Source organism: Lissotriton vulgaris, chromosome 4_1 (genome assembly GCF_964263255.1).
Source record: "Lissotriton vulgaris chromosome 4_1, aLisVul1.2, whole genome shotgun sequence".
In the NCBI taxonomy this organism is placed as follows: Eukaryota; Metazoa; Chordata; class Amphibia; order Caudata; family Salamandridae; genus Lissotriton; species Lissotriton vulgaris.
This window is the reverse complement of record NC_141691.1, coordinates 662,283,202-662,355,290: the sequence shown is the minus strand read 5'-3', so window position 1 is coordinate 662,355,290 and position 72,089 is coordinate 662,283,202. Positions and strand designations below refer to the sequence as shown.

At 43.7% G+C, this 72,089-nt stretch overlaps 1 protein-coding gene across 2 annotated transcripts; it reads right to left on the bottom strand.

Annotated features, from left to right (window-relative positions):
• Window positions 1–17,407: 17,407 nt before the first annotated feature.
• On the bottom strand, window positions 17,408–69,777 carry LOC147722405 (thread biopolymer filament subunit gamma-like). Of its 2 annotated transcripts, XM_086964925.1 has the most exons (11): window positions 69,345–69,751; window positions 68,858–69,290; window positions 63,889–63,949; window positions 60,977–61,072; window positions 57,106–57,282; window positions 53,459–53,584; window positions 41,365–41,585; window positions 39,550–39,596; window positions 33,682–33,717; window positions 24,133–24,168; window positions 17,408–17,642 (listed from the first exon to the last, which is right to left on the bottom strand). In XM_086964925.1, exons 1-11 carry the CDS (start codon window positions 69,694–69,696, stop codon window positions 17,623–17,625), a joined length of 1,605 nt encoding a protein of 534 aa, XP_086821051.1. In that variant the 5' UTR covers window positions 69,697–69,751; the 3' UTR covers window positions 17,408–17,622. The 2 variants fall into 2 exon arrangements, with proteins under 2 accessions (XP_086821051.1, XP_086821050.1); XM_086964924.1 differs by having other exon boundaries at window positions 68,858–69,777.
• Between the last annotated feature and the right edge of the window lie 2,312 nt (window positions 69,778–72,089).

Here is a 72,089-nt window from a genome sequence, read left to right as displayed (position 1 = left end):
GCTTCAATGCCCATATTATGGGGGATACTAGTATATAGGCTACAGACATCTGCTGTACATAGAATCATTTTTTGTGTTGGGTCCCATTGCACTTGTTCAAGGATTTGTAAAAATTGAGTAGTATCTTTGACATACGTGCGCATGGACTGTACTATAGGTTGACAATACCGGTCTATAAGTTGACCAACTGGTTCATGCAAACTTCCTCTCGTAGATACAATCGGTCGCATGGGAGGGTCATGGATGTTTTTGTGTATTTTCGGTTGCATTCTCAATGTAGGACTTTTTGGATCACTGGTGATTAAAAAGTTTTTTGTTCTTTCTTCAATGATACCCTGTTGTAATGCTCCTTGTACAATTTGCTTCAGAATTTTTGCATATTCCAATGTAGGATTTCTATCCAATTTGCAATATGTTTTCTCGTCTCACCCAGGAAACCACAGGACGGTCAAAGGAACAAAACATCAGACAATTATTATATTTATCCAAAAGGAGAACTAACCAACAGCTACATGCTAGCACTCTCATCAAATATCACCGGAACTTACGCATACCACGTGGACTCCGAATTGCATTAAAGCCGTCCCTATGCAAACATTCAAAAAAGTTTCAGGAGCGCTGGTACGAAATTTTGAACAAATGTTCCTTGGACTTAATTCTTTTAATCATTCAAGAATTGTCCACCATCTTAGAGGAACTCACTGCAGAAATAGAAGAAACCACAACAGAACTATCCAAAATGATGTCAGATGAAGAATTAACAACTACCCTAAACGACATTAAGAGCCAAATAGATCGCCATCATAAAGAAATAAATGAGCGAAAAATTCGCAAATTCAAAAGAGATACTTTAGATTATCGTTTAGGAGAAGTATATACATGGGCAGAAGTATATGCACAAAAACGTCGAAGTCGTCCATATAATTCCAACACTGAGACATCTTCATCGGACAGCGATACGAGCCAAAGAGCACGTAAATCTCAACCTACACCAGTCACCCAAGATAAAACATCTGCAGAGGAACCAACTACCAGCAAAGTCACTGAAACAAGTCCTTTTTTAGACCAAGGCCAAACACAAGAAGGAGACCCAGGCGAGGGTCCGGTAAAGGACAAAGACAGGGATCCACCAAACACCAGAAGCATGACCGTGATTGCCAAAGAGAAGGAGAAGGAGAAGAAAACCAAAAAGAACCTTCCACAAAACACCTAGTTATTAACATCAGTGATCATCAATTGAGCCCATATGAACTGGATTTACTACAAAAAGGCACATCATTTATACCGACAACTACATCTGATAATCTGGAATTAGAAGTGAGTTTTTTTAAATTAATGAGAAAACTCAAACTGAGACATTTTTTTGATAATACAATACCGGAGAAACTACCACAACAGAAAGATCAATTAGTAGGATTAAGACCTCACAGTACCTTCCAAGCTCCAACCACTCACAAAACATTGGACCTATTCGAAAATTTAGTGAAACAAGATTTGAAGAAAATCAAACACGTAAAACCGAAAAATAAAAACATCACACAAAAAGATCTTGATACCTTACACAAATTGGCCAGAAATGAGAAAATCACATACACCAAAGCGGATAAAGGTGGCGCCATCGTCATCATGAATACAGAAATGTATAAACAAAAGGTCATAGAACACATTTCAGACGAGAAAACATATTGCAAATTGGATAGAAATCCTACATTGGAATATGCAAAAATTCTGAAGCAAATTGTACAAGGAGCATTACAACAGGGTATCATTGAAGAAAGAACAAAAAACTTTTTAATCACCAGTGATCCAAAAAGTCCTACATTGAGAATGCAACCGAAAATACACAAAAACATCCATGACCCTCCCATGCGACCGATTGTATCTACGAGAGGAAGTTTGCATGAACCAGTTGGTCAACTTATAGACCGGTATTGTCAACCTATAGTACAGTCCATGCGCACGTATGTCAAAGATACTACTCAATTTTTACAAATCCTTGAACAAGTGCAATGGGACCCAACACAAAAAATGATTCTATGTACAGCAGATGTCTGTAGCCTATATACTAGTATCCCCCATAATATGGGCATTGAAGCAATGGAAGCGGCCTTTTTGAAGTCAGAATTAGATCATGACTTTCAAATCTTTTTGATGGAACTAATGCACTACACTCTATATCATAGCTACTTCAAAGCAGAGGAATCATGGTACCAACAACTATCTGGCATGGCCATGGGCAATTCAGCAGCCCCAGTGTATGCGAATATTTTCATGGAATGGTATGAAAATCGTCATATACTCTCCAATAATGAATGGACTAAAAACTTGAAACTACTGATTAGATATATCGATGACTACTTCATCATATGGACAAACACCCAAGAACTACTACTCATGGAACTAATGAAATTTAATGAGCATGACCAAAGAATACAACTTACATGGAACATTTCTGACACATCTGTCAATTTTCTAGATGTAAAGATAACCATAACATCTGAGGGATTTGTGACCGATTTGTATACGAAACCAACAGACCGAAACAACATGTTGCTACACTCCAGCTTCCATCAACCTAATCTGATCAATAATTTACCATTCTCACAGATGGCCAGAGTGAAACGAATCACTTCGAACAAAGATACACTTAACATCAGACTGGATGAAATGATTCAAAAATTCAAAACGAGAGGTTATCCACAACCACTATTGGATGAATCTAAAAAGAGAATTGAGCAAATAGAAAGAAAACAGCTACTAACTAGCAAAACCAAACCTCAACAAACAAGAATGGTTGTAGTATCAAAATACTCCACGGTGAGCAAGAAATACAAACAAGCCATTATGAAACATTGGTCAATTCTCAACATGGAACCTGATTTTAACCAATCTTTCAGAGAACCTCCGATCTTTGCATACACCAGAGCCAAAAATCTAGGAGAAATTTTACAACAAAAAACTTCAGTCAACATTACATTCACTGGGACAAAACCCTGTTTAAATTGCGGGAACTGCAACAGTATAATACATGGAAACACCATCAATCACCCCTCCAAAGGTTATCCAATTAAATTAAGAGTGAATGCAACTTGCGAATCAAACAATTTGATTTATGGAATTAGATGCCCCTGCGGCAAGATGTACGTGGGAAAAACAGAGAGACGCATCAAAGTGCGCCTAACGGAACACAGATCGAATATAAGACTAAAAAATACAAAATCAGCATTATCACAGCACTTTACAGAAGCAAACCACAATGTTTCACAGATCAAATTCATAATATTGGAAACTGTTCAAAAAATTGAAGGGAGAAACAATAACAACTTTCTATTGATGAGAGAGAATTATTGGATACAAAAATTGTCTACCCAGAAACCAATGGGGCTAAACGACAGAATCGAATTCGCTTGTTACCTATGAAGACATATATGAATTGCTTGTATTTTGACTGTAACCTGTGTATACTGCGTGTGTTCACACATCCACTTGTTTTGACACCACCTTTATCACCCTTTCTGATGGCTCACAACACTATTTCCCATTCCCCTCATCTGATCTTCCTTGGTTTGAATCCCGAGTTTGCTTCATTTACTTTTTTCTTAATATAATTTTTTAATATGATTTTTACAATCTTTAGAGAGTGCAGGTTACCATTAGCATTTTAACAAGTTTTCCGTTATACTCGGTTCTGGCCAGAACTATACATCAACGTGCACTTTATTTTGCACGCGATCACCGACGACCGTTCAATCGCATAGTCTTTCTTCCATGAGCTCATAGCGTCATGAGTCACATGACCGGAACTCATTATAAAAACAGACTAGTACAGCTGTTTGATGTACCAGCTCGTACGGACGAGAGGACCCGCGTGGATCGGCATTTACACGCCCCAACAGGTTAGTTGTAGAGACGGTTGCCTTTGAGATAGCGTGAACGTTAGAAAGGCCAGTGATATGACATAGAGATGTTAGATCTTAGTCTTATTTTTGTATTTTTTCTACAGGTTTCCCTACCTTTGGAAACTTCAGACATGTGAGCTTTAACAAACAGCTTGCATGAATAATATCAATTTCTTAAAGATACCCTGCATGCACTTCACGTTATTATGCTTTTTTCCACTCATTTATTAAACTTCCGTTTGAAACACATTTTTACTGCCAAACAATCACTTATACATTATATACTAGAGAATTTATGTTTGATTAATGTCATTATTATGATTTTTTTGACAGTGTCATTTTCCCTGATGAAGGGCACGTTTGCATGCCCGAAATGCATTGGACTGATTGAAATGACAATGTTTGATACGATGATGAAAATGCCAAAAATCATTGCATTATAAAAGGAAACGTATCTGAATGATATCGAATGATTTCAACAATAAATATGATTGAACAATGAAATGAACTTTTAGTGTGGAAGTCTTCTTATGATATGGAGACAAAACTTTGTGTGCCTATGAAGGGATGGATCTAGAGCACCTTTAGACCCACAATTTAGCCAGTTTATCAAATGCCGTTGGACCCTCGGCATTACCTTTTAGTGCACCAACAAAATTAAGCAACCTAGTGCAAAAACAAGTGAAAAACGAGCAGTGCATACATCTCATCCAAATCAACTTTTAGAAAGTAGGCATTTTCTCGTTCAACCATTCTCTGTGCCTCTGCCTGTTTGTGTATTGACTGTCTGGTTTTGGAATGACAGAGGCTGGGGATCTACTTTCATTGTAGGCAGTCACTGAGAGCGCTGAGGTGTGCCTGGTCCTTCCTAGGTGACTCAGAGCTGAGCTGAATGGGGCTTGGCTGCATATAGAGTAGTGGGAGGAGATTTCCATGCACCTGAATAGGGCTTGTCTCCCATGCACAATGCTGCCTCCACCTCCTGTGGTCATACTGCACTAGTGAGGACAGAACTGAATTGGACTGGCCTCAGAGACCCTTGCACAAAGAGACGAAGACATTTTGGGGTATAAGTATTAGACCTAAAACCCCTGAATTTTAGACTACTTCTGGAATCAAGAGGAACCTTTGCCAAGGAGAAGAGCTGGAGAAACTGGGGGAGGAGTACTGCTCTTTTGCTGTGTGCTGTCTGGGGTTGGTATGCAGGAGCTGTTTTTATCAAGGAAAGGACAAGGACTTTGCTGTGTGCTGTGCCCCCCTGCTTGAGGAAAATCTCCAAGGGCTATAGTAGAGCTTTTCTCCTGTTCTGAAGTCTCAGGAACACAAAGACTTCATCCCCAGCTCCCCTGATCTTCCTTGCTGGATTTCTGACCTGCCAAGAGGTCCCTATGACTGTGTTAGGCCTCTGGAGGTTGTTTCTGCTGTTGGGAGCTGAAAAAGCAACAAAACTACCAGAAAATTGACTCATCGCTCTTCTTGCGACTGTTCTCTCTGATGCAGCACTTCTGTGTGAAAAGAATCTCCACGCATTGCCACGCGGCTGCCAAAACAGGTGTAGCACCTGTCACTGCTGCAAGAGCTGACGCATCGAAGGATCTCAGCTGAAGAAACCGACACATCGCTGCTCGTCGCCGCTGCATCAATTGCCAACGGATTCCGGATTTCCATGCATTGTACCTGTGCGGCAAGTTTTCCGACACACCACCCATGGACCAGAACCGTCTCGGAATCAAAGCATCACTTCCCCCTACAGAAAGGATTTGATGCATCATTTCACCTATATGCAGCAGAACTGGTCTCAGGAACTGACGAATCTCTTTGTTTTTTTATGCTTCCCATCTCTGCGGCTGCTTGGCCTTGTGAATTTTGACGCAACTACAGGTACTTTGAGAGAAATCACGTATCCATAGTTTTCTATGGGCCAATTTGTTTGAATCCTTTTTAAGTCATATTCTTTTTACATGTATGTAGGATTTTTGTTGTTTTGGTCTTGTTAAGTTTGGCTAAAGATAGTTTATTTTTCTAAACTGGTGTGGTGTACATTTGTGGTGTTATCACTGTATTACTGTGTGTTTTGAGTACAAATACTTTACATATTTCCTTTGGGATAGGCCTGTCTGCTGGTGCCAAGCTACCCAGGGTATTGAGCAGGGGTTATCCAAACTGATAATCCCCCTTACTCTGACTAGAAGCAAGGGTCCCTATTTGGACAAAGTCACCTACCTCTGCCAACTAGAGACCCCCATTTCAAACAATTGCAATCTAACAGCATGACTGTATTAGTTCTTCATGATATTATGAGTCATGTAAAGACTCCCCGCATAGCTTATTATGTCATTAGGTCTTGAATTGAAAGAATGTATTTCAATATCCCCTGGGAGGGGAACAGCATTTACAACATGGCCGGAACCACACAATACCATTGCAATGCATTCATTACAACACATGCGTCTTTACCATGCATGTCTTTACTATGCATATTTTTATCACAAAAATGTCTTTACAACAAAAATGTAACTATTTGCAGGTAAGTGTATGGACCTAGTTTCCCCAGGAAAAGCATTTTTTGACTTGTCTATATGTTTGCCGATGTTAGACGAATCTTCATGAAGTTTTTTTTTTTAAAAAGTGTCAAGTTGCGTCTTGTTGTCCATGGAAAGTTTTGAAGTGATTAGTCAAGTGGGGTCTTAGAAAAAAGGGAGGTCATAGAATGTACGTTTCATATGTAAATTCGATAGGAATTTTAGACACAACTAAAGCCCTAACCGCTCAACGAAATTACACCAGATTTGGCAGAAAGCTAGATGTTGGTCCAGAAAGCAACCTTTTTGTTATTTGGTGTAAATCTGTTCAGTAGTTTTTGAAATATTAATCAAAAAATAAATTTGTATATCTAACAAACAGCTAAAGCTATCTGTATTTAGGCCTAAAACTAGTTGAAGACCATCACAAGCTGAGATTATACAAACCTAAGGGTTTATAGCTAGGTTTTTTTGGACAATGTTTCTGAAATGCACATCCAAACCTGTTTTTCAAACTTGTTTTAGGAAGGAATGGCGGAGCACCTTTAAATTTCATAGGAGCTGGACAGGCTCGTTATCCACCTATGAAGCTTTGACATATATTATGATTGCTTCTTAAGACTTGCATGCAAATTCTATGTTTTTTTTACACTGTTTTGTTAGAAAATTGTGCTGTAAAATTCACAATTTGACCTCTTGCTTTTAACTTTCTTGGATGTATAACCCTACCAACTCCTCAAAGGCGTGTTGAGCTAGCTCACTTCAGTGGCTAGTTTAGTCCACTTCGGAGCAGGCATTTCTGTCCCTCTAACCTGAAACTTCCTTAGACATCACTAATGGCCTAAGCTCATGACTATCAATTATTGAATGGCCATGATCCATTAGATTTCGGCTCCTTACACACAGCAGTTACATCATTTTATAGATTTTTTTTTATTATGAATCTATAATATTTTAATCTATAAACTAGGGTACATATTTACTAATACTTTGTTGCCGAGTTTTCAACATAAAAGTGAAGCAAATCATCACAAAGAGTAGTCTTGGTATTTACTTTCCAATCCAAAACTTGTTTGGCATTGGGAAGTAGCCCTGAAGAAGCGCATAAAAGAGCTGCGCATTACACAGTGGAATAACTTAACTTGAGGAGGCTCGCAAGCAAGGCACATCGAGGGGCCCTCCCCTCAAAGGTCAATCAGGAGCTCTCAGGCCAGGCTACTGTGCTGAGGGCCCCCCTGCATGGCATGCGGGGCCTATGTTACGCCAGTGGTATTCCATTGCATTGCTTTGCGTCAAGGGGGCATACTATGGATGGTACATGGGTGTTCCCATAGAACTACCCACGAATTTTGATGCAAAACCCTATCTCTTTAAAAGAGATAGCAGGGCTCTGCGCTCAAAATGTATGCCTCCCGGAGGCAATCATATGGTTAGAGAAAAATTTTCTTTAACCGTTTTGAACTTTGCAAGTCACTGTACTGCACAATACACATACAAACTTAGAAAAGTTTTAAAGTATGGCTAGGCATAGTATTTTGGCCAGGAAGGATATACTTTCAGTACAAAATCTAATGTTGTGATCATGCACACACACTTGCACAATTGTGCATTGGTGTGTGCGCGTTGCACGGCTGCCTAGAATTCACACACGCAGTGCGAGACAGAAACCACGCCAACAGCTATTGCGCTGTTCTGATCTCTCCTGGGGACACAACACAGCCAGAGTTGCTGCACTGCTTTGCATCAAATGTAAGTAATTCCGGCCCTAAGTCTTCCCTTTTGCAGGTTATAACAAAAATATTAATTTGTTCTACCATATTGTTTATAATATAGTTTTTTTTTAACAAATTTATTTTATGTTTAACTACTTTTTCAGATTTAAAAGCGAAACCTCTAGGAAGGACTCGTGAAAAGTTTAAAAAAGAGGCTGCGTTTCCCTTTTCAGCGTGTTTTTTAATGGCCGCAATACTCTGAACTAATAACTCATAATTAATGGCATGTCCTGTGTCAGGTTTGTGCATAGAGTTTCACCAGACCTGGCCAGATGTGTTGCTCAGAAGAGCTCGGTGTTGGCTTGAAAACCTCCCTACCCAATAGATAAAGGATGTGGCTGGGGGGGCTGGAGTTATTTTTAGGATCTTGTTCTTGCAACTGAACAGATGTTTGCATTATTCAGCCTAATGTCTTCAAGGTGGTCCTGCGCTCACTTTGAAAATTCAATGTGCGAGTTTCCTAGGTGAATTACTGTGACCACATTTTATATTGAGGGGAGATTCCAATTGTTTCAATGCATCAGGGCATCGAAAAATGTGGTCGTGCGATCCCACCACTGATTTACCGCCAAAGCCCACCAGCCCCGCTTTGGGCCTTGGGTTTTTTGTTTTTGCAGATGGTGCAGCTATTTGTCTTTTCTTAGACAAGTGCAGTTTTAGAGTAGCACAAGCTTAAACTGTATTAAATAACCTATTACAACTATCCCACTGATCAATAACCTCTTGCCACGCCCAACCCAATGCTTTAGTATGGACAAAACTGGTTACATTCTGTTTTCCTATTCAATAAATGCACGATCACTAAAGAAAAAATTGCAAGTGATTATTACACACTAATATATGAGGGACATACTGCTATTAATTTTGGGCTTAATTTAACGAGCTGAATTTTTTTGGGGGTGTGAAATGGAATAACACTCCCAGTAAATTCTGATCCAAGTATTACCTACCCAGTTCACTTTCAACATTTCGGAATGGGGATAATGCAGAGAGACGCATGTTCCCCATTCTGAAAAAGCCAGGGGCATATTTAAAACAAAATGTCATAGCGCAGAGCTGCGCCAAATTTGGCATGGCTGCACTGCAACATTTCCAAAATGCAGGGATGCGCCGTATTTACTACAATACAGCACATCCCTGTGTTTTTCCTAGCGCTGGTGCTAAAATCGCAAGCACCCTTGCACCATGGTGCAGGGATGCCTGCATTGCAGGGAATGATTGTTTATGTGCAGGAAGGTGTCCCTTTCTGCACAAAAATAATCCATAATGGCTATTTCTTACTTGTATGTGTGCTGCAGAATGTAGTACACATAGAAGTAGCAAATTGTCATTATTTAATGCTTTTTTATGTGCAGGAAGGGACACATTACCGCACATAAAAAATCGTTAATGGCATTTTGCTCTTTGCATGTGTGCTGCGGAATGCATCACAAATAGAAAAAGCAAAACGAGAAGAAATAAAAGCTCTTGCATGGAGTTAGTTTCTGACCCTGGCTCAGATTTACAAATCCTTGTAAATATGGGGTAGTGTAAAAAAAACAATGGGTGTTGCAGTGGACTGCCCACAGCAACACCCATTACCCGCCCCTTTGATGCAGATAACCTTGTGTAAGGGTACCATATTTACAAAACGGCGTTAAGCCATAAAACGTGGCTTAACGCCACTTTGTAAATATGGAGCAGGGCAGTGGTCCACAGGAATGTCGTTAAAAGGGACGTTCTTGTGGCGTAATGTCCTTGTAAATATGCCCCTGCGCAAATTTTGCCAGGCTTTACCTGGCTACATTTGTTTGGGCGGAAAATTGTGGTATTACAGCAACAGATGTAATTTCGATTTCTTATTAATTGTTCCTTTGTAATGAGGGCATTTGTTCCTAATAAATGTCTGCACCAGTAAGTGACATTTCTGATTTTAAACTTGAATAAAAATTGCGAGTGTTTGTTGTTTATGTAGGCTTCCGACATTTCCATCAACCTCTCATAAAGTGCACACTTGCTTTGGAACTTAAGCCTACATAAACTGAATTACATTTAACTGCAATCTAATTACCAGCATTTGCAATGGCCGCCTCTTACAGATAACTAAATCCATCCACATTGTGCAGTTCAAAAAAGGACATTTAAGAATGTCCATTAACACCACCATAAACAACTATTTTATCTACAGGGTTTGACTAAATATTAATAGAGAAATATTACCTACTGGCGGTCGCCAGTAGGTAGTTATAGTTAGGATCTAGTTTCCATAGGAAATCCGCAACATTCTATTTGGAATAACTTTGGCGCCGGTGGACGAATCTTCGCGAATTTCTCCAAGAAAATGGCCTGCTCCGCACCGCTCCTTCCCTGAAAGTTTGGGGGTGATTTGTGAAGCAGGGGCCGAGAAAAAAGGGGGTCCCAAAACATGTTTTCCCCATGCAATTTTCCATAGGACCTTTATCCAGGGCTACAGCCCGAACGGCTTATCGGAATTACACCACATTTGGCAAAAAGGTAGAGTTCGGTTCGCAGATCACGCTTTTTGTTAAATGGTGTAAATCTGTTCAGTAGTTCCTGAGAAAATCATAAGTAAAATCATAAGTATATCTATAGGCGCTTACCGTACGCGTAATGTCCGCGTACAGGTCCACATACGTACGCGTACCTTTCCGAGCATGAGCTGCATGCTGATTGGCTGTCAACTGTCTGTCAACACTCCAAACCAGAAAGTGTTGGCAGCCATCTTGTGCCTCGGTAGACTGAGGCACAAGAAAGCAGAAAAACAAACGTGTAGAACGCAAAAAGAGGGCAGGGTAGAAACACCCTGACCCCCTAGGCCTGCTCAGGGGGTCCCACAAGGACCCCCTAGGCAATTTTTTTTTTTTAAACCGGTCTGCTTTTTTTCAAATTACCCCCCCCCGGGGGGGACCAAATCCCGGGGCATAGTGAAAAAAAAGTGTGGGGGGGGGGCCCAATCCCCCCCACACTGCCCCGGGGACTACCACCCCAGGGGCAAAGCAACACAGCCCCTGGCGCATACTGAAGGCTCTTGGTGGGCTAGTTGGCCCCCAGGGACCTCCAGTATGCAAGGGGAATTAGTTCCCCCTCTGAAAAAGCGCCAGGGGGCGGCATTGCAGAGAGGTGAAAAAAGGGTCGTGGCCTCATTACACCTCTCTGCAATGCAGCCCCCTGGCGCATACTGGAGGTTCCAGGTGGGCTAGTTGGCCCCCATGCACCCCCAGTATGCAAGGGGAAATAGTTCCCCCTCTGCAAACACGCCAGGGGGCTGCATTGCAGAGAGGTGTAAAAAGGGGCATGGCCTCATTACACCTCTCCGCAATGCAGCCCCTGGCGCATGCTGGAGATTTCTGGTGGGCTAGTTGGCCCCCAGGGACCCCCAGTATGCAAGGGGAATTAGTTCTCCCTCTGCAAACGCGCCAGGGGGCTGCGTTGCAGAGAGGTGTAAAACTGGGCGTGGCCTCTTTACACATCTCTGCAAGGCAGCCCCCTGGCACATACTGGAGGTTCATGGTGGGCTACTTGGCCCCAAGGGACCCCCAGCATTCAAGGGGAATTATTTCCCCCTCTGCAAACACGCCAGGGGGCGCGTTTGCAGAGTGGTGCCTTAATGTTTTTTTGGGGATCGGCAGGGTACGTGTACCCTACGCGTATTCCGGGATTTAAAAAAAATATATATATTTTTGGGGGGCCTTGGGGGTCCTTGTGGGACCCCTTGAGCAGGCCAAGGGGGTCAGTAACCTCCAGTATGCGCCAGGGGACTGCCTTGCAGAGACGTGTAAAGAGGCCACGCCCCTTTTTACACCTCTCTGCAACGCAGCCCCCTGGCGCATACTGGAGGTTCCTGGTGGGCTAGTTGGCCCCCGGGGACCCCCAGTATTCAAGGGGAATTAGTTCCCCCTCTGCAAACGCGCCAGGGGGCGCGTTTGCAGAGTGGTGCAATCCTCACTTCCTGCCCCGCCCCCCTCCCTGCACCACTCACACAGAGGGGGAAGTAATTCCCCTTGAATACTGGGGGTCCCTGGGGCCGAACTAGCCCACTAGGTACCTCCAGTAAGCGCCACGGAGCTGCGTTGCAGAGTGTTATGAAAAGGGGTGTGGCCTCATTACACCACTCTCCATGGTGCATACTGGAGGGTCCTGGTGGGCTAGTTGGCCCCGAAGGATCACCAGTATGCAAGGGGAATTAGTTCCCCCTCTGCAAACGCACCAAGGGGCTGCCTTGCAGAGAGGTGTAAAAAGGGGCGGGGCCTCATTACACCTCTCTGCAACACAGCCCTCTGGCGCATACTGGAAGTTCCTGGTGGGCTAGTTGGCCCCCAGGGACAACGTTTTGCAAGGGGAATTAGTTCCCCCTGTGCAAACGCACCAGGGGGCTGCTTGCAGAGATGTGTAAAAAGGGGCGTGGCCTCATTACACCTCTCTGCAATGCAGCCCCCTGGCGCATACTGGAGGTTCCTGGTGGGCTAGTTGGCCCCCAGGGACCCCCAGAATGCAAGGGGAATTAGTTCCCCCTCTGCAAACACGCCAGGGGGCTGCGTTGCAGAGAGGTGTAATGAGGTCACGCCCCTTTTTACACCTCTCTGCAACGCAGCCCCCTGGCACATACTGGAGGTTCCTGGTGGGCTAGTTGGCCCCCAGGGACCCCCAGTATGCAAGGGGAATTAATTCCCCCTCTGCAAACGTGCCAGGGGTCTGCGTTGCAGAGAGGTGTAAAAAGGGGCATGGCACATTACACCTCTCTGCAATGCTCCCCCTGGCGCATACTGGAGGTTCCTGGTGGGCTAGTTGATCCCCAGGGACCTCCAGTATGCAAGGGGAATTAGTTCCCCTCTGCAAACGCGCCAGGGGGCTGCGTTGCAGAGAGGTGTAATGAGGCCACGCCCCTTTTTTCACCTCTCTGCAAAGCAGCCCCCTGGTGCATACTGGAGGTTCCGGGTGGGCTAGTTGGCCCCTAGGCACCCCCAGTATGCAAGGGGACTTAATCCCCCAACTTAGAACGTGTTACGGGGCACGTTTACACAGTGGTGAAGGTAGGGGGCGGGGATGGAGGTTACATGTGTGCAAATATGCCCTGTGGGGCGTTTTAAGTTGGGGAATTAATTCCTTTTCAATCCAGAGGTCCCCTAGGGGCCAACTATTCCAACCGGTACCTCCAGTAAGCACCACGGAGCTGCATTGCAGAGTGTTGTAAAAAAGGGGCAGCCCTCTGAACACCTCTCTGTAACGCAGTCCCTGGCGCATACTGGAGGTACCTGGTGGGCTAGTTGGCTCACAGGGGACCTCAGGATTGAAGAGTGATTAATTCCCCAATTTAAAACGCACCACAGGGCGTGTTTGCACACATGTCACCTCAGGCCCCGCCCCCTTCCTTCACTATTGAGCACAATATTCCTCTAAAATCAGCTTAACTACGAATTCCGATTTACTCACCTGTTATCAAGAGAGACGTCAGTGTTGCATCTTTGAGCCCACTACTGATCCTGAAAAGTAATTCTAACCATACTTACAGTAACTTGAATGTCCTTCCATAGGCTAACATTGACTGGTTTCACTTGGAAATTCTTCGAAGTGTGGAGTTTTGTAATTTAAAAAAATTCCTTTAAAATCAGTCGAACTACGAATTCCGATTTACTCACCTGTTATCAGGAGAAGCCTCAGTTCTGCATCTTTCCGCTCACTACTGTCCCTGAAAAGTAATTTTGACCGTACTTACCAGTAACTTGAATTTCCTTCCATAGGATATCATTGCCTGATATATAAAATATATATAAATTTAAAAAAATCTAAAATAAAATAAAGAAATATTACAATTTCAATATTTTTTAAAACATTTTTTGCAATTTATATTAAAAATATGTAATGTAATTTAAAAAATAAAATATCTAAAAATAAATACTTTAAAACAATGTAGTAAATCAGTATAAAAAAATATAACAATGAATACATTTAAAAATTATCAGTTACAAAACCTTTGAAATTCACTGAAAAAAACATAGGTTTCAGCCACGTTATAGTTAGGAATTAGCATTTAAAAAACCTTAGAAATTCACTGAAAAAAACATAGGTTTCAGCCACGTTATAGTTAGGAATTAGCATTTAAAAAACCTTGCAAATTCATTGAAAAAACCTTAGGTTTCACACATGTTATAGTTAGCTGAACATTTCACTCATGCAAAACCATTGAAATTCCCCCATTATAGTTAGTTCAGCTAACTATAAATCGCGCGCCCGCAATGCACTGCTGATGACGTCACATATTACATCACTCATGACATGGTCAGTGACATCACTCATGACATCACTGATGACATCTCAAATTACATCACTGATGACATCACTGATTACATTATCCTTGTGAAAGAGTGGCAGACCTTCTCTCACCCTAATATAACCTTTGATACACACATTCAAAAATAGAAACTAAAATTTTCAAAAAAATAGAGATACCAATACCAGTTAGAACAACCTATTCAGTAATTCCAACATCTACATACACATCCACTCATTCACCAACAGTTCTATATAGTCACTCATACATGTACTCACTCATCATATGAACTTATACACCTATACATCCTGTTACACACCGATACTCATCCATAGTTACTTACACACATACTCACACATGCAAATAAACTATCAAACATCCATTTACTTGCACATACAGCTATACACACACCACTACACCTACTTCTACAGAAACGTACACATACTTACTCTCTTAAACAATCACTTATAGAAACACATACTCATTTGTACAGGAGCTCTTCCAAACTCTCACTCTCACATATACTCACTTATATACATCAATACTCACATATACTAGTATAAAACATATGTAGTTACTCATAAAGACACTATTGAGACAGTCATTCACTCACTAACACACCCATACACACACTCATCCAGCCATACAGTCCTGTACACATGCTGTCTTCAAAACACATACAAACAGTGAGTCACTCATTCATGCATCTATACGCTAAGTAATATCCCCCACCAAACTATACAGACACTCATACTGATACTCAAAAAACAAACTAATAACCCATATACACACTCATGTAGCTACTCACCAACCTATGCAGCCACTTATACACAAAGTGAGACACTGACACAGATATTTAAATATTTAAACATTACTCGTTAATACATGTATTCACTAAGATACACTTAATTAGTCAGTTATACAATCAATTTTACAAAAAAAACATCAATTTAGACACTTATGTACCCATTTATTCTTCCATTGACCTTTAGATATACATATATAAAAAATATTTATTTTTCAGAAAGACACACATTCACTGGATGATGTCATCAGTGATGTCATGAGTGATGTCATTTGAGATGTCATCGGTGATGTCATGAGTGATGTCACTGACCATGTCATGAGTGATGTAATATGTAACGTCATCAGCAGTGCATTGCGGGCGTGCGAGTTATAGTTAGGTGAACTAACTATAACCGGGCAATTTCAATGGTTTTGTATGAGTGAAATGTCCAGCTAACTATAACATGTGTGAAACCTATGGTTTTTTCAAAGAATTTACAAGGTTTTTTAAATACTAATTCCTAACTATAACATGGCTGAAACCTATGGTTCTTTCAGTGAATTTCTAGGGTTTTTTAAATGCTAATTCCTAACTATAACGTGGCTGACATCTATGGTTTTTTCATGAATATATATATATATATATATATATATATATATATATATATATATATATATATATATATCTGTTTTTTCAGTGAATTTCAAAGGTTTTTTAAATGCTAATTCCTAACTATAACAAATGTGAAACCTATGGTTTTTTCAGTAAATTTCAAAGGTTTTTTAAATGCTAATTCCGAACTATAACAATTGTGAAACCTATGTTTTTTTTCAGTGAAATATATATATATATTTATATTAATGACATTCGTAGTGCATATACTATTTAGGGATTGATTGTCATGGTCAGACTGAGACACAAAATAGGCCCTGGCACCAAAATAAAAGTAGCTGCCGCTAGCGAGTCAAATAGTTAAAAAAGTATCCTACATTTTCAGATAGGGGCACTTTTGAACTTGTAACAACAAGCAGTATACATACTTTGCAAGGGGTGGGAGATTTCCAGGGTCAGACTGGCCGTAGCAGGCATCAGGCATTTCACCGGGAGGCTGGAAGGGTGGAGGCAGGGTTTGAAAGGGTGGGGCTGGTTTTGGAGCGGTGTGGGCCGGTTTTATTACTGTGGTACGGTTTTACAGCAGTGCTGTAATATACGCCCCCAGTAACAAAAGCAGCAGTGCTTCACACTTGCCCCCATCCACCACCACACCTCTGCCTCACCTCCAGGGGGCCGGTCTGACAAAATTGCCAGGGCTGCTTTGGGTTCTCAGTCCGGCCCTGGAGACTTCATGCATCTGTGGTAGCTGCAGGAAATGTTTATGGTAATAGCAGGAAACTCAAGAGTAAGAACCAGACCAGCAGACAAAAAAGACACGGCCCAAACACTGACTTGTCAGAACAGCCCTTCTGGCACTACAACACTGTCCTATAGCCCAGTCCATGTGTACTCGCAAAACTTTTCTCGTGGGCCAGAAAGTTTGGTCTGTCATGTGACCGAGGGCCGCATTGATACCAGCAGGGTGGCGGTCGGGGTTGGTGGTAAGGTGGGTGTAAATGAAGTGAGGCATATACATCTAATGTCTGAATTGCACAATGTGAAACCAAAAGTTTGGGATTATTCCCAGCTTCTCCACTTAACCAAATTGTGTGATCCTAGTTTTATTTCACTTTCCCTTATTTTCTTCATTATCACATATGAGGACTCGAAACACATGACTTCAGGATGGGTGCTGTACAAAACGTTTTGCTGTGTTTGATTTATTAAACTATAATGATGTTCATGTATAATATAATCCCATGCCAACCAAATATTAAAAATGAAGTTGTGTTTAAAGTTGAGCGATGCAGGATACCCTAACTACTTTAACTTAAATTAACCTTTAAATAAATGCTTCCCTGTTTATTTAGCAGCATTTAATGTTAGTGCTGAGTTGGGTAAACATCAGTCCAGTGCTGCTCTTTACCAGGGGGCCAGCTCAGGGGGTGCTGCATGTAAAGGTCAGGAGGGCCCTCCAGACCTGCAATGGTCCATACATACAACTGTCCTGTGTGATTCAAGACCAGCATGTGCTTTGAGAAGACCCAGAAAGTTGACGCCAGTGATGAAAATGCACCGTTTCTTTTATTAATGCATGAAGAGAAATAATCATTAAAATGAGACAGAAAGCTGGAACTCCATTACATTTTAAACCACAAAGCATATGTTGAAACAGAATTGATGATAAGATGGCAGGTAGTTTTATTGGCAGATTGAGACCATCCACTCCTCCATTGGTCACTCAGAAATGTTAGCAATGTAGGTTCACGATGACGAAGGCTTACAATTCTTCTAAGGAAACTAAAAAAGAAACACTTACTTCAACATAAATGTAGCATGGCCTCAAAAGAATACATTTATTCTCTGAACCATCTAACATTTTTTATTTATTTGTTCTTTTAAATAGAGCGAAACTGGCCCATGAGAGAGTGCTTTGCAATGTAAAAAAACAATCATACAACATTCAGTTGGAAAAATGAAAAACCAATACAGGAAAAAATAAGTGCCTAGATGGCATTAGTAAATAAACGTTCTGGACTATAAATATCACACAGCAAAGGTAATACATTTTTGTAAATAACAATAAACAATAGCATGCTAACTTAGATGAAAAATTCAAACAAAATCCCTAAATTAAAGTAAACAAAATCTAAATTATATCAAAAGAGAACTTCTTTATATTGGATGAGGTTTTTTGTTTCGAAAAAGCAGCTCTAACCCTGTTCAAAGGCATAGAACATACTGGCCTCTCACTATTCAATCATAAATAAAAAAATTATGAATATAATAAAGTCATTGCCCAGTGGGAAGCCAAGATGAGTTTGGTATGAAAGAATTAAAAGTCTCTTCTTAGTGTTAAAACACATATTTTAAAACAATATTTAATCTTATTTGGATGGTTGCTTTTCTCCAGAGACTTACAAAAAAATTTAAATTTCCCAAAACAATTAACCATCCAACGCTATGGGCCTGATGACGATGCAATTAGGAATGGCTGCGACCCTCGCGGGATGAATTGTACCTCTGCTCTTTCAATGAGAGCAGGCATTCCGTTCGGAATGCATGCTCCCATTGAAAGGAATAGGTATGCGACTGAACAGGGTTCCGTTACATCCTAATTCCAGGGCTAGAACCGAAGGCAGAAGGTCATTCTGTTCCAGTTTCTAAGTGATGACGGTCAGACTCCGCTCCGTCTGACATCGCAATTGGGACCTATGTGTTTCAAATTGGTGTTTCAAGTGTTGGACATAGAGTATACAATTTTGGTGAATGTACTCGTGACTCACTTTGAAATAACTATGCACCATCTAGGAAAGTCAAATAAAGGGACTTTTATCACAAGTTGTCAGGTCGCCATTAACAGTGACTTCTCGATTAACACTGTAGTATTCCACAAACAATTATCTATATCTTTTACCATAATTGTAGAGTCTGAAAATTACTTTGACTTGGGGAACTGGGTGTTTCTTTGAAAAGTAATAAACACTATGAAATGTCCACCCCAGTTCACCAGATCATTGTGCACTTCTTACCCTGATACATATGGCAGGCTGGTTATCAACAGTCAGGAGACAGGTAAGATCAAAATTCAAAAGAGCAGATACCATGATTAGCTGGTGCCTTCACTTGTTTGAGTTATGTAAAGAAGCACTGGCCAATACCATTAGGATTAAAGATATCAGAACAAGTATTATGACCAAATCATGTACACTACTGGTTTATGACAATCATATGGTATTATTCATGCAGGCTAATTAGCAAAACAATACATAAACAACTAAAAAAATCACACAGACATTTTCGGATACAAGATAAATAAATCTTTGACCAAATGTATCTCAATTCATGCACCTAGATAACTGCCACCCATGGACATGCAATAACTACATTTAATTTTTCCACAGTAATAGCTGGAAGTGCTGGTCAGCAGTGATAAATATTGTACAATGTAAGCTATTGATCGGGTCTTGTTGAAACAAACACCAACTGAAACATTGGCATAACTTGACATCATCATTATTTGGATAGATTACAATGCTATAAATAACACTGTAACCTACATTTTCGTTTTTCATTAAGGGCCACTCACTTTTTTCTTGCACGTAAATTATTCTTAAAAATCAATTGTTTAATAATGCATTTCAAATGGAAAGGGAAATGATCTACATTCAATTGACGGCGGCTAGCGTAGACACTAGCTTTTTGACAAACCAGCTCAAACTGTATCCTTGACTTCTTTACAATGACGTATGGTGCCTGAAAAAATCCTTAATAACACTTTTTCAATACTGCTGGAACTTGAATCTTTCCTTCAACTTCGGGTTTCTAATTAAGTCTCAGAACCCTATTTTTTTTAAAGAAAATTTATTTAAGTTGATTTAGAACTTGTTTCAGTTTTGGAGTTGAATACAAAAAATTTAGAAAATCTCTCATGTGAACCATTAAGTAACATTAGCACCTTCTGTGGAATGCTGAGATTAGGTCAATCACTAAAAGGATTTAGGGTATTATACACTCTAAATAGGCAAAGGTGATATCTGCCAATTTTTGGAGGATGTACCACATCTGCCAAATTCTAAATAACCCTCGGAGCACTCTGACATTGACTACTATTGTTTGCCTCCATTCTAATTTCAGTAAAAATGTGGATAATAACCATCAATCGATAGGGAAAGTTGGCAAGTATGTTTCCCTGAGTGGGTGAGACTGGGGAAACATATATCAATAGGCTTAAAACCTAAATGCTGCTAATCATTCACAGCTATTAATTGCTATGTTTCCTGAAATTCGGTCTGGGTGGAGTCTGTATACACTGAATTCTGGCCTTTGTCGTTTATGTAAGCTTAAACTTTACCACCCTTGCTTTTAATTTACCATTCTCTTTCCCCTTTTACGAAAGACGTTTAAAAAACCATTATTCAGTGAGATTGGTTTAGGACATATAATTTAGCTACCTCATTTATTGTCAGTGGTAGTAATTCCATAATGACTACATGCTTTGTCAGATTTATACATATATACTGTACCATGAAAAATTTCCAAATTATTGAAAACTGGTTTAATATGAATGTCCTCTTAGCAGTTGTCGAAGAATCCAAGAGATTACTCGACCAAGGAGGTTCGGTCGCCATCATCCTGCTCAATCTGAGCTCCGCGTTGGACATTGTAAATCACAACACCCTTGTGCAAAGATTGATGAACATGGGAATATCAGGAACTGCCCTCTTATGGCTTAAATTGTTCCTGCAAGACAGGGATTTTCAGGTCTTCGAAGACGGTGGTCTTTCCGACAGCCTCCCACTGAAGTGTGGAGTGCCTCAGGGTTCTTCCCTGGGCCCCATGCTGTTTAATGTTTATATCAGGCCATTGGCAGACATCGTTACCCCATTCGGAATTTCGATAGTCACCTATGCTGATGACCCCCAACTGTTTTTTCTCAATCAAGGACAAAATACCCATCCCCCCACGTGGGACCTCTGCCTCAGGAAGGTAGCCAAATGGTTTGAATACTCCTGTCTAAAACTGAACTGAGACAAAACGGAGCTTATGATCCTGGGTAATAGCACTAAGCTGAGTCGTGAGCTAGACTGGCCAAGTTGCTTAGGCCCCCATCCCCTGCCTAAATATTCCATAAAGAGCCTGGGAGTATGGATAGATAACTCTTCCAAATTCGACCTTCAGGCAGTGAAGCTGGCCGCCACATGCTATGGGCTCCTCAAGATACTGAGGAGGATTCTCCCACTCCTTCCCTTCCCCACCAAGAGACCCTCATTTTATCCAGACTAGATTATGGTAACTCCCTTTACCTAAGTGCCCTAAAGGAACGAGTAGGAAACTTCAGGTGGTTCAGAACTGTGCTGCCAGACGATATTCCTAGACATCATCTGCCAGACAAGCCTTGAACTTTCTCCATTGGCTGCTCGTGTACAAGAGAATCAGGTTCAAGTCTCTCTGTGTTTGCCGCAGGGCCTTGTGGGGCGATGTCCCTGCGATCTCTCAGCCCTTACTTTCTTTTTATCTCCCTAGTAGACCACTGCATTCCTCCACGGCTCATCTAGTGATCAACCCTTGCATTAGGAGGGAGATAATGGGAGGATGATCCTTCTCATATAGGTACAAAAGGGGGTGGTGATGGACAGAGCATCTGAACCAATCAAACACTCAAACCCAGTCAAAAGATCTGGGTTTGATCCATCACCGTTCTTTAGCCCACTCTGCCACCCCAGTTCAGACATGGCTATATGCAAATCAGTCTGACCCTGTGCCTCATGGGAACAGTCCAGCCCGAACTGCCAAGCCATGCCTTCCCTGGACCGGAAACAAGCTTCCGAGGACCGGTTTCTGGCATTCCAGCCGGCTTCAGCCCGGCGTGCTTGAATCCAGTGGCAAAGTGAGCATGGGACTCACATCTGAGCATACCCTGCCACACTTATGGCGGCCAAACCGGTACAAAAGGGGGTAGTGATGGACGGAGCATCTGAACCAATCAAACACTCACACCCAGTCAAAAGATCTGGGTTTGATCCATCACCGTTCTTTAGCCTACTCTGCCACCCCAGTTCAGACATGGCTATATGCAAATCAGTCTGACCCTGTGCCTCATGGGAACAGTCCAGCCCGAACTGCCAAGCCATGCCTTCCCTGGATCGGAAACAAGCTTCTGAGGACCGGTTTCTGGCATTCCAGCTGTCTTCAGCCCGGCTTGCTTGAATCCAGTGGCAAAGTGAGCAAGGGACTCACGTCTGAGCATACCCTGCCACACTAATGGCGGCCAAAGTGGTACGAAAGGGGGTGGTGATGGACGGAGCATCTGAACCAATCAAACACTCACACCCAGTCAAAAGATCTGGGTTTGATCCATCACCCCCCTTTTGTACCGCTTTTGGCCGCCATACGTGTGGCAGGGTATGCTCAGACGTGAGTCCCTTGCTCACTTTGCCACTGGATTCAAGCAAGCCGGGCTGAAGACGGCTGGAATGCCAGAAACCAGTCCTCGGAAGCTTGTTTCCGGTCTATTTGTGAGTGTAATGTTCTTTAATTCTTTCAGTACGACACAAACAAATCCAGATATCGAGACAGAGCATGTATTGATTTTTCTAACTGGCATATATATAATGTGGGCCACCCAAAAATGTATTAAGGGCTCATAAATATAGTTGCGAGATTGTACAGAATGTTCAGTAGTATGGGAGAGATTATAATAAACACTGGGAGAAGACAGGTGGGTAGTAAATGCTCCATAGGTGTGTGAATGAGAGAATGAATGAGAGAATGAGAGAATGAGAAATTAGTAAAATCTGAATCTATGACGTTTCAACGCATACATTCACCACGCAAGGCTTTACAATGCGGTTATTACAACAACTGCGTTGTTACCATATGTGTCATTACATCACAAGTCATATCAACGACTTATTTATTTTATTTATTTATTTATTTTTAGAGTTTTATATAGCGCGAACAAGATCTTTGCAGATATCAGAGCGCTTTACAGAAACAGTAGGTAGGAAAACAATCTTTTGAAAACAGTGTAATATACGGTAGGGAGTGAGTTGCAAAGTAGGGTAGTACTTGCACAAGAGTATGCACACTAATAACAATCTAGAAGCAATAATATTGAGGCCGTGCAATGACGATTCGAGTAAGATTATAGCACCCCAGAGGGTGAGTAAACACACTGTTGAGAACGGAATAATAGGCAGTAGTGAATGGATTGCAAGTTAGTAGGGCACTCAGTCACAGTGTACATCCCTAGTAACACTCTGGAAACAAATATTAAGGCATCCGTGCTATGATTTTAGTCCAGTAGCAGTCGTATAAGAGTCTAATATAGATAAGCAATCAGGTAGCCGGTAGACTAGGGGCCCTGTACTGTCATTGATCCAGTAGCAATAGGGTTCAGGTGAACCTAGCCATAAGGATGGCTTTTACCTCTTTCTTGAAAAGTACAGAGGAGGGGATAAGCCTAGTTTCTGGCGGGAGTGCATTCCAGATCCTGGGTGCCATTCCTGAGAAGGAGCGTTTGTATGTTTTTTCCTTCCGAAATCTGCGAGGTTTCAGGAGGAGATTCTTTGTGCTTCTGTTGGATCTTGAGCCTCCTGATATAGTCAGTTTGTGAGTGAGGTAGTTGGGTGACTTGCTGTAGGGGGCATGCTGGACTTAGGAAAATTATGAATTACTTTTCCTACTCCAGTTTGTGCAACAGCAGGTAAGGTGTTAGATTTAAAATCCAACACATTCCCTGGTTTTGCATGCCCCCTACAGCAAGTCGTTGATACGACTTGCGATGTAATGGCACATGTGGTAACAACGCGGTCGTTGTAACTACTGCGTTGTAAAGCCATGCGTTGTGGAAACAGTGCTGCAAACTCTGTTTCCAGATTATACAAGCAATTGGGTTGTAAAGAATCCAAGATTGTGTGAAAAAAGGGTGGAGGAATCCATGACAGGTTAACCATCTGTCTTTTACCAACTCTGCAGTTCCATCAACAAGCATCTGCCTTTACCAATCAAGATATGAATCTTTCGTTGGCCGATATGGCTTTGGAGATCCGTGGAAATTAACATTCCACCAATTTCTAGAGGAAATGCTAACTTTGGTGGAAAATTCTCTAGCAGTATTTCCTCCACCATAGTCTTCCAGGTATGGAGGAAACTGAGCCTGTGGATGCTGCTCCAGATTTATCGTTGCCTCCAGTAGTTATAGAGTCTTCCTTATACCACTGAATCCGAAATCAGTCCCTATAGTTTTATTTAACAGGAATCATGCTGAGACAGTCGGAAGTCTTACCTGAGAGGTCATGTTTCCTATAAAATCCACTTTCAGCTGAAAAACAAAGAAAAACACTCAATCAGTGTCGTCTTCTGCTGCTCATTACAGATAATGTGTGTTGTCATATATGCACATGGCTATAGACATATGATATGCAAAATCTGCTCATAAAAAGGTTCCACTCAGAGAGGGCTTACAGGCACATGCATCAAAGCTATTTGCGATTTCAAATTGCGATTGCATTTAAGGAATCGCAATTTGCGATTTCTTAAATGCAATGCAAGAACCACTTGAGAATAGCGATTTCTCTAGAAGGGGGCGCAAATTACCATGAAGTTGAACTTCATGGTAATTTGCAAAAACTTTGAAAAATACACTTTTGTGCATTTTTCAAAGTTTCATGTTGCGCACACACATGCCTTTAGAGCAACATATGTGCGCATATCAATTTCAGGGGTGCAACAGGGTATCCTTTCGACACCCTTGCACCCTGAAATTGCATGTGCAATTTGCGAGGACCTTTTGGTACTCGCGAATTGCGCATGCAATTTCCAATTGATTCCTATGGGCCTGTAGGCCCATAGGAATGAATGGGAAGCCATTCCTTATTTGTGACTCGCAATTTGCGACTCGCAAATAAGGAATGTGAAGGAATCGCTATTTTTATAGCGATTCCTACATGCATAGGCTTTTGCGAGTCCTTAATTGCGATTCCTTATTTATCGCAATTAAAGACTCTCAAAATCCTACCTTGATGCATGTGACTGGTAATAAATAGAATAAATAGAATTTGGGGAGGTTTCTATGGGAAGATCTGATAAGGTACAAAATTCTCAAGTTCCATATCATCGTATCTAGCCCAATGCAGCTTTTCCCTTGTTGGGAGGCGCTACTGCTAATCATGGAAGGAGATAGACGGCAATGGACACTTGTAGTATTCCATATATCCACAAAGCAGTAATAATAAACAAAGCAACAGTGCATACTTGCATACTTCTTTACACTGACCTGCCACTGTACCATGATTGTGCTCTGGGTGGAAGGATCGCTTCTAGGAGCTATAGGAGGGATGTTTGCTCTCATACCCACTAAATGCCTAGCTACAAAAGTGAAAATTACAAGAGGTGTCTCCTCTAAGACGTCCCAATGGGAGGCTAAAGCAGCATTAGCCCTGTTCCACACAAATGTACCAGCACCCTTCTGGTAACAGTACTGTGGATCCAACAGTCCCATTATGAATAGAAGGTGTTTCTCCATCCAAGGTAAGCCAAAGGCAGGCCTGGAACAACTTTCAGAGTAATGAAGCTGAAGTCAGTGGGCCTCCTTTATGAGGCCGTGCGTCACTTTTACGACGCCGGTGCATCACTTTTTGTGAGGCACCAGCAGCGTAAAAATGTGCCTTGTTGCACCATATTTACAAAGTGACGCATCTAGGTAGATGCGTCACTTTGTAAACCCCTGCGCTACATTATACCTGTGCCAGGTATAATGTATGCAGAGGGGTGTTCTGACGCAGGAAAAGGTCATAGAAGTGACGCAGGGAAATCTATAAGATTTCACTGCGCCACTTCTAGGACGCAAATGTGTCAATTTCTTACGCCTGCCTCACAGCAGGCGTAAGACTGACGCAGGCCCTTTCACATGGGGCTTGCCCCATGTGAAAGGACACATTGCTGGAGTTGCGTCACTTTTGTGACACACTCCAGCAATGCGTCACTTTTGCGCCATACAGATACGTCAGAAATACTGACGTATCTGTAACTCCTTGCGCAATGATGCGTCATACTGTAAATATGACGCATCATTGGTTTTGCAAGGAGGGCGCAATTAAAAGTGACGCATCGCTGTTTTAACGCAGTGATGCGTCACTTTTCATAAATGAGGCCCAGTATGTACAACACTCAAGTACTGAGACCCTGAGGTGCTGCAGCACTCAGGCATCTCTTTCCCCAGCTCCACTTCTCTGCATTCTGTCTGCAGTCAGGACATGGGCAGGTAGCTCTGTGTCTGATTGTGTCTCTTCTGAGAGGATACTGTGCTGAGTGAGACTCCGGTTGAACACATTTTGGGTACCCATGAAACGGAAAGGAAGATTTTGGGAGACTTGTGCATAGCTGAGTAGATGCAAACACCAGAATTACTCTCTTGCAGATTCAGGTGTGATTAAAAAACTTTGTCTGTGAAAAGCTTGAATCTTAGGGAGGATTTGGAATGCAGTTAAATCATGCATGCCTCACTGGCGTGACTGCAGGTGATGCGGGAGTTTTGGTTGAAATTCACGAATCTAACTTAAATTGGGGAGTCACTGAGAGGTGGGGATGTTTTTATACTTGATGTGGTGCACCCTGGTTTACTGTGACTTGCTGAGATTTGGTCACGATATATTACAACAAGCTCAAATCTTGAGAGTGCACGGATACACTCGTGAATTCCTGATTCCTTACTGGGCTTTTGTAAGTGTTGTTGGTGAGAGTGCTCTAGAAAGGGACAGAGAGAGAGCTACAGAAAGAGGCCAGCGAGAGAGAGTGTATTTGCGTTGCCACACGCAAGGGGTAGAGACAGAAAGAGACAGGCAGCAAGCTGTTCTCTAGTTGTTCTTTTAAGTTAAGGATAGTTTTTTTAGACTTTTACTTTCTAAAGCTAAGCTATTTTGATAGGAGGAATTTGCACAATTCTTTTTTTAAAGTTATTTGTTTTCATTAGGCTTATAGGGCTGAAGAGCAGATCCCCAAATGTTCTCCTGTGATATTAAGAGCCATGTGCTGGGATGACAGTGAATCCTTACTAGTGGGTTCACCAAGGAACCAGATACTGAAGTGCTGGAGTTGGCTGAGGGTCTTTGGGCAGAACCCCCTCCGTAGATGTCAAGAGTTGACTGAAAATGTGTTGGTAATGGTGGTTGTAGCAGTAGGTTGCCAACGATGGCAAAGACAGCTGCAGACATCACTGAAGAGTCTCTAGTGAACCAACCAATACAAGCATATATAGCACGTTGTTATTTTGACATCATTTTAGGCCTGATTGAGGCGGGTGGCACAGTCTGAGGCCACTAGGGTGGCTTTCATAAAATGTAGGTGTTAGAACTGGGATTTCTGGTTGGCTAAGGTTTGCGCCAAAGCCAGGCAGAAACCGCCATTCTAGTCAGGGCAAGGGAGTCACACGCCAAGATAACCCCTGCTCACCCCCTTGGTAGCTTGGCACGAGCAGACAGGCTTATCCTGGAGGCAATGTGTAAAGCATTTGTGCACGCACACAACAGCAACAACATCCTAGGCACACCCCAAAAGGAACTCCACACAAGGTTATATAATAATAACTTTTGTATTGTCCAAAACACATCAGATAGTAATCACACATTATACATTGTGCCAACTGGCACGGGCAATATTCACAGGGGATTATTTACACAAGGACAGGGGCACGTGGGCCACTGTCAGAATCAGCACTTAGTAGAACTAGCACTTAGAATAACTGTAACACCAAATAACAATTATAGACCACAACCAGTGACCACTGGTAACAGGTAGGTACACACTACGCAATACTAATTAAAATAGGCATTGATCACGCATGGACACATAAACTCTCTAGTATAAACTATACTAGGCAAAACAACCTCCTAAGAATGTAAGCACATCTAGAGGTATCACAGGCATAAAGGCAAAGCACATTACGCAGAAATCACATTTAGGCCTAACCAGTAAAAATACAGTAGGCAAACTCTTCACTAGTCTAAACACATTAGACCCTACCCCCTAAGCATAACTCACATTTAGGGGCGTAAATCACAGTGAAACAAAATCTCACTAACACCAACCTCCATAGGTAAAACCATCTCTAGAGGTATCAACACAGGGTGCGTAAAACATACTAGATGCATTACATTTCCTAGCACCACATTTAAAGCACATATCACCTTTAGCACATAAATCGCATTAGGCAATTATCATCACAAACATAGTAAGTAATCACATTGTGCAAAAATCACATTAGGGCCTTGCGCCCTCTACATACCAGCCCCCTGGCCAACTGGCCATCCCAAGAAGGGGCTCAAATGCCCTGTGTCCAGAATGTCAGGGCGCGCTGCCAACGCTGCGCCAGTCAGGGGTGCGCCACCGGCGCAAACCTAAACGTTGCAGCAGCCCACTACTTGCTGGGCAGCTGAGGACAACAACAAGGGCCTAAACGCTGCAGCTGGCACTAAGTGCTGTGCAGCTGTGAAAGCCAAAGGTAGGGGCGAAGGGAGTGCGACTCACTCCTGGATTCACAAAGAGCAGGTCCCCCTAAAAGAAATAAAAGCCTAAACGGTGCAGCTGCCCATTACTTGCTGGGCAGCTGGGAATCAGCATAACTGCGACAGGGCCCCCACTGGCCCTTTAGAACACATCTGTGCCTGTCGCTGGAGCCACCTAGGCTCTGTACAATTAATGGGCCCAAACGTTGGAGCCATCTGGCTCTGGTAATAATGGGCAACACTTGCCTCCTGGAGCCCACTGGTTCCTTAAATGACCTGGCGCCACTAAGGAAGAAAAGAACTTGCCCCTAAACACTGAGGCATCCCCCGGGGATCAGAACGGGCCCCTCTGGGGCCTGCCAAAAAACATGAACCCACTCTGGCCCCTTTAAGAAATAAATGCCCCCTGGAGCACACGGGCTCCTAGAACAACTCTGCACCACTTATGCGTAAGCTGGGGGTAGCACTGACCCCTGAGAACCCCACTGGGCCCCTTTAAACGACATATGCCCCCAAGTCCACAGTAGCGCTTTACACAAATAAGGCCCGGGTAGAGCCATGCAGGCTCTTTAAACAAAATGTGCCCCACAGAAAATAAGCACTGGCACTACGGGGCTTCTGGGGCTATCCACAAGACACTTGCCCCCTGGTTGAAGGAGCGGCCCGCTGCACGACGGGGCTGCTCAAACTATGGCACTGCTCCTATCAGGGACCGACACCCACCCGCACGAAGCCCCCCAGCCCTTCTCACCTCACTGGGCTGCTCTTACGGGGACTCCGCTCTGGGCTCTCAGCTCCTCCCGGACGTCAGCACCTCTCGGGTCTCCTGGGACTTGGCGGAGTACATGGAGCATGCACCGCTCCGACTTCTCTGGGGCTGTGGGGCTCTCTCCGCTCATGAGAGCCCAGGGCAGACTGCAGCACGTCTTTGGCGGGGCTCCCCTTGACTTCAGGGAGTCCCACACCTCTGATGGCGGCCTCAGCCGCCAGCTCTGCTTCACCCGGGCCCCCTCCTGGGACTCGGGGCTTTCTTCTCCTCTCCCGCCATCGCGGGGCTCTCCCCTCGGCATGGGAGCCCCCCAGCACAGCTCAGGGTCCACGAGGAGGCGGGGTAGGCTCCCGACCTCCTCTCTCCATCACACTTCCTGCTAGATGTCAGGTCCCGCCCTGTCACGGACCGGTCTGCCTGACTTCCGCTTTTCGGGCTCTCTGCGGCGGGGATTTACATCTAGGCAGCAATCGCGGGGTGGGCACCCGTTTTTAGAGGTATAACTGCGGGCACCATGCAGGGTAGGCTCCTGCAACATAAAATCTCGCCATCAGCGTGGTGGTGCCTGCCATAATCACAAAGGAATTGGAAATCCCTACGAAGGGGATTGCAGCTCGGCGCTGCGAGCGACAGGCAGGAGAGCTTCCTTCAGGGATAATGACAGCGCTCTGCCGAGTAAAAATAAAGTGCTCACGAGGCGCTGAGGGGGCACTAAAACCCCCAAAGTCCCCAGGAATGACCCCTGAAGCAACAAGGGTCCTAGCAGCAATGATTCCAAAGCAAAAAGGGTCCCAAAGAGAAGGTCCTGGAGGCAAGGTGGAGCAAGCAGCTCCCAACAAGGAAAAAGTCCTCCAGGCTCCAGGGGCTGGGCAGGGCCCAGGGAGGCAAGCCTTCCCCTGGGCCCCAGCAGCAGCACGCCCCTGGTTGTTTCAAGTGAAGCACAAGAACATCTTCAGGGTGTCACAGCACCCTTTTTATACAGCAAAGTCCTTTGTCTACAAGGTGCAGGCAATGTGAGAACCAGCTACAACTGGTTATTTGGGGAACTCCCTTTCACTGGTCAGGCTAGGGACATCAGACGCACCACAGGGGGTGGAGCCAGCATTGTGGAGGGAAGAACCAGCCCTATTCAGGTCCCAGGTGTACCCCTCCCTCACATCAGCATGCTAATCTCTCCATTCACCAACGGGGCAGACCCATCTTCTCTCCTGGAGCCAGGCTCACCAGCTAGCTCCAGCCAATCACACACCAGACACAAATTACACTAACATGCCAACTTCTAGAAGTGGCACTTCCACACTAGACACAATCTTGCCACATACATCATTGCACAGCATTCAATCTCACGAGTTCGCACATACCAAACCCGACCCTGCACTCCCCACACATCAGGAACTACCATGGTCACACATATTCCCTATGCATTCCTATGGGAGGGCAGGTCACTCTCACTACACACACACACAGCGGGCGCACTTTACACTGGACCACAGTGAAAAAGTGCGCAGAGACCTAAAATCACGAACACCAGGTTACAGAAACAGGCTAGGCAAAAGCAAAAAGTTTTGGGGTGAACCTGCCAAAAGGGCCAGGTCCAACAGTAGGAATTTTGTGAAGAGGGACAGCAATCAAGCTAAGCACTTACTGAACAAAATTGTTTTTATTACCCACCTGCAACATCTGCACCTGACACATACAATCTCGTTTTCCACCTCAAAGAATAACAACAGGAGCAGTGAGGAGAATGCCACTGGCCCTATCCATCCACTCCTGGCATTGCACCTGTGGTGACCCATTTTAGACTACATATTGATCATTTAGGTGGATTTGTTACAGCAAATGTCCCATAGCAAGCCCCTTAATGTAAATACATCCCAGGTGAATTCATCTGATAGGCTTTTGGTGCAGGTGGAAACGACATACAAATCTCATATATATCTTTTTCACTGTGCATAACTCCCATGTTCCATAACTTCCACACATCATGGTTGTTTTTCCTGCTTGCTAGGTTCTTAATGCACTGCCACCATATTCAGAAAGGACTTCCTTGCTCCTTTTAGCTTTGGTTGCTCTTCATGACGTGCTTCCCTGTGTACTCTCACCCCCATTTTTTTTTCTAGATACTGGGTTAGCTCAAGTCCTTGCTTCACCTACCGAAGTGTTTGCGGAATCCCACATGACACTGATGATAACTGGACAGTCACCCTTTATGATAACCATGCAGCCTTTTTAGATCAACCCCCTATGTGTTAGGGGTCACATGCACAATAAGAATGGTTGGAAATGTAAAACAGCAAACAACCAGGGGAGAAACTCAGAAGGTCCCAATTCACTTTTTAGAAAGTGTATCACATGTGCAATCACTATGCCCCATTTTGGTGCATGGAACCTGTGCCTGACTGCCCAGTGATGTAAAAGTTTGAGGCCTGTTTAATGGAAACCCACCATACAGAAGTCACTGCAAGGAAATCTCAACTTATGGTAACTTACATATGTGTAATACTGGGTATGCCTAATTGGCACCTACAGAGCCCTGGTAAGTGATGAAACGGGAAGCATGGCGAGTTATTGCCTGAGCTCCAGATTGATTGAGGCACCTTCGCCATTGGTGTTGTGCAAGTGTGTCATATCTTTCAAGTCAAACTAACTGAAATTTGTAATGTTGGTTCAGACAACCTGCTCCTAAAATCTTGCTTTTAGAGTTACTCCTATGTTCTTACACTGACATTTCTGATGTCTCTCAAAAGAGTTGGCAAGACGAGCTTGAACATTAGTCTATGATCAATTTTCTGATAATTGTTCACCTTGGATGGTGATAGAGCTAGCCACTAGCATCCATCATTTATTTCTGGTCTTCAGCAAATTTAGAAGTGATTGTGTTGAGGATGACATCTTGCCGTTCTATGATAGCTGTTTATACCAGACACACTCTTCATGCCTTTTGCAAACTCTTTCATGTGGTCCTTTCATAAAGCCATCAAGAGTAGGTAGTCACACTGGCGTCATCCACTATATGCCTCACAACTCAATCACACTCAATTTAGGTGCCAACGTTCCTATGTTGCGAATCCTCAACAATTATATTCTAAATACCAGCTCTGCCTTTGGTACTTGTCTCTCGTTTTTTGTGCAGGTGTTGGAGGAGTGTACTTCCCTTGATCACGAGAGGCAGATTTCCTTAGCATGCATTGCACATTTGTGGCTGTTCTGCAAGAGGTGCTACCACAGGATACTTTATTGCAATAGCATTTCTGGTCACTATCCCCATATATAGAAAGTTGCTCCACTCATCCCTGAAATGTGTTTGAGGGCTTATCAAAGAGGGATTGTGACATTCACCAAGGGAGCGGTACATAGCCTCATCTTGGAAATCATCAGGACCATCATGCCAGATGACAAGGAAGGTGTAGCTGATGTGTGCTCTTCCACACCAATTGACAGCATCCTAGGCCAAATGTTCACTTATCTCCAACGACATCCGACTTACCACATATTGAGGGAACCCATCCCCGTGTCACCACCAGTACTCCACACTGCATATTTACATCTGTAACTCCCCACATAGTCTAGTGCTGTAAAGTTGAACTTGTGAAATAATTTACTTACCTTCTGTCAGGTGGCTTTCGGACTGGATAAAGTAAGGGGGCTAATTCAGCCCCTGGACCAATAGTATTTAATGTAGTAGTCACTGTTTACGTTTCAGGTGGCTAACATGGTGCTATGGCGGCTGATCACACAATACTGCACAAACGTCAGCTAACTGCACGCCATTTACACGGAACTATGTTCACAGTATGTCACTGGGCAGTTCTACTACTTCCCTGAAACTTTGGAACTTTGGCTGAGGGATGCATGATTTGGTATCATGTAACTTATAGCCTTGTGTTACAGACACATCCTTGGCCTGTCTTGCTTATAAGGCGTTTGTTTCCTTGATGATTTAATTTTTTGCTGCTAATGTCCCCCTGCTTGTGCTGCGTTTGTTTCCACAACCATTCACAGTGCGCCTCACTGGGGATAGCTGGTAAATAGTCCACCTTACATGTTCACAAATTTAAATTCACTGCAGTGATTGTAGTAAATTATTATTTCTGTCCTTAACGTCGACTGTTTCCTTGAAGGTTCAAACAGTAGAGAAGGTGTTGCATTTTCAACCTTTTATACCTTAACAAAATATTTCCTCAAGCTTCCAAAAGTTTGAGAAGTTCAACAAGTATTCAAAATATGATATCCTCGATAGTTCAGAGTTTGTCCAAATCGATGTGCAGAGGAGTATTCAAAATATCTCTGTAACATGGACACAGACAAAAAGTAATCACGAACACCACATACCGTGAGATACAGTGGTCGAGGAAAGGCCGACATTCTGCATTTTAGGAGGATGAAGTAGAAAGCATGAAATAGGTTGTGTGGGTGACAGGAAAATGGGATGGAGGGGTGGGAATCCTGAACAAATTTGCCAAGTTCTATCTTTCACAAATATTTTACAAAAAGCCTATATAAAATTCTAATTTCATGCTCAGTGCATTTTACAAGAAACATTCAGAGTAGCTGGGGTACTTACATGAGCTGTCAAGTAGTTTCTTAAATCCACCTTCAGCTGAAAATACAGCAGAATAAAGGTTAGCTTATTTCTGAGGAATGAGTACAGACATTTTTTAACTTCAGTGTACCATGTTAGTTTATAGATAGATACAGAGCGAAGTCTGCTTTTGTAACACCAGACACAGACAATGTTCAATGGGCAAATATAAATACTAAACACCTCTGTGCATACATAACTCATCTTTCTCCTATGCATTATTCTGAGTTACACATGACCAGGGATGAGGAATCTGATTGTCTTTAGCAAGGGGTACCAATTATAGACCTCTCTGCAGGAAGGTTTATCTAGTGACAGTCACCACAGCTTCTGAAATGTGACTGATTTAGTTATTTATTACATTTTTAGAGAGTGGAGTCTTTCTACAAGATGGCGGTTCATTGTGCACCACAACAAAAACCATCACGAAGGAAAAAATTGACACAGCAATAAAATGTTAACCCGTTTGCTGCTTCGAACGTTCCGCGCCAGTGCAGAGCTTTCTATTAAGTGGGTGGGGCCGCGTCGGCCAACGGACCTGCGCAGCACTACGGAGGTAGTGCTCGTGACGGCCATTGGCCGACACCCGCAGCGAATGGGTTAAAGAAATGTAACAGAACTAGACTGAGAAACGTTCAAAAACGTATTGAGGTCCTTTTCAAAGATGAAAAAGTTAGGACCAAGTCAGAAAATGGGAAGAGGGGATTTCCAGTGCTTATGTGCTTATTGTAAATTTGTGATTTGCTAACAAGAAGAAGATTAAGGTGGTTGAGAGAATGATTGTAAGTCGTGCAAGCTCCTGTCCCGGCTCCTACTGAGAAGTTTATCTGCCCGATCAGAGTTGTAAAAAACATAATAGCTATATAGGGGAGACAGGAAAGTGTGAATTCAAGGAGGGTGTCTAGCAGCAACCAATACAAAGATGTAAGGATGGACACTATGCCTTCACTTTTCCATGCACACATTCACTCAGCTACCTATGCTAATCAATGCAGCCTAGCAACAGCCCCACAATTCCAGTACTGAAATTCACACATAGCTATACCAATGCATGTGAAATTTTAATTGTGGAACTCCCTTCTCTTCTGGTACTGAGAACCACACAGAACTCATCCATATTACAATGGCCGAGTTGGGCATTTGTGGGTTGGTACATCAATGACTAGAGTCCTTCTTGTCAGGGCGATCCCAAAGGGTCCAACTGGACCAGCAGGTTTCAAACATTGGTGCACTCACCTGTGGCGTCCCCCAGGGCTCAGCATTGTCCGCTCTCCTTTTTAACATCTACCTCCAGCCACTAGTGGCCGCTCTGGTCCGCATGGACTACCAAGTCTTCAACTACGCGGACAACACACAACTAATCTTCCAGACTGATAACTGCCCTCAAGACCACGCCTGTGTGCAAAACATACTTAGACACACTGTGAACTGGATGACAGCCAGTACGTTGAAAATCAACCCTGATAAAACTGAGGTCCTGTTCATCCCCTCCAAAAACAATCCCTGGAACAACCTCTTCTGGCCACAAGAGCTGGGCACTACCCCAATCCCAGTTCCGGTCGTAAAAATCTTGGGCATCAAGATTGATACTAACCTCTAAATGGCAAATCAAGTCTTGGCCGTGGTCGGAACCTGTACACGCTTAATGAGACAGCTACGGAGACTGGCCCCCCTCCTGCCATTTTCCACACTACAGAAGGTAGTGTCGTCTATGATCTTGTCCAGACTGGACTACAGTAATGCCTTATTTATCGGTCTCCCTGAGAAACTTATCAGCAAGCTACAGGTGACCATGAATGACGCAGCTGGGTTAATTTTCAGGCTTCCCAGATGGGCCCACGCGACCCCCCTGTTTCAGCAGCTGCACTTGCTCCCCATGAAACAGAGAAAAAAATTCAAGGGTTTCTTCATCGCTCATAAAGCTGTGCATGGCCAGGCCCCAGCCTATATCAAGGAGCGCCTAGGGAACTATGTGCTGGGTCGTACACTTCGATCGTCCAAGGCAGGCCTTCTGTCCCACCCACGGTTTAAAACCGCATCTAAAGGCGGCAGAGCATTCTCTGTCTTAATTCCTCAACTTTGGAATCTACTGCCTGAGAGTCTCTGCAAAGAACCCGCACTCCTCCCCTTCAGGAAGCAACTCAAGACTCTCCTGTTTAGGGAGGCTCTGGGCACAGCCTGATAACTCTTCCAAGCATTGTAGTTGTGATTCCTGATGGAGTTTGGCCACTCTCTCAAATCGCTAAGAGACCTGCTGGTGATTATGCGCTCTACAAATGTCAGTTAACATAACAATGTTATTGTAGCCTCTACCAACGTCCTTCAAACATCTGTGGCACTTGTGGTACTGCTTGGAGCTTTGCATCTGCTGTATCAAATCCTTATAAAGACTGCTGTGTGTATATGAAATCACTTGAACATGTATGTGTGCTTTTCTTGTAAGTTCTCCTCTACGTTAACACTTAGGGCCCGATGTAGGTACCAAATACCGGTCGGAAACGGCCGATTTCGGCCGTTTCCGACCGGTATTTGGCCTACTGAGATGTAGGGGACTTTTTTTGTCCGATTCGGTATTTTACCGATTCGGTAAAATTACCGAATCGCAAAAATACCGAATCGGTAATTTTACCGATTTTTTTAATTTGGGATGTAGGTGGGACTACTTTCAGTCCCACAGGCCCTTCAGATTCGGTATTTTAACACCCAATCCAATTGGGTGTTAAAATACCGAATCCAGGTGTGCATGCACATGTGTGCATGCACACCTATGCCATGTGACAGACAGACATGCCCTTAGGGCATGTCTTTGTGCCACATGGCTCACATGCCTTTTTTTGGGGTGCTGGGGGGTGTCAAAGTGACACCCCCTGCACCCTTGCACAAATCGGTAATTACCGAATCGGTAATTACCGATTCGGTAATGCCCATTGATTCCTATGGGCTTCAAGGCCCATAGGAAGCAATGGAGGATACCGAATCGGTATTTACAGAATCGGTAAATACCGAATCTTACAGATTCGGTATTTACCGAATCTGAAATACCTACATCTCCCCCCCTCTAATTTACCACTTCATAAATACTGATTCGGTATGATTCGGTATTTATGAAGTGGTAAATGTAGATTTACCTACATCGGGCCCTTAGTAATTTCCAGGTAACTTACCAGTATAGTTAGTAATTCCAAAATTCACTCTTTCTTGTCACAGCCTGATTCGGTGAGGTATGTTCACTCCTGGGAGACAGGCACCCAGCTAGCCTCTGACCTGGCACCATGTGACTTTTAATAAGGGTCACCTCCTACATGACTTCCACTGTTGGTTACCGAAGTAATAGGCTGTACCAGAGGCAATAATGGGGATGAGCATGCATACTGCAATGAGTCTTAGACAGAGCCAAGATGAAAATACCCTTTCTGCAAGGAAATCTGACCATAGGTTTCAAATGTCCCAATGGGGGGGGCTGTCTCAAATACTGTGTTATCTGCACTATTCATATGGACACAATCCAACAGGAAGAAAACAGGTACTAAGACGCATCATGGCCTCCATCAAATCCAAACTTAAACCTAGGTAGCAACAAACTCAGTAAACTTACAACACTTGATAACCCAAAGTGGGCCATTGGCAAACGCTACCCAAGGCAACACACAGAACATGGCACGTTTGGACAAAGAGGACATAAATGCCACTGGCCTGGCAGGGCTTGTCAGTGTCAATCAGCTGGAATCTACCAAATCATAGAAGGAAAAGCACGATGCACTCCAACCCGGCGACAAGGACTATCTCTCAAATGCATGTTCTTAATCCTTCAGCTTGTTTGAGCTTTAAGACAGAAAACATGCACAACAACACCAAGAACGATAAGGATCTGTTCTATCAAGGACAGCAGCATATTCCCTCAACTGTGTACAACACCAGAGAATGAACTAAGACAATAGAATAAAACCCTAAATCATGTGTACAGAGTATGTGTCCCTGTATTTGTCCCTGCGGTATCCCCTTCTCTTTCCCGCCTTCATTACCTGTCTACTTCCCCAGCTCCTACCCCCTCCCCTGAATCTTTCCCCTTGTCTGCTTTTCCCTGTACGTATTTGTGCTTATTGTTTATCCTGACCTTACAAGTAACTATGTTGCCATGCTCTAATAACTGTAACCTTTGTAATAATGTAACCTGTAACTATGATCTGATGCTCATGTAGAGCGCTCGGATACCTCCGGGTCTAGCGAGCGCTATATAAAACCTTTAAAATAAATAAATAAAATAAACTAGGTAATGCCTCCACTGCTGTTGTCCCTCTACATGTGCTGGGGCAGATTCCTGGCTGGAGGGTTTGGCCTGCCGTTAATGGCAACTCAGGTGCAGCATGGATGACCAGCACCACCACAGCATGGGTCGTGCAGCAATGGGCATATCACCAAACGTGGCACTTATCAGCCTCTTTCCTTTGGCATTTGTACCATTCATAAAACACATAAAGGTCTCAAGGTGGACGCCATCCTGGTATAAGGTACTTGCCCACCGGAGATGTGGCTACAACTTGTAAGTCTGCCATTTTGAGGGATAAATGGTTGTTGAGCGAGGAGAAGGTAGGTTGAAGCAGTGCCTTCAGGCAGCTAGAGGTGTCGCAATTGCATGGAGGTGCACAAATAACTAAGCCTGGTGTTACTTCACAATGAGTGCAGCAGTGTGCAGAACAACTGTGATCTCAAAGAGGAATTACTTTGTTGACTAATTACCAACCCAAAAAGGAAAAACAAAGTATGTACACAGTCACGAAATGCAGTGGCTGACCTAAAAGATGAAGGACCCCTCAAAGAAGCAATGAATGAAATGAAGAAGGCTTACACAACAAAAAAGAATTAATGAAGTGGTATGACCCATAGCTCTTCCCTGTAAATTGTTGTATTGATATGAGCTCTGGCGGACTAGACAGCTAATGTTGTTTGTAGATAGAGCTAAAAAGGTGTCATATGAGACCCGTGCACAGGCATAAGCCTTGTAAGCCAGGGTCTGCCCCAAGATATAGAACTAAAGGACATATTTACAAGCCCTTCATGCCACCAGAGCTTCACTTTTTATGATGCTACGGTGGCATAACGGCATTCCCCATATTTACAAGGTGGCGCTAAACACCTTAACGTAGCTTAACGCCACCTTGTAAATATGCCCCTTTCCGCCGAAGTCTTCTATGGCAAATGGGCATGCAATGGGTTTGGCAGTGGGCATTCCACTGCAACAACCATAGCTTTTTTGACACTGCCCTAGATTTACACGTTTGGGGCAGCGCCACCAAATAAGGCCAGGGTATACAAGGTCTTAGAATGGCGAAACGAGGAGAAATTATTAATTTCTTCAAATTTTTTGCACTTTTTATGTGTGCTGAAGAGTAAATCGTCCTTATTGATTGTTTATTTGCAGGAAGGTGTCCCTTCCTGCACATAAACAATCGCGCCTGAGGTGCAAGCACCCTTGCAACATGGCAGCAGGGTGGCTGTGCTGGCGATAGGCAGCTTTTTTAGCACAGAGGTGCATCTTATTCTTGTGAATATGGTACATCCCCGTTGGAGCGCGTCATTGCCAAATTTGGCATAACACCACGCTCCAACATTGTTTTGTAAATATGCCCCTAGGTTCGAGGAAATGGTTCTTATGGTTTTTTTTCATACATATTTGTTGGCAGAGTAGTAGACCAAGTGAATCTAAGGAGACACATCATTTATTAAGACCTGTAATGTGGTAAGAGGAAACGGATGACAATTCGTAAAATCCACATTCCATGAAAATGTTAACATATTTTACATTTGATAATACGCACTTAACACTTAGTAGAAACTTGTCTCTCAACTTACAGGTGAAGGAGTAGCGGGCTCCAGATAGTGCCTCAACTTCAGGAAATCTGTAATAGAGTTTATCAATTGAACAAATTGATTTTGTTTTCTGATAACATAGGCCAACAGCACCCTATTTGTCTGACGATGTTTTTTAACCTGTGACCCATTGCAAACATGCATTTTCATTTGCTAGCACATGTACTGGGTGTGTGCAGTTAATATTCGAGCAGCAATCTCACGAGAACATCCCAAAAATAAAAACAAAATGTATTCATATGAGAAAGCACTCATCTGCGTTTTACTACAGTTATTTATCGAATCAGAAGTATAATAAATATGTCGATAGATAATTGAATAGGTCAGTGAAACTACATCCAAAAGACGGAGATCCCAAAAAATGAACTGTGCCTCCACCATCCCATTGCAAGTTGAATCGGGGTGGGTGAGCAACGAGGAGACAAAGGTAAGAGAGTATCTCATGCATACAGAGGTGGAAAAAAACACCTCATCAGCAAATTCCTTTATTCGGATATTTCCCTAACCATAAAAGAGGGCATCAAACATACAATTAAAATACAAGTACAATCATAAACTAGTCACTGAGTATAGTTAAAACAAAGGACAATTCATGGTAATTTTACAGAAGAAAAGTCAATGGGCAAAGTGCTCATGTGCCAAAGTGCATACAATGTAAAAGACCTATTTAAGACATAAGTGTCTGACAGGAGCTACGCAAGTTCTGCCTTAGGGAAACAATGTGCATATAGTAATAATACCTGAAGGAATTTGCAGGGAAAGAATTGGGACAGAGGCGATACCATGTGTTAATCCCAATCCTGAAGACTATTTCTGCCTATTACTTCCCACTACCAGCCTGGAAAATTCAGAATCAGGTGCAAAATGTGTGGGGTGACAGTAATTCCCTTTGGTGTTTTTGAGCTTTATTTTTTTCACTCAAACGTATACGACTATTGAATTGTTTTAATGTGTAAAAATATTTTTGGGCCAGCTGAATTCTATCTGCATATTTAATGATGATTGTATGGTCAGATATAACCCCCAGGAGTAAGGATTTGCAAAACTATGACAAAACCAAAAATTAACGAAGCTAAAAGGCTGCAGTGAACAAAATATCTTTAAACAGAACTGTTAAATCACTGAGTTATATAGAACAACAAATGTCCATCAACAAGTTCCAGACACTCCACTATGAGATACGCCACTAGGTTATAACTCACAGAGATTAAAGGGCAGTGCCTAATTTGTAAAACAAAAAAAGTGCAGGGCACAAAGTTTATCATGGGAAGCCTTCTACAGGCGCTGCCAAAGGGCAAGGTGTCTAAATATGAAAGAGGGCTAAATTTGCTTCGGCTTCATGCCTACACTTCCTATCTCCTCCCCTCTCTCTTGCAGGTTTTTTTAAATCTCTTTTTTCTGTCTTTGTCAGTGTATTCCGATTTTCTCTAACTTCTTACTTCTTTCACATTTTCTCTCTCTTGCCCGTATGATGAGGAATAAGTCTTGGCAGCAAAAATATGATATCCAGTGTTCACCACCTGATATCACCGGCACAAATTAAGCATTGATAAATTGCAAAATAGGTGCGTTTTTGCGAGGTTGATTTAAAGATCAATAGACACTTGGACTGGGTTAACAGTTCCATGTTTCCTTGAGCTTGGCGTCACTCTTATTTGAAGTGGAAACTGCACAGAACAAACCCTTTGGGTCCTTGTCACCAATGTCAGACCCATAAGCAGCAGGGCAGGGTCAGACTCAAGACAGTGGTATGAGAGCCTGATGAAAAACACAAACAGGTTAGGCTGGCCCACTTACTTCAGATCTCCTGCTTCCAAAAGTTTCCTGTAGTTCGAGATCTCCACGTCCAATGCTTGTTTGATGTCAAGCAGCTCCTGGTAGTTCATGATGACTTTGTGGAGCTCTGCTTTGCCAGATTCGATGGCGGCTTCGTAGCTGGAAATTTGGGCCTGTGCCTCTGCCACCCCCACAGTGACACTGGCTGACGCCTCTGCCAGCCTGCTCTCTAAGGCGTAGTTCTGTGGGACAGAAAGTGAGAAAACATAGAGGTAAAGAGGATTAAAAAGGTAATATAAAGGCTGAAATGAAGACAAATTAGATAATTAAATAAGACACAGAAAAATTGAAACCGAGAAAGGACAGGAGAATGAAGGGAGGAACAAAAAGAAGAAAGACAAAATATACCCACAAAAGGAAAATAATAAACAAAGAACGAAAGAATGCAAGCAAAAATGGGAAAGAAAGAAATCAGCAAAGAAAAAAAAAAGAATGTCAGAGGCGGCTGGTGAAATTTGGAAGTGGTGAAGTGCAAAACCAAACCATGAATTACCCGGGAGAGTGAGGTTAGAGAACTGGAACGCACATCTCACAAAGGATTTGAAGAGGTTGCCACTTGTGTCACATGAGAATTTGTTTCAAAAATTGGAATAAAATTGTGCATACTCCTGCACAATTTCTTTTATGAACTTATCAAAAATCGTTCACGTTTCTATTAATTTTTCAAAGTAAATCATTCTGATATAATTCTTTGTTTGCCAAATAAGACTGCCCTCCCTGGGAGTGCAAGCACCAGACAAGAGGGCCAAGGGTAAGCCTAGCTCCCACTTGTGTTTAAATTAGTTATCTTACCCCTTTGTACATGCATGTCACGATGACAGGCTGGCACACTGAAAATCATGCCAGCTGGTCAGATAGGCCAGAGCTGCTCAAAGTGTTAGTGATGTTGCTTAAAAGCGCCAGGTCAGATTAAAATTAGCTTCAGGTTGGTCCCAAAGGTTCAGGGCCAAAATATTACACAGATTACAGATAGTGACATCACAAGTCTTCTGATTTCCACATTCCCTACAAAAATGCACCGATCTGCCCGCGTACTCTTTTATTTTACAACAGTCACACAAATCAAAAAGGTCCTTAGTTAGATTTTTCAAAATTATACACTCAAACTAGGAAGCGACAGCAATAATACCCAGAAAACAGACAACATCCATAGATGCACAACTAAAAGTGCATTTCTTCAAGGGGGCCTGAGATGTGATGCTTAATTAAACTTTGCATATTATTTAAACAAGACAAGGGAACCCAGGGCGCAATATGCTAAGGACCATGGGTAGGTACTTAATTTTAAAGACAGTGGTCCTTAGACAAGGGAAGATTAAAGGAGAATGAATATAGACCAAATGGAACAATATTTTTAAGGAAGTGTCCAGCCGGACAATTTATTATCTTGATAGAAATAATCACAAAACAGTAAACAACAGAGTGTGATAGAAGCGGGACACCAGCCGATGTCCGACTAACACACTAAGGGAACACAAACAAAAGGGGAAGTAGTAGGCAATAACAGGTCATCTGGATATTGTAAATCATAAAGCAGATAATCCAAAACATACACATATGCATGAAATGTTTTTATCAACTATGCACTAAATGCATAGTTGATAAAAAAATGTCATGGTGTCCCGCTTCTATCACACTCTGGGCCATATGTAGGTGGCCAAATACCGATCGGTAACACCGAAAAAGGCTCATTTTCGGTGTTACCGACAAATATGTAGCCATGTGAGATGTAGGTAATACCGAATAGGATCGATAATAATGAATCGGTAAAAACCTTACGTCACCGAATCGGAATTACCGAAACAATGAGATCCGATTCGGTAGAAACGAATCGGTAAAACCCCCAAATATGCTATGTAGCAAACCCCGGTAATACCGAATTTGGCCAAAATCGGTGATAACGATTCGCTAATTACCACGTTTCTGGAGCATGTGGTAATCAGGAGGAGTCTATATAAACACACCCAAAATGCATCTGTATGACCACAACGGCAGGCCTCTATCTCATAGCAAGGCGCCTACGCCTGAGAGCAGCAGGAATGAGGATCTGGAGACGTGAGGAGCAGGTGTACAGAGTACGCATCACTCTGTTCCACTTGACAGACGCTGAAATACACGAGAGATACAGATTGCACCCAGACACCATCCTGGAGCTAATACGGGACCTAACACCCTATCTGGAGCATCAGACACCAAGGGCCCACGCAATCCCCCCCATGTCCAAGTACTCTGCTGCCTGCACCTGCTAGCATCAGGAAGTTTCCAGGGTGTGATAGCAGCAGTGGGTGGAGTATCACAGAGCTGCCTCTCCCGGATCTTCGACACCTTCCTAGACGCCATGATGGACAGAATGGAACATTACATATCCTTCCCCAGTACGCAGGTGGAGCTGCAGAGAACCAAGCTGGAGTTCTATCAACTTGCCCACTTCCCCCACGTGATCGGCTGCATCGATGGGACCCACATTCCCATCTGCCCACCTGCAGCAAGTGAATACATTTACAGGAACCGCAAATCCACCCACTCAATCAATGTGCAGGTGATCTGCAATGCCAAACACATTATCACAGACATTGTGGCCAAATACCCCGGGAGTACCCACGATGCTTACATCTTCAGGAACAGTGGCATACATACACGTCTGCTTGCTGGTGAATTTGCCGACGGATACATACTAGGTAAGTAAATGTCACACACCCTGATGTACACCCTGCCACAAGCTGTTGGTCACACCAATCAATGCCACTTACTTCTCTTCATAGGTGACAGCGCATATGCCCTCCGGCCGTATCTCCTCACACCATATCTGAACCCAACCACCCGAAGGGAGAGGAGATACAATGTGGCACATAGGAGCACACGCAACGTGGTGGAGCGCACTTTTGGTTTGCTCAAAAGCAGATTCCGTTGCCTCCACAAAACAGGAGGTGCGCGTCTGTACAGCCCCATCAAATGTTGCAAGATTATTGCTAATTGTGCAATGCTACACAATCTGGCCACGAAAAAAGGAACTGGAGTGGAACTAACTGAGTCAGAGGACGAAGACGAGGACAACCCTCAGCCAGAGCCCAGCGCGGCTGGTGCTGCAATTGAACATGATGGGAGACATAGACGGGCAGAGATAACATCACACTATTTCTGAGTGAGTAACGACACTGAGGCATTTCAAATTACATGTACAGGTGTTTATTTGGCACACCTACAGCATTCTGAGCAATGTCCAATTGGACATGGGTTACATCACCCATCACATGCATGTGGACAGCCAGAGTCCTTCACTTCTTGCGTCCCCGTGCTGCACGTGCATGTTCCCCATCCACACTGACTTGTGAGTTGGACCGTTCCTGTGCTGGGACAGTACGTCCACTACGCCTCCTGCACTCGGTGGGTGAGGGTGTGACGCTACCACGGCTGGAAGCCTCCTCACTGTCCCCCCCCTTCCATATTTGAGGCCTTAGCATTCTGCATGAGCTCTAGCACTGAGGTCATGGACACCATCCCCCTGGCCACATCCCTGCTGCAATGCGCCATCTCCTCCTGCATGGCGATGGACCGGCGACACATCAGTGATGTCGTACTGGCCAGCCGGTTCACCGACGTAGTATAGTCTTGGAGTCTCAGTCTCTGTCGGCGCATGCCAACACGGTCCTGCTCCAGCTGGCTGCACAGGTTGTCCACCGAGGTTGCTACCCTCTCCATCCCTGCAGACATATTCTCCCCCATGGCACTGATACCCTTCTCCATCTTGTGCATATGTCTGTTAATGTTTGCCACCTCCCTGTGTAACGACTTCATCTCCCTCCATTGCAGGCGCTGGACCTTCAGCATGTTGCCTTCCAGTCCAGCAAACACACTGCCACCCTGCTCAAATTCCACTGGACTGACCGGCCTTGCCCTGCGGCGTCGTGATGAGATGTTCGCACCCTCGGATGCTGAACCAGCCCGCTCCCTGTTGGATCTCTCTACGATAGGACTTTGTTGGCGCTGGCTGCCCTCCTCCTCCGAGGCCTCCATCTGCTGGAGGGTGATCACGGCATGCCTCCTGCCTGACTGTGGTTGTGGTGGTGGTGGTGATGGTGGTGGTGGTGGTGTAGGTGAACGTCGCAGTGGTGACTGAGTGAGAGGGGATTGCGGCCCTCCCTGGCGCTGTGGTGATGTCTGTGGTGGACGATTGGCTGGCTGCGATGGCGCAGAGCTGGTGTTCCCTGCAGCCATGCTGTCTTCATCGTGTTCACTCCCCTCTGGCCTGGCTGACCTGCCTCTGCTGCCCTCAGCTGCACTGCGAGATGACTCACCTGAAATGACACAAATGTAAATTTTCTCAATGCTCTGTCTGCAATGCCATTGCATTAAAGTACATGCCAACAGTGCACAGTGGTTATCCTGACCTGTCCAATTATGTTACCATGCTATTGTGTTAGCTGCCCTGACAGTCCTGATCATGATTTCACACTGACTACATCACCCAGTATGCATTGCAGGTAAGCAGTAAGACATGGTGTGGAGTGGGAGCACTTTTACCACTATGGGAGTTGGGGTTTGGGAGGGGTTTGGGCAGCATGCTGGGCATGCTTCTTACCTTGTTTTCTAGCTGCTCTGGCGGAGCTGTCTGCGTCTCCTATGCCACTCACACTCTCCCGCTGGATGGTGGACTCCACCATCTGTTCCAGTGGTGTTGGTACTGGGGCTCGATTTTTTCCTCCTCCAGTTTTCCCTGCCAGCCTATGTCTCTCTGCCATCCTCTGTTTTGCAGTTTTTCTGAGGTCGTACCACCTCTTTCTGATGTCCTCTATGGTGCGCAGGGTCACACCTATGGCATTGATTTTGTCCCGAATGCCACTCCATATTTGCCTCTTCTGTGCGTCTGGCACTTGGTGGGACTGGGCTCCAAACAGCTTGTGGTACTCTTGGGTGACTTCCTCAATCAGGATCTCAAGCTCCTTGTCGCTGAACTTGAGTTTTCTTTTTCTTTCACCTCCCTCCTTCTCCTTGTCCTGGCTTGCCATTGCAATGCTTGTTCTGTTGTTTTTCTCTATTCTTTTTCTGGTCTATGTTGCTGCTGCCTCCTCAGCTCTCCTGCCTGCCTGTCTGCCTCACAGTGAGCTCCAGGCCCTGTGCACCTGGCTGGGTGTGGCAACTTCCTGTTTGGGAAGTAAATGGGTGTATCAGGATTGGCTGATTCACCAAAACGCTGTTTTTCGAATTACCGATTCGGTATTTCCGATTTTGGGTGTGGATTCGGTAACATCGAATCGGTATTAGCCTTTCGGTATGCCTTTTTATTACCGATCTGGTCACAATCGGTATTTAATACCGATTAGGAACGAATCGGTAATGTTTAACGAATATTTACCTACATCACGTTTACCTCATTCTTAATACCGATTCGGTATGATTCGGTATTACGGAGTCGGTATTTGGAATTTACCTACATATGGCCCTCTGTTGTTTACTGTTTTGTGATTATTTCTATCAAGATAATAAATTGTCCGGCTGGACACTTCCTTAAAAATATAGTTCCATTTGGTCTATATTCATTCTCCTTTAATCTTCCCTTGTCTAAGGACCACTGTCTTTAAAATTAATTAAACTTTGCAGGCAACAGCATTCAAACGTCGTGTTACGCTTCGGAAATCTATTTCCATTTTCTCTTCCCTAGTCTCTGGCTCTTCTTTGCTCTAGTTTATTTTCATCCCTTGGTCTTTTTGTTAGTCTCAATCCTAATCTCATCTTTCTGCTCTTCCATATATTTCTTCGGTGCCCTCACTCATTGTCACTGTAGGTGGTATTTCGTTCACTCCTCTGATGACTTCAATGTTAATGGTCTGGAAGTAATCCCTTCAACTTTGGTCTCCATCGCCTAACCCCTCTTTGCATCCAGGGTTGACCTATTAAAAATCCCTTTATGTAAACACTTGGAACGGTGTCTGCTGCCTAGGAGGACCACTGCCGCCAATGTCTTGACCTTTTGTGTGGCTGCCGAATGTATTCGTTGGGCCTGATTCACAAAGGTAAACTTACACATTTGTATAAATTTACCTTTTTTTGGTATTCATGAACTACGAGTTATTTGTAAGTTTATACTGTGGAGACTCTGCAGTCGTAAACTTACCATTAACTTGCAGTTTTTTAATACAAAAAAAAGAGTCAACCTACACAAAGGTGTAAGTTTAACTTTGTGAATATGGCCCAGATTGTTGTAGTCTTGCTTCAGGGCTGGAGACATTCTCCATAATGACCTGAAGGAGGTGGTAACCCTACTACTGCTGCTCACTTTGTAATGCTCTACCTGGGACTCACGGGACTTTTCATCTTGTGCTGATTCTTAGAGATCAACGCAATTCAAACCACAAAAGTCACAGTAAAATACAACACAGTTAATATATTAACAATAGATTTTTTTAAAGTGCATAATAAAAACAGCACACATGATACATTAACAATAAATTAAAAACATGATCCCAAAACTCAGTACCCACCCCCAATGGTTGCACCACTTTTGTGACTTAGACATGAAGCAAAATGTGAGTACATATAAAGAAAGTCACGCAAGAGTTGGTTTGCATCACATTGCGTGGCTTTGTAATGAAATATAATGCTAAGCAGTGGCTTGTGCTGCATTGTATTACATTTCATTCTGGGAGGCGTTCCATGGGTCAAACATGGGTAATCACCACCCATGAATTTAATGCAATCCCAGATTTTCAAAAGTTTGCAAACCTAGGGTTGCGTGGAATCACAAAGCCTACTAGAGGATGGCGTAACAAGGAGAAAAATCTTTTTTCTCCTGATTATTTCCTCTTTCTATGTGTGCTGCATTATGCATTATCATGAATACGGCGTTCCAGCGGACCAACTCTTCACACTGCAACATCGATTGCTGCGGTGATCATCAACATGAAGCACCAGCCATGACCATTCGTGACGCAAACAGAATCTTCGCACTACAGCATGGACTGTCTACAGTTCCTGGTCTGCCCTTTGCGCTACATCGACGTCCAACGGCAATGCTCGTCCTGCTCCTCACAGCACCTTCCACTGCAAATGGAGCTCTGAGTGCCAGACTACGAGGGTAACTTTTTCAGCGGTTCCTGTATCTGACCCATGCTCGATTGTATTTGGCCTAAACTTGTGACTTTCTGCTAGTCTCACAGGACCGGATAGCCACGAGTGGAGTTTTGTGCCTTTTGGGGCTATTTTCACCAAATCTTTAAAATTTCATTTTACCGGTTCTATTAAATGGATTTTTGTCGTTTTGCTATCAAATTATTTATTAGGATTTACTAAATTTTTCTAAAATTGGTGTGGGATTTTTCTTGGGTTGTGCTTTCACTTCATTACTGTTTGAAGTGCTTCATAAATACTTTACACAGGGTGACTGCTTTATGCAGAGGGTTGAGACAGGTTCATTTGGGGTTTGCTTATGACTTCAACTTGACAAGGATAGTGGTTGCTACTTCAGTAGGGTTTCACCCCCTAAACCACTAACCCAATTTGTTACACTACCACGGATCCTCTTCCCCCACCCATCTAGTAAGGGTGACAGCACAATCAGGGAAATACACGCAGAGCAGTTTGCAGGCAGCAGACTTCCTCTGTCACCTCTGCTAGGGCTCAGGCTGTTTGTGCACAAACAGGATGCAGTGTAAGCACTCCAGCAATGGCACACTATCTCAGCACAGTGTGGGAACCTGAGAGCTAGTGTCTGCACAACAGGACATCACAACTTGTGCTGCTACATTTCGCATACTGCAATGCTAAACTCTGTGGAGAAGTGTGGCTCAATGGTTAGAGCAGGCAGACCTCGATGTAGAGCTCTGGCCAGGGTTCGATTCCTGCCTCGGCGGGTCTCGGGCTCATTAATTCCCCTGACCGGATATTCTCGCCTCAGTGCCTATTCTGATCATGGGTCCCACACTGCAACTCTGGGCAATAGCTTGCTTATTCTCCACAACGGCCCCCACAACGCGAGGGATGCCTGGTCTGCACCATGGAGGTGCCCAGGAGTGGACACTTCACAGGGAAAACCAGGAAGGGTTCCCTTGTGGTATTTGTACAGCTGGGTAGCTGTGCGCTATACAAGTACAAAAACATTTACAATAACATTTAAACTCCCTGCCGGCAGCCTCTCCTGCCTGTAAAACCATCATTACCCAACTCGTCACAGGGTGGAGGAGACCAGAGATGCTTGTTGACCGCAACCTACCTTGTGACGAGTTGCGAAAGGGTGGGATGTCATTAGGGCTCCAGAAAGGGAAACCAAGTGATTGACATTTAACTCCTGGCACTTAGGCCTGACTCAATGAGGCTAACTTTGCCGATGAGGGTGATCATCAATAGCTCAGGATGCTATGGTTTGCAAGGCTAACGATGACACGGTGCTCAGGTCTATGAGATTTTAGGCTGACACTATCTCACAAACAGCTGGTTTGCTTGTGAAGAGACTATGTTCACAGTGTGGCCTTCTACCCCTGTATGACAATGCAGGCTGCAGCTAGGTGGTGTGCAGGCTCATATTAGCATCTTTTTAACATTTGATTATTATTTTGTTAAATAGAAAAGTAAGCAAGGTGGAGCCGAGACACCCACATTGACCAATCGTCACTCAGAAAATCTACACATAATGATAAAAGGGAGAAATATAAAATGTGAGTTTAAACCAACTCCCCAATTGATAGGATCCTGATTACAGAGAAGAACACAAATCATTTTAAAGTGTAATTGGCTATGCCCTGATCATGATCTTAGATAATGAAGAAACCATATAAAACATATTTTGTAATCCCTGAAAAGGTCAACGGGGTATGAAACCTTGATTTTCTATTAAAAAGATTGTGTCCTCCCTTGAATATTACGCAGGGCTTTTTCAAAGATGATCTCTGCCCACATTATGAACATGCAAATAAACTCTGACCAATAACACAGGAGTACCACAAATGTTTATATGTGTGTGCCTGTAGTATGTGAAGATAACAGCATATATATGTTTACCAAGAGTGTCTATGGTAAAAAAAAACTATCCTTTGAGATTGTTGCAGGGAAAACCACGAAATACATCCCACACACAAACAAGCATTGGCAAAACCAATAGGTATTGCCCGTGATCTCTGTACACAGATTTATTGGCTTTGCCATAGCTTTTTATTGCAGGTAGCCACTGTGCCTGCTCATGAAAGGTGGTCATCTTAGAATGTTTTTCTAAATCGTATGTAAAAGCATTACAAGAGGGCCTCCATTCATGTAACATGTGCACTCATGCGCACACACTGGTGGCTTCTAATAGTTAAAAAGCCATTTGTAAATAGACAGGCACCTATACACTAGCAGTAGGGAAAATGGACATTGGGAGGGGAATAATTCTAAATGAAAATCACAGGGTGGCAAAGGAGAGGGGGAGCAGGCAGAACAAGGAGAAAAATAGAGAGGGAACATAGTCCCTCAGGCTCAGCAATGCAAGGTCCTTATGTCAACAGTGAATGAATACAACTTATCCAAGCAAAACACGAGAAGACCAACAGCCTTATTCATGAAGGCTAAATCGGCTCGCAAAGGGCCGGATTCTGAGAATCCGGCCCTTTGCGAGTGCGATTTTTGCATTTGGGATTCAGCATCCCAAATGCAAAAATCGCTAATTGCGATGTCGCAAATGTGCGAGGAATTACATTTAAGGAATCTCTATTAGAGATTCCTTAAATGCAATTCAACATCCAATTTAAATTTGCGAATTCGCAATTTCTTGCCGCAATTTACCGCGAGGTCAGACCTCGCGGTAAATTGCGACAACTCAGAAAAATGCATTTAAATGCATTTTTCTGAGTTGCATGTTACACACACACATGTCCTTTGGACATGTGTGTGTGCAACACCTGTGTGAAATTTCATTTGAGGGGTGCTACAGGGTGTCCTGTGGACACCCCTGGCACCCTTCAAATCGCAATATTATTTGCGATTAGCTAATTGCTAATCGCAAATAGGGAATACTCCCCATTCATTCCTATGGGCCTTTTGGCCCATAGGAATGAATGGCGAGTTATTCCTTATTTGCGATTAGCAATTAGCTAATCGCAAATAAGGAATCAGTAGGAATCGCATTTTTTTATGCGATTCCTACATGATTACCGTTTTGTGAGTCCTTAATAGCGAATCGCTATGATTCGCTATTAGGGGCTCGCAAAACGGCCCCTTCATGAATAAGGCTGCAAATGCCTTTTAGGTGGGACAAAAACAAAAATAGTGAGGCAAGTCACTGAATCAGAAGAAGGGACCTAAGATAGACAAGAACACCATTGAATCATAGAAATCGGCTGGCCCAAAACCCACTCTAAGTCTACATTTGCTTCAATGGGACTGCTGTTAATAGACGGCTACAGCTATCTTCTATCTATTATGCTTTAAATAAGTCCCTAGTGTCAAGCTCTCCTAAAATAAAGGTTGAAAGATCTTCCTGTCCCTGATATCATGATGTCCTATTCTCCTCACACATCATAGAGTCATACTATCACTGCAAAACGCCTGTTTTAATGCCAGCTTCCATCATTTTTGTTGAGATGTTCATTATACCTCTGTTGTTACACCTCTGATGCCAGATGTCATCTGAAGGAAAACTCCCCCCAAATCCCTAATATTATGAATCAACCATACCAAATTCCTTGGGCTTGTGTCATAACTCCATCCCAAATCTCAGGTATCATTGCCCCCTCCCAAATTTCTGGTGCAGTGCCCCTCCCAAATACCTGGTGTTATGCACCTCAAAATGCCTGCTGTTATGCCCCAGCCCCACTAACTCTGTATGATATACAATAAAATTGAAATTCTTGGTGTCAAATCAATTCTTTGTAATGTTGTACCCCATATTCATTAGCATGTTTACAACTTCCAAAAGCGTCCAGGATGATCTGCCAGCAGTCACTGCACCAGCATATGTACTCCACCGGAGCGGCTAGCAACTTCAAAAATGGATGGAGGCGCAGCATGCAGTAAAAATCACTGATATTTTACTTTTCTACTCTCCCGATGACGGCGAGCAGGAAAGGAAAGTAGTTTAGTTCCTGCATGAGAATCCAACCAATACTAGACATGCTCTCAGGCTGTTTTCAGCATGAGAGCAGGTCCAGGATTGGTTGGCAACAAGCTAACCCAGCGCTCATTTTGAGGTTGGGGGCCTTTGCCTTCAATCCCTCAGGTGTTTTACAGGACTGGAATTGCAGGCTCTGAACTGCGCATGACAGATTGGCCGGCTGTAGTTATTTATTTATTTATTTGCGTGTTTGTAGAGCGCTTGAATAAACTCCCGAGGGAGTATCTCCGCGCTCAGGGTCTCAACGCACTTGTGCTAGGCTGAGCCCACACCCACAGGGCTGCAAAATCCTCAGCCTGGCAAAGTTCAGCTCAGGCAGCAAGATGCCTGGGCATTTAGCCCAGTACAGCTCCTGGCTGCCTGAGCTGAAGAAGAAGAGTGTCTGTCAAGCTGGTCTCTGCTTAGCCTGACAGACACTCTTCCTGTCTGGGCAAAAAGGTGGGGGGTAGAGTCCCTCCACCCATAAGGACAGTCTGTTGCTGGATATAAATGAATGTTTTCACAAAAGAGAAGACCCCACTAAGTTTCAGGGAACAGGGTACTGTCAACACTGTAACTCAAAGAAAAATCCCTGGACTACTCACGCTTTTCTCCACACTCTTGTCTCTCATACACCGATATCTTATGAGCAAAAACAATTTTTAGATATATAAATGAATAACATATCGGTATTTTTCTAAATCATTGAAAAGCATTGTGTACTAACATTTCTTCGAGGGAAGAACGTGTGTTAGTATGCTTGCTGAGTTTGTCAGCTCAGTAGACCAATGCAGTCACTCCAGTAATACGTGCTTGACCTATGGTTCCAGGTTCGAGTTCTGACCTGTCCACTCAACGCTTCATCCTTCCGCGATCTATAAAACGAGTACCACTGAGTTGGGTAAGAAGCACAGAGTTTTTCGCCCTTAAGGGGTGAACAGGTGCTAAACAAATATATGTGTTATGTTTATAATGGATTAAACACAAATGCCTTCTTACCATCGAGAGGAGTGAGTTTAGTTCCATGTTCAATGACTGAATCTCTTTAGTTGAAGATGTTATTTCTGCTTTGACTGCTGTTATCGATTCTGTGTTCTTTGCTGACTCACTCTGAATTTCTGACATCTAAAAAAAGGACACATAAAAGAGTTATCTGATTTTTTTTTCACAAGAGATATTACAAGTTTGTACTCTATATGACATACATTTTTCTATTATAACTTTATTTGTACCTTGGAGGGCAGTCACTATCACATTTAAATAAGCTATACATTAAGTATTAGAAAAACAAATGACCACCCAAATCTTTCCACATTTTCCCCTATCCTCCATCACACCACTTTTACCCTCATTCTTTTTCAGTATCTAGTTTTAGTTGGGTCAATAACAGGAACTACCGGGCGAATTGGGATTACAACTTTTGCAGGAAACTACAACTCTCGTGTTATTCACACAGATATCTCACGTCTTAAATGTGAAATGCGCAGTGAAAAAAAGGCCTTAAAATGAGGAATAATATGCTGGAACAGGCTCAGAAACACCAATCCCCGCAATTATTGCCATTTCGCAATATGTCCTGCACTCCATAAGTAATGAGATGTGCTATAGCCATAATTCCTAGTGCAGGAATACTGCTTAGGTGTGGCAAGTCAACTAGAATGAGGAGCTTTGTGCAATACATCCATTTTTTTCATGCAGTAAATTCATTTAACCCCTTCGATGCTGATGACGAGCTCAGCTCGTCATGAGGTACACCTCTCGTACACTCATGACGAGCTGAGCTCGTCATGAACAATGGGAATCAATCATTGTCAGCGCAAGGGGTAAATCTGCACCGCACTGATGTTATTAAGAAGAAAACGCTAAATCTGGGGATTCACTGGATGAATATCAACAGCCATGCTATATCTATGGTGGAGAAAATGCATCCAGTGTGTTGTCCACTGGATTTAAATTACAATTACATTATTTCCTATGGCATTTGTAATACGGCGGACAGGATATTCGTCACTTTTGTGATGGAGTATCTCGTATGTCCAAGTAATCAGGCACTAAGAATCTATTGATCACGAGTGGTCATTCCATGTATTTGAAACGTGGTCTATCACCATCTAGAAAAAAGGAACTGGCTTGCAAATACATTTTCAATTGCATCTTAATTTATTATTGACAGAAAGGCAAATTTCATAGCCAAATAAAATGTTTTCTCCGTGATAAAAGAAATAATTTTTCAGTCTCTGTACTACACCATGAGGCTGCATTACAAAAATGGCGGTGATTGTCCCAACACTTCCTACATATGAAATCAACTGGGCCTAAATGCTTTACTTGTTTATACTATAAACTGCATAATGTATAATAATATTTAACCTTATAGTATGTGGTGCCTCTAGACTATTTTCGTCCCCAATGTACATTGTATGTGCAATCCCAAATTGTTTGACATATTTCCCTATCCGCCTTTGAGATTAGAATGACGGTTTCCGTCATGGTTTCCGTACCGGTCTGTCTGACATGGAAACCATGGCGGAAAGCGTCTTTGGGGCCCCCAGCTGGGCCCCCTTGGATGCACGGCCTCCGGTTGGAGGCCGAGGGGGCACCTATGGTGTCCCTCTGTTGATCCCTGCACCTTGTGGTGCCTGCCACGGGGTGCAGGGATTGACTGCATTTCCCATTTTACTATGGGAGCACGCATTTCTGCCAGTTTACAGCCGGAATGCATGCTCCTATATTAAAATATGGGAATGCGACCGAACACTGTTCGGTCGCATTCTAGTGGGGCAGTCGGGACCTCCGACTGGGTGTCGGCCAGTCCCATGACCGAGAAGGGGTCGGGCAGAGTTATTCCGCCCGACATCGTAATGAGCCCCTATGTACTGATTTAGCGTTTGGCGATAATTAAAAAGACATCAATTTATGGATGCTAAATCCTCAATTAACCCCTGTGAGGATTATTTCCGGTAGCAAAGCACTATTTCCATCTTTCATTCCTAGCTTGTGCGCTGCTAAATGCCTCATTTTTATACTTTGACCCACCTATATTTAGCATTCTTTAACATTCAGTTGGCCTTGATAATATGGGCACTAACATTAATGGAGTGTGGATAATATTAAGGTGGACAAACTAAGAGAATTAAACATACCTCTGAAAAAGGCTCCTTGTGTAATTCCAAAGACACAAAGGAGACACATTCTATCCAGTATCTAGTGAAAGTCTAATTGTGTCAACCCACACTACGAAGGCCCCCAGTCACACATATTTAGGACAAAAAATGTGTATCATTACTTTATATTTGGAGCAAATGTTTTTCGAAAATTCTATATAATTTCACAAGTAGTCAATGTTTTACTTGTGAATTTAAATGCAAACAATATTTCCCCATGTAGAATTATGCCATGTACCTGTGCAAGCCTAACTTAAAAAAAAATATATGTATCCCTAGAGAAAATTTATTACCTCTCCATTACCACCCTGGAAACCTACTGATTCTTGACCTGTAAAGGAGTATACATGCATCCATGTCCAAGGTGGGAAGTTAACTTCTGCATCAATGTTCAAAACCTAAAAACATAGGCTTTTGGGAAATGTTTTAGGGCTTTTGTCTGTGGCCCTCCTGCAAGAGTTGGCCTCTCACCAGGCCCTGCAGCAAACTCCCCCCTGCGCTCTGTTGAAGTCTGTGTGCAGCAGGTGGTTGGCCACCTGTGGTGGGCTTGGCCGACTTCAGTGGGTTGGCCGCTGGGCCTGCCGTCTGCTGCAAGCAGCCTTTGGCTGTCACCAGAGGTAGGGAGTTGGCTGTTGTTGGCGGGATGGGTACAGGGCCTAGATGAAGGACTACTTTCTGCTGCATGGGGCTAATGGCTGTGTGCAGCAGGTGAGTTTGCTGAATAATATTAAAAAACTAGAAATACACTGAATAAGGCAAATGTTAACGTGACCTCACAGATAGATGTAGACAAAGATAAGAAACTAATGTTTAAAAAACAAAAAAATGCTGAAATGCTCCAGTTATAGTTTCCTGAGCTACCTATACCTTGCATCCCCCATGCTCTGCTCATGACTTCATATGATACATCACTCATTGCATGTTAAATGGCATCATTGATGACATCTCTGATAACATTTCAAATGATATCATTGATGGCAGCTGAGGACAGCATACAATCATTGTGACACCATCATACATGGTTTGTGGACTTGAAATAATTCAACACACTATACCTGTGGGCAATTTAATATTCACCTTAAACAGATTACCCTTCTAAAGACTTCACATGACCCACAATTTTAAGTCAAGAGTTTGACCAGTATACATTTGCCACCAAAAAGACACCTTCTTTTAAACCCGATGGACAATTCTGCATAGTTTAGTAAAATACACTACACCATATTCCTGAGAAGGGCACACACCACTGAAATTCACCTGTTACAGTTTACTGAGCTAACTATAACTTGCAGCACCACCATGCACTGCTTAAAACCTTACATATTACATCACTCATCATATATTAAATTACATCATTGATGACATCATTGATGACATTCCGAATGACATCATTACTTACTTACTGATGACAACCTCACACAAAAGAGTTGATTTCAATGTCAGGGATAACTATGGTGACTTCTAGAAATACCAAACACTTACCTTGGACTCAAAGAACCTTTGTGCATCCTCTTTGTGCTGACGGACTGATTTTTCATATGTAGCCCTCATTTCGTTTAATGCTTTTGTGACATTGAATGATCTGACAGCATCAACTTCGATCAAAGAGACAGACTTATCAGATGTGGTACCCAGTTGTGCCTGAAGAGTGCTGACCTCCTAGGAGAAGAAAATCAATTTGAGATGATTGCATTGGGAAGAACAAATAACCAAAAATAATACCAATATTGCTTTTAAGGAATTAGTCACACAATTTTCAAAATTCTGGCATTTCTGCTCTGGCCGCGCCTGCACATAATATATAAGAACTGCAAGCAAAAATCAAGAAGAATAGTTTTCTTTTTTGTGTAAAAAATTGACCTGCCTTGTGTATCAATAATTCTGTGTCTATTGTCAAATCCAACTCTTAATACAAATTTGATAACCTTCCCTGCTTGTATGTCCAATAGAAAGCACTACCAGTTAAAAGTGATGTTTCAATCAATAAGAAACCATTCAGCTATTTTTAATAAGTTGTTACACTGGGTAAAATGTACAGATTCTTTTCTGACTGATACCTCACTTCTGATACAGAACGGAGTTACCCATGTATTTCCAGTATTAAGACACAGAAGTTTGAGAATCGGCCTCTAAATGTTTTCAAAGGCCCTCAAACCCGCACATAGATTCTGGCCATAGCAGTGTTGGACTGGTCTGTCAAGCAGTCTGGCAATCTGGCGCTGCCAGTTGGGCCATGTAAGAAATTTGGTCATTTGGTTGAAGGGGGGGTTGAGGGGGGGTGAAATCCTACTCATGCAGCAACCACAGTCCTTGTCAGGGTGAAGCCACACACAAAAACAGATTAACCTGTGCTCAACCCTCTGGTAGCTTGGCACAAAGAAAGCAGGCAACACTTCAAACAGTAATAAAATTAAAACACTGCGAAGTCAGGATCCCACACCAAATTATATAAATATAGTAGATGTTAATAAATAAAATATGACCAAAACACAAACATCCAATCAATAGAACCAGAGACTTGCAGGCATAAATATTTCAGTTACAATAGGTCCAAAAGAACAAAATGCCAGCTGTGGATTTCTAGTTGCACCGGACTGGGACAATGTCATAAGTTCAGGCTGACCACGATGGAGCGTGGGCCAGCTACCTGGACCCAGTTAGGCCCACTGAAAAAGAGTACCTTAGGTCCTGGTTGCAGAGCATTGCGAGGTCCTGCATCAAGGATGCGTTCCTCAGCCAAGGCAATACGTGGGTTCAGAGGATCTGTGAGGTTGCAATGCAAGAAACTGCATCATCAAGGCTGAGGTCGGCAAGAGATTTCTGAGGTGAGGGCCTGGTTCAGGGATGCACCCCCCAGTGGATGTTCCGATGTGAGCACTGAGGTTGATGTGGAGTCTTCGCGCTGGAAGAATCCCTGTGCATCAATTCTGTACAGAGCACATGAAATGTGTTAGTTGTGCTGGATCCACAGATCCCCTGGCAGAGCACCTTCAGGCCCAATTCCAAGGGTCTAGGACTGGGGCGGCATCACTTGACAGGGTAGACCTCACAGTTGCAGAGTCCAGGTGCTGAAAACGTGGCTAGGCCATCGAGTCACTCTGCTGGTTCTGGGAACAAGTTGCAGGTACAGCCCCTCTGAACCAGCCAAGAGGGCAGCAGGTCAACACAGCTGACATCAGCTGTTCAGGGTAGCAATCGAGTAGAGTGGCAGTCCTTTCAGTATCACAGCAGTCTTTCTTCCTGGCAGAGTCTTCCACATGCCCAGAAGTGTGCTGAAGAGTTGGTGTCTGAGGTTCAATATTTATATCAGGTGCCTTCTATGAACTGAGAGAAGATTGTAGAGGTTTCCCTTTGAAGTGAACAATTTTCCTGCCTCCCCTGCCCTGGCTCTAGACTAAGTACAGGGGATATGCAGCCTTTTGTGTGGCCGCAGGACACAGCCTATTCAAGTGTAACTGGGGCTGTGCTCGGCTCTGCCCTCTCATCCTGCCAATGGTGACCCAATTAGGCAGAACTAAGTCTAATTGGGCCCTCACTGGCAGATACACCAGTCGGTTGTGTCAAGTACATTAAACATAAAGCAAACCCATTGTATATAGTTCATAATTTCTTTAGAGGGATGCTAGCCATTGGGAACAATCATTAGAGAGGTTGAGGTTGAGTCAATGATAAAAGTCCATCAACGCTACTTGTATTCATAAGTTGTCATTTCCCCAATGGAAGGAATAGTGCCAACGCGTTTCAAGTCCCAGTGACGTTCATGGAACTCTCTTCAGGGCTTTGACTTGGTGTAATCTGGTTATTGTGGCTCTTTTGCTACTGGACTGACATAATATTTATCTCTGGTATTATAAAAGCAAGTCCCTTGTCTGTTTGGTTGGAACGTTGAATCCGCCTGTGTATCTTTATATCTTTGTACAAAGGCGTCAGGCACATGGAGCAACCCTTCTACTGCCAGTTGATTTCTTTTTATTGAGTTTGGATTTCTTTGCTTTTCACTGATCTTCTTTCATTTCAACAGGGAGTAAATTCTGTCTCATTCCAAACCGCTACAGACGTGGTGAATTGACCTACCCCCTTTAATAAACTTTCTAAAAGTGGCATTTTCATGATTATAATTTAAGATCCGACTTTCCCATGAGAGAGGATACTTCATTACAATTCCAAACACACCAAATATGAACTGGTTACCTATTCCCAATTGGAAGTTGCAGCTTATTAAATGTAATAAGGTGACTCTGATGTTATTCTATGGGAGAGGTAGGCCTTGAAATAGTGAAAAATAAATTGATGCTGCTTTTACTACCAGGACATGAAAAAGTTAGAAGTAAATGTCCAACTTTTTAAATAATCTGCACCCTGCCCTCTGCAATGTCCAGGGTCTCCCTTAGGGGTGACTTTTATGTATTAAAAAGGAAGGTTTGGCCTAGGAAAAGTTTTTTTGCCAGTTTTGACATGGCAGTTTAAAAGCTGCACACACGGGCTGCAATGGCAGGCCTGAGATGCGTTTAAAGGGCTACTTTAGTGGGTGGTACAATAAGTGCTGCAGATCCACCAGTGATTTACATGCCCTGGGTACATGTAGTACCAATTTACTAGGGACTTATAAGTCAATTAAATATGCCAGTTGGAGATAAGTCAATATTATTATGTTTAAAGGAGTGAGCACACACACATTAGCACTGGTTAACAGTGGTAAAGAGCATAGAGTTCTAAGGCCAGCAGAAAAAAGATCATCAAAAATGCAGGAGGAAGGCAAAACATTTAGGGGAAGACCACCCTAAGGCTAACTGGTATACCGGGCCAACTTGAAAGGACCTGTGTGTGCGTTGGTTTTGTTGGTCACATCAAAGCTCTTGGGACCAAAAAAACATGGCCCACAGTGGTCTTTTCAAGCTGGCCCGTCTGACACAGCCCGATTGGCCGACAGGCCAGTCCAACACTATCATGCCACACTTCGTTTTTTCAAGCACAAGTTCTCAAGCAAATGTCAGTACTTGTAGACATACTATCACTGCTCAGCCTGACCAGTCAACCTTACAATAATAATTTTCTCACTTAACTTTTCTGCTTTATCAAAGGAAAGCATGCCTCTGTACCTCTCCTGCTGAGCAATTAGGGAACTGAGACTCAAGTGCATTGAATGTTTCCAACATCATGTGGTGGGTCACTTAAGGTAGATAAGAAGTATTTTCAATTGACAAGCTTCACAAACAATAAGGTTTTGCACAAAACATGAAAATACAAAATAAGCCTTGATAAAAACCCAAAAGCATGGTGGCCCACACCAGAACCATTGGCTTTGCCAATGCGTGTTTCATCAAGCACCACCTTGCTCAACAGTGTCACTTACCTCTGCCTGCGTCTTCTTCACATAGTCCCACTCGTCAAGGGCAGCGGTGTATCTTTGTTCCAGGTCAGTGCGAATTTCTGATGCAATGTCGATGTCCTGCGATACCGAACTAGATGTTAATATTTTGTGTTTCATAACGTTCTTTTCATTGTCTGTACAGTAATTCATTAGAGAATTCAGTTTCCTTACATCTAATTATTGGGGGTTCCTCTCTCAATATGAGTGAAAATACATTTGCAGAAAGTAACTTATACTACTTAGGTTACTACTTAAAACGTCATTTAGGTCAGGGGTAATTTGGATTCAGCTGGTAATCAGCAGGAAGTCTACAATGTTTTTTTCCAAGCATTTCACCACCAAAAAGTTGCAAAGTATGTGGACGGCAAAGGACCAAAAATGGGGAATTTCCTTGAAAATCGCATGCCTGAATACTGATTACTTGATGGTTCTTCATTTCTCAGGGCACAAGCCAGAATATTGTGGTACTCCTGCACCTCAGAATTTCAGACTGCCAAGAAATGAGCAGTTCCACATCAGCATCCCCCCTCTCATTAGAATGATAGCTCCAGATAAAAAGGGAATTTAAGGTGTGAAACCGTGTTACCCAAGTGACACTGATATGCCCTCATCATTATACACAAAAACACAACACCCCTCCTCAGCCTGAACCTCCTCTCCGTGTAGTGTGCCAAGTATTTTCATTAAGATATTTTAAATTACAAAGATGGGTATATAAAACACTGGAAATCCCCGTCACTTAATGTTGCACATCTTGTTTGCCAGTTTGTCAGAATCAGACTGGCCTACAGGGTAATCTGGCAGTGTCAGAAGAGCCAGTGTGACAGGTCAGTGTGTGGGCCGGTTTTGTGGTGTGATGGACCGGTTTTGTTGCTGTATGTGGGCTGGTGTTGTAAACATCTGTAAATAAAGACCAGGCGGCAGTAGCAAGCAGCACTGTGCAGGCTGTGGGTGCTGTTATTCCATTGCATGCAGTGGGGCTGGACCAATCACACTTTGTGGATAAAAGAGCAGGGATTTGCCAAAGTTTTGATCTTTTTGATCGGGAAGGACCGGAGTCAATTTCACTGCCTCATTTCTCGAATATTACCGCACACATAACTCACAACAAGGTACACACATATAGTTTCCCACCCTCCGGAGACCACCCAGATATCAGGTCTTAAAAAGTCAAATTACTCGATTTACAAATGCCGGCCTGCCTAGAAATATGATTTCCTTAATTCGTTAAGAAAAATGTTTGTTAGTGCAGTCCACACTTAGTGTTGTACATTCCAGAGCCACTTCCAAAGGCGTAGCTATCACTTGTGCAACAGGTATAGACACCGGGGCCCGTGGATTAAAGGGAACCACTACACCCCAATTATATTTGTTTTCTTATTTCCTAACCAGAGATTGAAGCCATTTAATGGCTTGGATTACAGCCCATGGACCACTGCGAGCCTCTTGTTTAAACAACAAAATGAGTGTGAAGACAAGGTAGGGGATGTAGCTGGGTGTGCATACTTGTATGTTTTGTGTGTGTGTGTGATCAAGGGGAATGCATTTTTGTGTGTGTGTGTGTGTGCATGCCTGCTTGTGGTTGAATTTGTGTTGTGTGTGCTCCTACTGTCCCGATGGCAGGTACCACGTTCATCAGTCACCTCAATGTGTGCTCTGCTGGACTCTTCTTTGACAAGCATCCACCCACCAATGGGCACACCACCTACATTTGTATAAGGACTGGATGAAGAGCACTACTGACTACACTGCAAAGCACCAAACGAGAACCTACTCAGCAAATTCTAGCAACCAATTGCCAACCCAACAATCAATTGTGTCATAAAGAACATAAGTAATTGAGAGGTGGATTAGATCAACAACCCACTGCATGGTGGCAGTGTTATGTTGGCTCAGATTCAACACACAACAATGCAACCCAGACAAGATAGAGGTCTTATTATTTGCATCAGACACCATCCAAGTTTGGTCGGGCCTGTCTGTCCCACTGTCCTTCTCCTACCCCCACTGAAAAGGCGGGAACTTTATAGAATGAGTTGACAATCACCTATCCCTCCAATCCCAAATTACAGCCACAGTCAAAAGAACATGCCAGATCCTTAGGATGTTGAGGAAATGTATCAAACTGTTAGCCTGGGAAGCTCAAAAACCATGGTCCTTGGCACTGATCTTTTCCATACTGGACTACGCAAATGTGCTAAACGTAGGACTTCCATCCTACTTGGCACATAGATTACAAAAAGTTTAAAATATTGTCATTCGATTATTATTTAATCTCCCAAAACACACCTTTATTACTCACTATAGTAAACAGTTACACTGGCTACCGGTAAAGATGAGGATCTTCTTTAAAGCATTAACAGTGGCCCACTTGGCCTTCTACAAAAAGGGCCCTGCCTATCTGCTAGGTAGACTGACCAATCACTGCCCGCAAAGATCTCAGTGCTCGCAGACAGTTTACCTCCTCTCCTCCCCATGCACAAAAAAGAAAAGGTAGGGTGGCTCGGCCTGTTCACTGCTGGCGGCTAAACTCTGGAATTAACTTCCTTTTCCCCTCAGATGTCTACCAGACATAAAGCTGTTCTGTAAGCAACTGAAAACCCACCTGTTTAAAGAATAGATGGTCACTAACCTTAATAATTGGCACATGCCTAACACCGGGACACTCGTGTAGTAGCTGTGTGATCTATAAATCCCCTTATTCATTCATTCATTCATTCAACTTTAGTCTTGTCCAGGGCATATTTACATAACGCCATGGGGCACCCCACGCACACATGTGAATTGGCATCCCTCCAAGTATTAAAACAGAAGAAGTAGAGGAGCTCTGCGGCTAAAGCAAGTCTCTGATATAAAGGTATATTAGACTTGAATGGTAAAAGAAACAAACTTACCCTTTTCATTGTTGTAATGTCAGTCTCCAGTTGAAACTTCACACCCAACTCAAAGTCATACCTGGAGAAAAAACACACTTGAACATGTTTTGCATGGGAAAGGTTGAGAGAGAAACCCAGAAACAGCACAAGATGGAACGCTGGGCACTGGCCAGATACTGACATTGGATCATAGTCACTACAGACTGCATATTTAGATAAACAGGGGAAACAGGGTTAAGCCAACACAACAGGTTTCATGCAAAGCTTGGGAGTCACATTATCCAAAATGTCGTAGTGCTGAGAATGAATGTCTCAGCTACAGAAAACTGCCTGCATTTATCCACTAAATTAACCTTATCTGTGTGTGGAAACAAATCCAAGCATCGCGTTGAGCAATCTTCTGAATGAATTAATGAATGTTCGAACATCGACAGCAGTTATACCAGGAGAGGCCAAATGGACAAAAAGGGATCCATAATCCTCACAGGCCAGAGCTGAGGCCCTTCCCGTGGTCGGAAATATCATAAAATGTATCTTGCAGATCCCAGCAAGGTTAAGACACTGATGAACCACATGTAGCCTACCGTGGTCCTCATTCTCGACTTTGGCCCCCCGGAGGGTATAAAGAGGTTTTTATGCGGGCATACCATATAACCCGCGGTTCTCAATGTGGAAACGCTACTTGGTTGGACACCAGATGTGTGGCCTTACCACAGTAGTCAGAAATAAATCCCAAAGTCACAAAAACAATGGGGTTTTATTTAGGACTGCAGACCGTGGATCTGGAAACAAACGGAGCAGGTTTTCTGTTGCTTGCTAAGCAGAATGTTTCTCTAGCTGGCTGAAGAATGAGATTATTTGCCAAAATAGGATGGATGCAAACACCTACCTATCTCAGAAGCTCAAAACCCCCTAGAAAACGCTCATTTTAGCAGAAACACAACCGCAATGGTAGAATGGACAAACGGAACCACACATGGTTTCTCTGCACTCCCGAGATCGGGAACTTGCTGTTTGACGTGCCTGTTATGGGCTTTAATCTTAGTTCATGGCTTTACCACCTAGTGCTCAGGATTAGCTAGACAATATCCATTCACCAGCACAATAAGTGGTACCAGCGGGCAGTGAGTTCATTTTCTTTATTTAGAGCCTGAGTACTAAAATGCATCTCTTTGTATGCTTTGCAATATCCGATTATTGATAACAAAAAACATACACCAACAGACTGACAAAATCTACCTCACTGGAAACTCTCTGGCTACATAACCGAAACCGTGTTCGAAGTAGAGTACTCAGTTGCAGGTAAGCAAGATATTACAAATCAATTAGATTTTCCCTTCCTTATTCAGCAGCACAAGGGTAGAAGCCATGTTCTTTAAGATTTCGTTTTTCATCTAATTAATTATTTAGTACAGCTTTTACGGAGTGTGAACCTGACCGCATGGGTATTAATCCCTCACACACTTGGGGACATATTTACAAGCCCCTATTGCCTCCAGAAAGTTACTTTAAGTGACGTTCTGGTGATGAAATGGGCTTCGCCTTATTTACAAGGCAGCGTTAAGCCACTTAACAAGGCTTAATGCTGTTTTGTAAATAAGGCACTCTTTCACTTAGTGTGAAGGGAGAGGGCAATGGGTTTTGCGGTGGGCGTTCCACTGCAACACCCATTGATTTTGATACTGACCCATATTTACAAGGGTGGCGTTCATATGGGGCAACGCCAAAATTGAGACCAAAAAAACCTGGTCTTACCCTGGTGAGATGAGGAGAAATGCTTTATTTCTCCTCGTTTTTGCTGTTATTTGTGCTGCATTTTGCAGCACATAGAAACATCAAAAACGCCATTGATTGTTTATGTGAAGGAAGGTGTCCCTTCCTGCACATAAACAACCATTTTTTTAAATTATGCATTGCAAGATTCTACAGCACACATAGAAGTTACAAAACGCCATTGGTGATTGCTTATCTGCAGAAAAGGACACCTTTCAGCACATACACAAACTTTGCCTGCAACGCAGGCACCCTTGCACAATGGTGCATGAGTGCCTGTGTTGGCGCTAGGCAGCTGCAATTAGCGCCAGTGCAGGGAGAAACACAGGGATGCACCGTAATTCTTGAAAATATGGTGCAGCCCTGCAGTTCTGGAGTGGCGGAGCATGGCGCTAAGCCAACAAGGCTAACGTCGCGCTCCGTCACTTCATTGTGAATATTCCCCTTGGAGTCATAACGGAATAGCAGAGCTAGAGTTCTTTGCCTGAGAGCTGGATTTTATTTTAGACCTCTTCAAAAAGCCATCTGCTTGGAATCAGACAGCTTTCCTCGAGAAAGCAATTCCAAAACCTTGGAGTTAAGTGACAGAGGTTATTTTCGAGATATCTGGGAATATGCAGACATTAGGAGGTTGTAATCTTTATAATGTTCCTAATGCAAGATGTCACCCTATTGACTCAAGTCACTGGTGCAATGGCAGTCCTTCCTGTTAAAAATATTGTGTCATGTTATCTATCTTCTCCCTCACATTGCAACCTGCTGATATTCCTGCCTTCCATGTTCTCCCCCTAGCAAAAGGATGAAGGTGGTGCGTGGGGGCGACTGATGGCTCTAAAAGTGCTGTGCTGTGTTGGCAGGAGTTCATGCACACACCACTTGCTTGCTGTGAATGGGGGGCATGATCTACATTGCATCCACCATCTTCTCAATTTTAGGGACTTTGGGGTGGATGTACTAAGCTTTTTTTATGGTCACAAATGCTCTGATTCGGTGTTTGCGACCCCTGAAATGCTTTTACAGATATACTAGTCCCATGTTTTGAGTCTGGAAAGGTTTTCTGATTCAACAGCGAAGAACATCAACACGGAGCAGTGGTTCGCCTGCTGCTTATGCTTGCTCAAAGGAGCTCTCCTGCCCCTCACATAGGGGGCTTGCAGGCGTGGCCTTAGGCATGTGCAAGCTGTGCACCCGCACAGGGCCACCAAACCCCAGGGGCCACCACGCCAATATATATCCTTAATATAATAATCCTCTGAGGATGGATACATACTTGCGTGGTGGCCCCTGGCAGGGATTTGGCGGCCTCTGGCTCTTTTTCCCTTCCAAACACCCTGACCCCCCCCCCCCCCCCCCCTCTTCACTGGCCTCCGTGCTCCGCCCGACCCGGACCCCCTCTTCCAGGGCCCCCTACCTACTCTCCCTGCCCAGGGCCGCCATGAGCCTAGAGTCGCCCCTGGGGCTTGCAAGGCCATCAGGACAGATGCATGTGTAAACTGCACTCGCACAGATGCCTGCACTCCTGAACTCACCCACCCAGCTGCTGTCCTGAGTAACCACTCGGGGACCAGAGTGCAGGCAGCCCCTGTGCAGATACTGAAAGCGTGGCCCCTGCTGCCTGTCAATGTCATCTCAAGGCCACCAGGACAGATGCAGGCACTCCTGAACTCACCCACCCAGCTGCTGTCCTGAGTAAACACTCGGGGACCAGAGTGAAGGCAGCCCCTCTACAGATACTGAAAGCGTGGCCCCTGCTGCCTGTCAATGTCATTTCAAGGCCATTCCCACCCTCTCAATGGACAGGGTCAGCGACTTCCCCTGCGGGTTTCAGCGCCACGCCAGGGGTGCTGCACTGTCACAAGATAGTCCCTATGACCCTCTGAAGAAAAAACCCTCGGGTGCTTGACTGAGCTCCACCTCTCGGGAGGTCCGCCTTTAGCTCGTGCCCGCCTGGCCTTTTTGCCCGTGTTCCTGTCCCATGGCACAAAGCCTGGGGTAAACGCCGATCTCTCATTTGCATGGGGCCGTCCAGTGATTAATTTGAGCTAGAAGTTGCAGGTGGGGCGCACCAACGCTCATTCTTGGGGATCGACCAGACTTTGACCTCCAAAAAGAGAGAGCAAGGCAGGAAAGGGGGAAAGAGGGAGGAAGAGAGAGACGGAAAAACTCTGACGAAGGGAGAACGTAGTGTGGGAAAGGAGCTGGAAGAGTATGAGAAAAGGATAAGGAGAGGATGTTGGTGGTCGAAAGAGGCATGAGGAGAAATCAAGACTACACAGAGCTGAGGTATTATGCAATCCTGACATTCGACAGCGGCGCAGCTGGGCTTCTGAGATATATTTTGGCCCAGCACTCGTTCTTTTCCAGATTGAGCACTGGGGACACCCCCACGCATTACGTTATATATTTTAAGCTATTTATTACTTATTTTAATTATTTAAAGTTATTTTTTTACTCAATATTATATGCATTTAACTTACAACGTAATTAACATACCTTAACACACACTCACTATCTCTCTCTCCATCCCCATCCCAATCTGTACATGGTTGTATGTTAATCAGATAGAACACAAAGTTGAGTCTGACAAACGTAATTTGACTAAAGGACAGCTTGACTAATGGTAGGGTCAAATTGAGTAGAACTTTTAGCAAAGTCAAAGCCGAAGCAGTACTCAGAAAAGAAGTGAGAAAAATAGAAAGCTGGATGGGGGGTCTCCGACTTAAAGAAAATTTAGGGGAAAAGCATGACCAAAAAGGGTCTTCCTGTGATATTGTTGTATGACTGTAAACGATTGTACTTAATTGTGTTTGGTTTGTATTTTAAAGTGCGAATATTCTTTTTTTATTGAAAGAGAAATTAAAAAGGGAAATACTGTTCTGGAGTTGTCAGATTGGATTAGACGAATCCACTCTCACAATACACATCAAGATTATTACAGTTAGCATTCTTCAGGCCAAATTTAGGAAGGTACAAAATGTCAAGCTGATACTCAGGGTAATTAATGGTAACAATAATAAACCATTTGACTTCTATTTTTCTTGTTCATGATGTCACCAAACACTTTGAAGACAATACAAGACGTAGTACATGGTTAACCATTGTATATATGAATGCATCGTGGATACCTTCAGCACCAAGTAGATTGACGTTATTTTTTTGAATGGACAGGCAGTGTGGGATTATTCTTTAAAATTGAATATTTAAAGTTTCATACTTAGCCTTGAGTTCTTCCGCGGCTCCCCTGGTGTTGTCCAGCTCAATTTCAAGCCTGATGTTCTCTAAGGTAATGTTCTCCACGTTGGTCCTCAGGTCGCTGAGCTGGGCCTCGTAGTTGACCGGGGCAGAGGGGTCACCTCCGCCAGAGACTGAGGCGCCACCCGTCAAGCTGTCCAGCTGGGCCTGTAAGGTTATGTTCTCCATTTGCAGTTGCTTGACCTTCTCCACATAGCTCTGGAAGCGGTCATTCAGCCCTGACAGGGTCTGCTTTTGAGCTGCACTTGATGGCAAACTGGCCACACGCGGTGCAAAGCTCCCACCAAAACCTAGAGCAGAGCCCTGGCTCAGGCCGGTGGACATCAGGGCGCGACCCATTGCAAATGCAGGACCCAGCCCAGCTCCAAATCCAGCCCCTCCACCAAATCCAGCCCCTCCACCAAATCCAGCCCCTCCGCCAAATCCAGCGCCTCCACCAAAGCCAGCACCTCCACCAAATCCAGCACCTCCACCAAAGCCAGCACCTCCACCTAATCCAGCCCCTAGCCCAAGCGAATATCCGCCACCAAGACCAGCCCCTCCACCAAACCCATAACCACTTCCATACCCACTGCCAAAGCCACCACCGCCACCAGATCCTCCAAGTCCGCCTGCAACCCCCAGAGAATATGAGCCACCCCCCAAGGACAAGCTTGACATACCAGAGGCAAGTCCACCGGCACCACCACCCCCACCGCCGCCCAGGGCACCCGCAGCCCACGATCCACCCCCACCAGAGCTAGACCTCACTGAGGAACTAAAGGAAACTCCTTGTCTGGAGACAGAGCTGGAGAGAGACATGGCGGCGGGTGCAACGGAAAGGAGCAAATATTCAACGATCTTTGCCAAGCAAGAATAGAAGGGCTCTAGGCAGTCAGGACTGAGGGCACAATAACCTAGCTCCTCGACAATTTATACTTTTGTCTCTTTTGTGGCACGCCTTCCTATCCCAGGGCAGCCATTCACGGCGATGAACAAGCTTCCTTCTGTCAATCACTCCTCGCAAGCGTCTGCCCTCAGGCATGCCACGCTCCACCAGAAATTAAATTATTCAGAAATGATATCTGTCGAAAATTTATTGCCGGTGGTTGGTAAAATAAAGTAATTTCTCCCAGGCCAGTGATTTCTGAAAACTGTGTTTGTTGTAACATGAACTCGTCCTTGCCCTAGAGCTGAAAAGTTTGCTGATTCCGTGATATGCAGCATTTTAGTGAAGCACAAAAAGCACGCGATTAAAAACTTAACTTTCTACGTTCTTTATTTTTGTGAAATGATTTCAACCCAAGGGTCAGTGATTATCCGAGGAAGGGGCCTTCATACCCACAAATTATGAGGTGTGTTTGGAAGATTAGATTACTGTTTTCTAGGGGGCTTCTGCCGGAGGTTTCCTTAACTCTGTGCTTGCAGGTGATAGCCAACGCCAGGCTCGACGACTGAAAGTCGATTTTGTGGCCCTCCCAAATATTAGCCGTGTTGCTTATGTCAGTCAGACTGATAACAGGCCTCAGAAGAAAGTGTCAGGGCTTTTCTGTGAGTTTTTAACCAGGTCATGGTTTTTCCTCATTGTTCTTAAAACTGAGAGCTAAACCGTGGGGTCAGAGTTCACACATCGGATTATTTCGGATTTTCTCACTGCCTGATTAAACCATGTGGAGGGCCCCTAGGCAGTCGAAGTTTCGTTTCTTTGAGTTGATTCATTTTGGAAACCATTCAATAAAGCTTGATTGTAATTTTCTTTCAACATCAAATCAATTTTATCTTGATGCTTTTTCGAGGGGCCCCTAAAAGGAGTGGGGCCTACTTTGCCTATTTGATCACCTGGAACTGGATTTTTCCCTTCCCACTAGTCAGGCCTGGTGGAGAAATGCAGCTCAGTCCTGATGCACCTCATTTTGGAAGTTGGGGTGTTCTCCTGCCGCGATTGAAAAGCAGGACTGGAGGGTGGCAAGGGGGCAGCACAACAGTTCAGAGGTGGGCAGGACGTGGCGTTCAGCCATATCCAACATGGCGGCAATCATAATTCTTCAATTCGTCTTTGTGGAGCAGTTTCCACAGACCCCCTAAAAGGCCTTGTGAATACCCATAGAAGCCCAGGTTCACACCAGAACCTGGGCTTCTATGGGAATTCACAAGGGCATATTATCAAGACCATTATCGCTGCTTTAGCTGCAGTTTCCTGCCGATAGAAGCGGCGATAATGTATCGCCCTTTCTTGATAATATGGCCCTGAGTCCGCTGCCCCAGACCAAAAGTCCCAGAAGTACAACGACATAAATTGTATTGTGTCTTTAGAAGAGGATGTTGCACAATGCCCTCTCCCTCGCTTTTGGCACAAAATAGCACAAACTCAATAGCATTGTTATTTTTTTTTGTCTCTGGCTTAATTCCTCTTTCCCTGTTTCCCCGAGATCTGGCTATCTGGTGCCTTGTTCACATGGTCACTGAAAGCGGTAAATATTGGGGAGGCTCAGGATTGGCACCATAAGTCGCTTTTCGGTTCTCCTAACTAACAGGCTAAATATGCATACAGAAAATTCTTGGAGATGTGGTAAATTAGCACTACTTATTCTGAATTCGACACAGGTCGGAATGACAAGAAGTATCCCTTTATTGTGTCAAATGACCTTACACAACTCCTGGTGTCACCTTCAAAAGTTATTTCGAAACATTGACATTGCTGAGAATGTGCTATGAAACGTAGTGAAGGTGTGCCTCTCGAATGAAGAAAAACAACAACCAAGTAATTCACAACACTTTTTGCGCACCAACCTAGGTGTGTGAAAAGAAGTCTACTCCGCTCAGGTAAGTAAGGCCGACTCCTGCAACCAGCAGGGCTGTCCCCAAAAGTAACTCCCCACACTTTTATTCACATCACAAATCCAAAGAATATTTCAGCTCTCTCCACTACTACAAATGAAAAGCAACAATATTTAAGAAGACCCAACAGTGTGCAAAATAGAGGAGGAGCTACGCGAGCATCCGAGATGAGCACAGAGCTCCCGGGATCCTCGCCACTCTTCGCAATTATCCTGACGCTATCCTGATTTTTCAGATGGGTAATTGAAGACGAACCTCAGCTGATGCTTTTGCTCTTTGAAAATTTTGATTTGGACTTTGGGAACCGAAGTTACGTTGATCCGAGCTTTTGAGGCCCACCTTGCGGTAAGCCGGGGACTCGGCAAGTTGGCACACCG

Coding starts and splice junctions, on each gene's coding strand:
- LOC147722405 (XM_086964924.1), bottom strand. CDS start 69,696: ATGTCTCTCTCCAGCTCTGTCTCCAGACAAGGAGTTTCCTTTAGTTCC. Junction 57,283..60,976: donor TGAAGAAGACGCAGGCAGAG/GTAAGTGACACT, acceptor TTCTTCTCCTAG/GAGGTCAGCACTCTTCAGGC. Junction 39,597..41,364: donor TTGGAAGCAGGAGATCTGAA/GTAAGTGGGCCA, acceptor ACTCTATTACAG/ATTTCCTGAAGTTGAGGCAC.